Source organism: Strongylocentrotus purpuratus, unplaced genomic scaffold (assembly GCF_000002235.5).
Source record: "Strongylocentrotus purpuratus isolate Spur 01 unplaced genomic scaffold, Spur_5.0 spur5_scaffold_5, whole genome shotgun sequence".
Classification (NCBI taxonomy): domain Eukaryota; kingdom Metazoa; phylum Echinodermata; class Echinoidea; order Camarodonta; family Strongylocentrotidae; genus Strongylocentrotus; species Strongylocentrotus purpuratus.
The window spans coordinates 4389183-4461271 of NW_022145611.1; the positions used below are offsets into that span (position 1 = coordinate 4389183).

General features: G+C 37.6%; 2 protein-coding genes across 6 annotated transcripts; one reads left to right on the forward strand and one right to left on the reverse strand.

The window, feature by feature from the left end:
- Window positions 1–21247: 21247 nt before the first annotated feature.
- On the forward strand, window positions 21248–43197 carry LOC100892742 (glia maturation factor gamma). Of its 2 annotated transcripts, none has more exons than XM_030999033.1 (6): window positions 21248–21409; window positions 34457–34553; window positions 35936–35985; window positions 37200–37332; window positions 39224–39297; window positions 40171–43197. In XM_030999033.1, the coding sequence occupies exons 1-6, from the start codon at window positions 21407–21409 to the stop codon at window positions 40237–40239; spliced, it is 426 nt and encodes a 141-aa protein (XP_030854893.1). In that variant the 5' UTR covers window positions 21248–21406; the 3' UTR covers window positions 40240–43197. The 2 variants fall into 2 exon arrangements, with proteins under 2 accessions (XP_030854893.1, XP_030854892.1); XM_030999032.1 differs by lacking the exon at window positions 21248–21409 and adding an exon at window positions 30394–30535.
- A 4500-nt stretch (window positions 43198–47697) lies between these two features.
- LOC115929561 lies at window positions 47698–60535 on the reverse strand. 4 transcript variants are annotated; one of them, XM_030998925.1, is made up of 9 exons: window positions 60015–60535; window positions 57004–57112; window positions 56392–56404; window positions 55453–55645; window positions 54540–54947; window positions 53482–53892; window positions 50349–52308; window positions 49500–49583; window positions 47698–49007 (listed from the first exon to the last, which is right to left on the reverse strand). In XM_030998925.1, exons 1-9 carry the CDS (start codon window positions 60066–60068, stop codon window positions 48745–48747), a joined length of 3495 nt encoding a protein of 1164 aa, XP_030854785.1. In that variant the 5' UTR covers window positions 60069–60535; the 3' UTR covers window positions 47698–48744. The 4 variants fall into 4 exon arrangements, with proteins under 4 accessions (XP_030854785.1, XP_030854786.1, XP_030854783.1 ...); XM_030998926.1 differs by having other exon boundaries at window positions 53482–53844; window positions 54903–54947; window positions 56392–56530; XM_030998923.1 differs by having other exon boundaries at window positions 56392–56530.
- Window positions 60536–72089: the final 11554 nt, after the last annotated feature.

Genomic DNA, 72089 nt, shown 5'->3' on the forward strand with positions numbered 1-72089 from the left:
AGTAATTAGGAGATCAAATTCACTCTGTTTTTGTTTGTCCACATTTTGAAAGGGAGATATGTTTATTTTATCAAAAAAGTTTTGTAAGTCTAAGCTTCCAAGTACTATGCACACGGCAGAACTTTTTAATACTAGAAGCACTTCTCAGTTGAAGCATTTAGTAAGATTTACTCGCCTTATTATGTTGAAATTAAAACAGAGGAAGAAGATAGTTCAAGCATTTCAGGAAGTACAATTAGAGCTGAACTTACACGTACTCGTAGCGGTAGGATAGTGAAACAGCCTACTTTACTATTTAGCTTGTAAATAGACTGCATTATATTTATACATTGGACATATATATACCTTGTGTTTACTAGTTGGTTCATTGTTCATGTATACTTTCATACACTATTATCGTTTGTATCAGTGTGTCATTATCTATGTATAATGTATGAGAATTGTATTCATAAGTCATGCATTGGTATTTATATTTTCATGTTTGTTTGTACTCTCATACCCCGAGAGGGGGTCAAAGAGTCAATAAATTTCTAAATTCTAAATTCTAAGTTCGTACTATTTAGTATTTGTAAGACTGGTCTGTATCTTTTAATCACACTTTATCACTTCTCAAATGGAAAAATTCTGGCATTTTACTCTCTGAAAATCAAGTTTAGGTACAATTTGAACACCAAAAAAGGAAAACAGATGTGGCGCGGGACGGAGCTAGAATTGTATTGGGGCATTTCTTAGATAGCCCGACTTGGCCTGCAAGCCATTATATATTTTTTTTAATACGTCATGTCGCAAGCGGGGGAGGATGCACCCCCGAAGCCCTCCTCCATTTGTCACGGGCCTCGGGCTTGTTTGCATATTAAGGGCGTGGGCTGAAAGGGAACTAAAAGAAATTGATTGCGACTAGGTCTATTTTTAATATTTTAAATTTTTTATTTAGGCCAATTTGTTTAATTATTTTATTCCCAGGCAAGAAATAACAACAGACATTGAGAAATGATTGATTAAAGATATTACATATCAAAGTACAATAGGCCTATACGAATACAAAGGAATGTAAAGAGTAAATCAGCCAAAGCCTAACTGAAGAATTCTTGAATTCTGTCGAGATGTTATCTGTGTCGGCTAGTGCACGCAAATTGAACAAATCTAGTACGCAAGGGAATAGCAATAATAATGATTATTTACATCCAGAAGTCTTATACTTTTTAACGGAAAAAGAAGAAGAAAAAAAGAGGATTATCATTTATATAACAGTAATCTTACCTAGTATATAAAGCTACATAATGAGATCGAATTTTAGTGTGAGAGTATTCTTGTAACTCGGGGTGGGTAACAAAGTCAAAAAGGAATTAAACAGGAGTTGAAAATGAGCTAAAATGGGGTTTAAATGGATACGTGAGTTTTAGTATAGAGGGCGCTGCACAAAATATTTTTTGTGAGATAATAAAACATACCAAAAGACGTTAAAAGATGGGAGTTGTTGCTACCTTGTTTAGCGTTCAACAACGTCGATCTGGCGCTGCTCAGTGGCTGCCGGGCTCACGATCAATTGGGCAAAAAGAATTTCCGTTTCGGTTTAATAAAATTTGGAGTGGACTATTAGGCTATTATTATTATTATTACTTGATAATTTGGAATCCAAAAATTATAATCCTTTATTTTGTAATATTGCTTGACAAGAACAGATTACCGTTTACTAATTAATTGCATATGAGCACTTCACATTTGAATCCAATATTGAGATGCTTGAAAATGTTAAACTTTTATTATTTCTCAGTATATCGCATTAAATCCAATGGGAAATTGTTAATGAAATGTCATTGTTAATCTTTAATTTAAATGATATTCCATTTCATATAACGAATTGTAAAATAGGAGATTAATACTTAAATGTTTTTGCCCTAAATTACGTTGATCTCTGCAGATGAGCGCATGGAATGCACACGAACCCAGCGTAGGCCTAAGCTAGGCGCGGATCCAGGGGAGAGGTGGGGCCTAGGGGACCTTGCCCCCCCCCCCCCCCTACAAAAAAAAGAGAGAAAGAAAGAGGGAGAAGGAAAAGAAGGGAAAGGGAAAGAGGAGAGAAAGGGAAAGAAAGAAGAGGAAGAAGAAAAGAAAGGGGGAGAATAAGATCGGAATGGGGCCGAAAGTGCCTTGTCTCCCATGCTGTTGCCTCCCCCCCCCCCCCGCAGTATAAAGGGAAGGAAAAAAGAGGAAGAAGAAAACAAAAGAAGGGGGATATCAGTTTTCCCACCAACCAGTCGTGGTTTCGGGGGGGGGGGTGCCCTTGCCTCCCGCCCGCGAGAGAGAGAGAGAGAAAGAATGGATAGGAAGGGAAGGGGAAAGAGGAGAGAGAGTGAAAGAAAATAAAAAGGAAGAAGACAGAAAAGGGGGAAAAAGAAGGGAAAATAAGTTGCGATTTGTATCGACACTGATCACCCCTGGCGTACTGGGGGGGGGGGGGGGGGGGGGGCTTGGGGGCATTTGATTCCCCCCCCCCAAAAAAGTGGTTTATTTCTAAATCGATACCAGTGATTTATCAATTTTGCTGAAATGACATAATTTGGGGGTGGGGATTTCCTCGTTTTTTTAGTTAACTAAATTTTGGTATGTGTTTGTTAGAAAATGACAAATTTCCAAATATACAGTCAGGCAAGAAATATGCTTATGTAGAGGCCAATATGCCAGGGTCCGGCGGTGCTCGAGGGGCTCGAGCTCTCTCCCCTCTTTGTTGACAATGTATATTAAAGAGAAATAGAAACAAAGAAAGAAAGAAAGAAAAAAAAAAGTGAACCTGCATGTGTCACAAATAAAGTATAAAAATATGGTCAGCTGACCGTAATTAAATGCCTAAAACCCCCTGGTCCCCACCCAGGGCGCTAAGGCGGGCCTCTGGATGCTCATCTGACGATAATTTATTCCCTGAAAACCTTTAGCTTCTGGGGGCTCCGTCCCCTCGACCCCACGCCAATTAGTGACCTGCCAGTGTCATGAATAATGTATCAAAATATGCTCATCTGTCGTAATTAAATGCCCATACCCCTGAGCTTCCGGAGGTTCCACCCCTTAACCCCATCCGGGGTTTAACCCTAGACCCACGCCAATTTACGCTACGCTGTACTTGATCGTAAATACGTTATCCTCCCCCGTCCACTTAAAAAAAAAAACGTTCAGCGGGGCCTGCAGGTAAAAGTGGTTGTTGGGGGGGGAAAAAAAAGTTTTTTTTGCTGATTACGCCACTGCTGGAAACCATTACTTACCAATATTTGGCTCGCATCTTTTAAATTTCCTCCCCCCACCCCCATGAGGCCATATTAGAAGAAATTGAATTAAACTCAAATGGGAAATGTCCTTAGTTCTTACAATGTCCGTGTTTATTGATTAATGAACCTTTGCCTTTAAAGTTTTACTAGTTTCATGTATTGAGATAAATTTAAGAACCAAAATAAATAATAAATACTAATAAGTAGGCCTATTAGATATGGTAACAGAGGCGATATAAATATTGTAAATAGTCGTCAATGAAAGTTGACCACTTCCATTTTTCTCTTGAAACTTGAATATGGTCTAATAAACACTTGTGTCTTTCTTAACTTACCTCCATCAGAGTCATATATTTTGAAGAAAAAAACAGTAAGATTAATTGTAGATGCCCCGCCCTTTTGCAAATAAAGTTAAGGCCCAGTTTCTTTGACTGCTCGGAAATTGTTGATATCAATTGGCATCTTACGAAAATCCTGACAGAGTTTATGACTTAGAAATGAAGAATTGTATAGAATTAAATTCCCTTGTTGGGGATGGGAACGCTTCTGACATAAAGGTTGGGGCCGCCACAGTATTGTTAAAAGTTGGTTGAAATTGAAAACTAATTTCCTCTATTTGTGAAGTATGAATATTAGTCAATCATCAATTATCTGTTGATACACAACAAAATTGGTATTACGTCATCTGCAACCAAAAAAAAAATCAATTTCTCAAATCAATTCAAATGATTTTTATTTCAAAACTCAATCAAAACAAAAAAGAATGCTTACATGAAATTAATATCAAATGACATTTAAAATATTCTAGAATTATTAAAGAACAAAAAAAATAAAAAAAGAGAAGAGAACACTTGCACTGCTCGAAATGATGAGCTTTCATATACATAATAAAGAACACAGTCGAGGAGTACATGACTGTGTACATGTGTCAAGAGCGGTCGAAGATTCCATAAATTAATACATTTAGTAGTTGCATATTTTCATAGGCTGTTAAGTAAAAAATTGAACCCAGGGACAAGCAAAAGGACACGGCGGAAGACAAGGAGAAATTAGCTCCCGTCATTCTCTTTCTCTCTCTCTCTCTCTCTCTCTGTGCAACTGACAATATTAAAGGGATGGTTGAGTTCTGTTTTCAGACTGCAAATGCCTTCAAAGTGCATGGTTATTGCTCTTATTCTTATCTATGACATTTCTAGTGCCCTTTTAGAACCTAAAATTGCTCTCTCTCTCTCTCTCTCTCTCTGTGCAACTGACAATATTAAAGGGATGGTTGAGTTCTGTTTTCAGACTGCAAATGCCTTCAAAGTGCATGGTTATTGCTCTTATTCTTATCTATGACATTTCTAGTGCCCTTTTACAACCTAAAATTGCTCTCTCTCTCTCTCTCTCTCTCTCTCTCTCTCTGTGCAACTGACAATATTAAAGGGATGGTTGAGTTCTGTTTTCAGACTGCAAATGCCTTCAAAGTGCATGGTTATTGCTCTTATTCTTATCTATGACATTTCTAGTGCCCTTTTAGAACCTAAAATTGCTATGGAGGTAATTTTAGACCCCAAAATGTGTGAAATTTAGCCGATACGCTCATACCAATTCAACTCCACTTTCAAAAAAATACGGTGACCTTTAATTAATTATTTAATTACAAATAACAATACACGGGCCGGCTAGTTATGCACAATATAACCAACACGAAAATACCAACAAAAAGCCAACATCGGCATTGGCTGAAATACGACGTAAAAGGCGCTATTTCGGTTTTGTCATGGGAAGGGGTAAAATCATAGAGATATATACTACTAACATTAAGTATATATCTCTATGGGTAAAATGCATCAATGTGGGAGGACAGCTTAAAATTATTAAAAAAGGATATGTTTATACATATTTTTTCCAATTAAATGTCTATTTAAAGGTAAAGACCAGTTTGGGAAACGCCCCCTCTCAAATAATGAAATGGAAGCTTTTTACCAATCATGTGAAAGAATATGTTTTGACTAATACATGATACAAATTTTGCCAGGAAACCGCCTACTAATTGATATATTTGGAAAATTATTATATCGATCCGGCCTGGATAGATATCGTGAATGTACTTCAACATTGAACATTTGGGCACATATTTTTGCTTTTTTTTCGCAAATTTAGATTGAAGTATTGCCATCTAAACCTCTGTGGGCAATATTTAAACAATATTGAAAGGATATTTTGCACCCAAAAACCTTAACCGCAATTTTATTTCTACCGGTCTATAATTTTAACTTGGTGCCCTCTCTTTGCGTTCCCTTTTATTATTTTTTTTTAATTTGTTAAATTTGTTTAGTGTCTATTTTCAGTTGTGCCCTCCCTTTGAATAATTCTGTTGATATCATATTTTTAAATTTAACTCCAATTTTAATTTGAGTTGCCGCATTAAAAAAAAAATTATCTTAAGTTGCACCCCCCCTAATTTTCAATTAACACCCATTTCAAGCCTCCTTTTAACGCACTTTTAACTCTTTTTTTTAACTCCTTCCCCTACTTTATTCAACCTTGAAACGCCCTTAAATACATCCACTCTATTTACTGAAATTTAAATAGGGGTGTCAACTTGGAGGGAGGGGGGAATCAGGGTACAAGGGTAGGGAGCACAGGAAATTTGGAGGACAGCTTAAAGTTTAAACAAAAGTATATGTATATAAGCATTTTATTCAACTAAAATGTTTTCTTTTCCCCCTTTTCTTCCTCTATATTTTCTTTCCCTTTCCCTCCTCTTTCCCTTTCCCTTCCATTCCTTCTCTCTCTCTCTCTCTCTCTCTCTCGTTCTCTCTCTCTCTCTCTCTCTCCCTTTGCTGAGTGGGGGAGGGGGAGGAAGGGCCTTTCGTCCCCCGATCCACACCATGTTAGCTGGTCTTCCATTCCTTCCTTCTTCCTCCTTTTTCCCTTTCCCTTTCCCTTTCTCTCCTATTTCCATTTCCATGTCCCCTTCTTCCTTCTCTCTCTCTCTATCTGTTTAAGATAAACTTGAGTTCTGGTAAAAAAAAAGAAAATGAATTCTCACAGAATCTAACGAAACTTACACTGAATGTTCAAGATTACAAATAAAGGTCATGTGCCAAACAATTTTGGAAGAAAATGTATACTGGCTGAGTAATGAGCATAGAAAGATAAGGAAATCAGGGTAGTACTAGCCCCGACACCATGTGTGTTGTCCCATATACATCTTTCTGTGTAAGTGATTGTTACTTTACCAAGACTCTGCCAAATTTATGATAATTTTGATGACTCCAGAACCTTGCATTACACACCGTTACTTACATGCTATATGATCAACTTTTCTGATTCATTCCACACCTTTTCTTTCACAATGCAATCGCATTACCAGAACTCAAGTTTATCTTTAAGTTTACTGGGAGGGGGAGGCAAGGGCGTTTCGCCCCCCCCCCCTCCGATCTACGGGTTTTTTGGCGGGATTAATTGCAATTGATCTCCCCTTCGTTTCACCCTTTTCTTTTCTTCCTCTTGTTTGTTCCCTTTTAGCTCTTCTCTTTCCTTTTCCCCTCTTTTCCTTTTCTCTCTCTCTCTCTCTCTTTCTCTCTTTTTTTTAACAGGGAGAGGGGAGGGGTCCACGGCCAAGGCCCCTTCCCCCCGATAGAGACAAGACGTACTTAAAAAAGGTGAATTGACGGGCCAAGTCAGGCTCTCTAAGAAATACCCCCATACACTTCTGTTTTGCTACATGTATGTTGGCGTTCAAAATTGTACCTCAGTAAAAATTGATTTTCAGAGAGTAAAATGCTAGAATTTTACCAACAATCGGAGAGGGACCGTCCCCCACTCGGGCGTTTCGTGCCCTCGAAAGGGTTCATCTCATGTAATGTCTGTACCCCCCATCCTACTTACGGGCCTTTATTTATTTTTATTGTTTTTAATTTGTTCGGTGTCTATTTACATTTGCGCCCTCCCTTTAAATAATTGTGTTAATACGCCCCTAGATACATCCCTTTCTGTTTCCTGAAATTCGTAGTGGGTGTCAACTTGGGGGGGGGGGGAGGGGTGTAATCAGAGTTACGGGGCACAGGAAATTTTTTTGAATTATTATTTTATTCCATTTTTTTCTTACCTAAATATTGTTTATTAAGTTACCTCCACCCCCTTAATTTTTGATTAAAAATTAAGTCCCCTTTTAATCCCATTTTTAAATCACTTTTACCTCCTTTTACCTCCTTTCGCGGCGTAACGCGGCGGTATGTTCGGCGTTTCAAGAGGGAACAAATGCCATCCTTAATATCATTCTGGTTTTTTTCAATTTGAAAGTCTGGTTTCTTTCATTGTTAATTAACCCCTATCGTGTGTATTTAAAAACAAAAGATTAAAACATCGTTACTTTTCTCTCGAATCTCTCGTTTATCCCAGATGCTCTGGAGGTGGTTTTATTTGTAGTTTTATAAATCACCCGATATGTAGTTGAACTAAAATTTGTACGATGGCCATTTGTTAACTTACCAGTTTCTAGTGATACGTTAGTTGACATAATTGTGATTTTCTTTAAATTTCCACTTTAAGAGGAAATCAAAGAAATACCTAATACTTGAGATTCAGAGGAGAGAAGCAAATGACATGATATATGATTGAAATAGCCTGAATACAGATTTTTTTTAAATTCTGCTGGTTCATACTTTTTAATTTTGCATATACTTATGTTTTGGTACGTTATAGAAATTCTACATAATTATTTATCATTATTTTCTTCTTCTTCCTCCTCCTCCTCCTCTTCTTCCTCCTCCTCTTCCTCCTCTTTATCTTTTTCTTTTTCTCCTTCTTCATTTTGTTCTTGTACTTATTATCATTTCTATCATCAGTTTAAAGTTGTTAATATTATCATCATTATTATCTTTAATAAGTTTGTTTTTGCTTATCTGTCTGTAAATATTACTCCTTTAACTCATTAATTTTTTTACTGTCGGGGACCCCACTTGAAAATAAGCTCTCGAGCTTTCGTGGGCTATCCTGTTCAAGCTGACTTCATTTTTATCTGTTCTTCTTGTATATTGTTGTATGTTGGCTGCATGGCGAATATAAAAATCAATCAATCAATCAGGAGTATATTCCTCGTGGTGTAAGTCCCGTCCTTTGGGAAATTTGATGATCTTAACTCGCAAGGGGAACTCGCACCACGAGGAATATATCAACAGTTTTATAGTGTTTTAGTCAGAATCTGTTGATATTAGTGATAAACTATAACAGTAAATATTCATTTAACACCTCTAGGTAAATTCAATATGATCAAAAATATGACCCTAAACACTATAAAACTGTCTATATATTCCTCGTAGTCCGAGTCCCCCTTACGTGTTAAAATCATCACATTTCTCATAGAGGGGAATTCGGGTCACGAGGAGTATGTTCCTCGTGGTGTAAGTCGAGGCACGGATCCACAGGGGAGGGGGGGGGGCGACGGGCCTGCCCCCCTAACCACACAACAAGTTTTAAAAAAGTATTAAAAAAAGTTTTTTTAAAAGGAGAATTTTCTCACGAATTGTGAAAAAAGTGCTCTTACCCCCCCCCCCCCCCCCCCCCCCCCCCCCCCCCCCGCTTATTCATCGGCTCGCTGAGTCATCGCTAAAAATTCCCTCCAATAGTGGCTAAAAAAGAAGGGGAATAAAAGGGTGCTCTTACAATATTGAGCGAAAGATAATCGAAACTTTTGGCTGCCTTACCAAATAGCTCAACAATATATTCCCCTGTTTTTTTAAAAGATAGTTTTTGAGCATCAATTAAGTGAATAGAAAACCGTTTAGAATGCGATATTCGATTGAAGTTCTCTTACGCACACTTTCCTCCGTAAAATGCATAATAAATTCGTTTTCGAGGGTTGGCAATGCAAAAAGAAAAAAAACACCTTGGTCGGTTTGTTTTAAGGCATTACATTCAAAGACCCGGACAGCTTTATCTTTATTATCCATATAAATAACGTCTATAATCACTCTCAGATGGAAGATAATACCAATACGAAATGCATTAAGCACGTCTAGACATAAAGGTCGAATCATCAACTTTATTTTTCTTATTCTTCTTTTACATTTCGAAGCGTTGCAGGGGATCTTAATCCTGTCTTTGTACATACATCAATGCCCCCATTTAAGCATACTTTGAATCTGGTCACGCTCCGAAAAGTTCGTGGCCTAGAATCTTGTTTCTTTTGATGATCAAATAAAGAAAGCACCCTTTATAGATCAGGGAGAGTGTGAAAAGAAAGCACACAGTAGGAGCAGTGCAATTTAAATATCAAGGGATGGATTAGAGTTTATTTCTAAAGTGAAATGAAAGGGCTATTTTACTTTTAAGAGTCCTTTCATTTCATTTAAGAAATAACCTCTCTTTATATCTTAGAGACACTTTCTCTTGAAAGTCAAATAATGTCGAAAGCATCTTGAGGCTCCGCCCCGGAACCCCCGATAGGGGCTTTGCCAGGCCCCTAAAGCTGTGTCATATTGTACGGATCCATTATAAAGCAAAATAAGCCCAATAAATAATTCGTATATATATATATATATGTATATATAACCTTAAATGGTACATTAAGCGGACATCATAAAAATCCTAACCCTAACCCTAACCCTAACCCTAACCCTAACCCTAACTCTAAACCTAAACCTAACCCTAACCCTAACCCTAACCATAATCCTTACACTAACCCTAACCCTAATGTCTACTTAATGACTCATTTTTCACTCAAAGTGTCACTCCAATGACACCTTTAGTGGAATTACATATTTATAGACAGATATATAAACTAATTGGGCCTTCTATGAGAAATAAAACGTAAAAAACGTTAAGAGGACACCATATTGTCCTTCTAATGACAATGTCTACTTAATGACTCATTTTTTCACTCCAAATGTCCCTCTAATGACGCCTTTAGTAAAATATACATACATATATATAGAGGTCACGACTGAAACCAGCCTTCAGACCATCCAAGGTGGACATGAAAGACTGGGCGAAATATCTTCAATTTGTAAGAAGGGTATTGAATTAAGTGAAAGTTTGACAAAATCTAGTGATGATCCGAAAATTATAGTTGACGGTCGAAAATATAAGTTCCCTTGTGGGAACTGTGATAAGCCAGTCAAATGTAATCAACACGGCCTTCTGTGTTCTTATTGTAAAAAATGGTTTCACACTAATTGTCAAGCTATCAGTTTTTCAGAGTACCGCAGGTTATATTATGAATGCCCTGATGAGAAGTGGAATTGTTTAACATGTTGTCTGCCATCTTTTTGTGACTCATTATTTAACGACGATTGTTTAGAGAAAGAAAGCCAAAACGAGGATAGACTAAAAGAAAACTATTTTAAGATAACGCGCGTTACACCTGAAAAGCAAGCGATAGCAAGAGTAATTCAGCCAAACCTCAGAGATGAAAACACTTCTCTTTATCAAGAATTTGAAGAAAAGTTTAAAGTTAAAGGTCTTCATTTTTTACACCTTAATGTGAGGTCTATTCTAAACAAGATATCGGAACTTAGAATTCTTTTTAAAAGAAAAAGGCTGTCTATTATTGCTTTCACTGAAACATGGTTAAACAATTCCATAAATGATGAAGAAATTGAAATAGACGGATATAAAATCATACGCCATGATCGATCCTCTGGCTCTGGAGGTGGTGTATGTTTCTATATCAGAAATGATATTGCATTTAATATTATGGATGCTATAAGTACTGGAGATACGGAATCCCTGTGGATAAATTTGCTTATACCAAGATCAAAACCAATTGTTGTTGGTGTTCTGTATCGACCTCCGAAAAACAATTTGTTTATCGAGAAATTGTCCAATATTCTTGATACATTAAAGAAGGATGACGAAATAATTCTTTTAGGAGACATGAATATTTGTCTTCTTCGCAAATCGCCACTGGCTAAAAAATATATTGACTTGCTGAGTCTTCATGGGTTTAGTCAACTCATTAAAGAGGCAACACGCGTTACGCCTACATGTTCTTCTCTATTGGATCATGTTGGTTGTACCAAAGAAAATAAAATAAGTCAAAGTGGTGTCATTGATCTAGGTATTAGCGACCATTATTTTACTTTCTGTACACGGAAAAATGTTAGACTGGCTATAGGTCATCACAGGACTAATGATATCAGATCCATGAAAAAATATACAGAAGAGTCTTTCAATCTTCAACTATCTGTTGTTGATTGGTCACGAATAACTGACTGTACAGATGTAAATGAGGCATGGTCAATATTTCAACATGTTTTTATCTCAAATTTGAATATGATAGCGCCACTGAAACGGATAAGAATAAAACAAAGATCAGAAACTTGGGTGACTAAAGATATTCTTTCCCTAATTCAAGAGAGAAATATAGTATACAAAAAATGGAGGAAAAGAGCAAAAGATGAGAAGCTCTATAAAAGATACAGAGTATTAAGAAATATGGTCCAAAGAGAGGTGAAAAAGGCTAAACTCGATTACTTACAAAACAAGATAGAAGAAAATAAACAAGATTCGAAAAAACTTTGGCAGAATCTAAAAAGCTTAGGATTGAAAAATAAGAAGCGAAAAGAACAAGAATCTGTCATTAAAATTGATGGGGAATTATGTCATGATAAGATGGCCATCGCTGATGAATTCAATTCTCATTTCACAAATGTGGCTGCCAAATTAGTAGACAAACTCCCCCCTTCCAAAGACTTTTTCAGCGCAGACAATGATTGTATTCGTGACTTTTACGAAAGAAAAGGTGTACGTGAAAACAGCTTCGAGTTATTACCAATCAGTGAACAATTTGTTTTCAAAGAGTTACGTAAGTTGAATGTATCAAAAAGTACTGGGTTAGACTTGATTCCAGCTAAATTTCTAAAAGATGGTGCGAAGGTTTTATTTAAGCCTCTAAGTTACTTAATGAACCTATCTATCTTGACGAGTACTTTTCCAGAAGATATGAAAATAGCAAAAGTGACTCCACTTTATAAAAAGAAAGATAAAACTGATGTTAGCAACTATAGACCTATTAGTGTTTTAAGCGTAGCATCAAAGATTCTAGAAAAATCGGTCTGTGTTCAAATTGAAAGATACTTCAAAGAAAATGATATAATTTATGAATTTCAATCTGGTTTTCGACATGATTATTCGACTGAAACATGTCTAATTCATTTGACTGATTATTTGAGGAGAGAAACTTCCCAAGGACGCTTTGTTGGTATGGTGCTCCTTGATCTGCAAAAAGCTTTTGATACAGTTAATCATTGCGTCTTATTGAAGAAGTTACAACTAATGGGTTTTGATAAGGCAAGTTTAGATTGGTTCAGATCCTACTTATCTAATCGGCACCAAGTAGTGGCCATTCATGATATTCGTTCCAAACTAATGCCTATAACATGCGGTGTTCCTCAGGGAAGTATTTTAGGCCCAATTCTATTTTCAAGTTATATAAATGATATGTGTATTTGTATAAAAGACTTCAAACTATTATTGTACGCAGATGACAGCGTACTACTCTATTCAAATCCTGATCCTAAATATATTGAGGAAAAGCTCAGTGAACAGCTGTCTACGTGTGTCGATTGGATGACTGATAATAAGCTTTCTTTACACTTGGGAAAAACAGAAAGCATTTTATTTTGTTCTAAAAGTAGTTCTAAAAAGTCATTTGAATTCAAAGTGACACACAATAATCAAGCAATCAAGAGAAAAGAGTCTGTGAAGTATTTAGGCATTGAGTTGGCTAGCGCAATTTCATTTTCATCTTTAGTAGAATCAGTTGTAAAAAAAGCAAATTCTCGTCTGAAATTTTTGTACAGATATCAAAGTTGTATGGATTTAAAAGCAAGACGTACACTCTGTTTTGCTCTTATTCAATGTTTATTTGACTATGCTAACCCTGCATGGTACAGTAACATAAACAAGTCAGATCAAAAGAAGTTGAAGATTATACAGAACAAAATGGTGAGATTTATCAACTGTTCTGGTCCAAGAACTCATGTTGGCTATAGCGAACTTTCTAAAGCTGGTTTTCTTGAAGTCGACCAAAGATCAAAACAACTCGCATTGCATCACGTGCATAAAATATATCATACTAGGGCGAATCATTATATTCGATCCAACTTCGATCTTGTTACTGACGTACATGATTATAATACAAGAAATAGACGATTCAACTTTAACTTACCAGAAAGAGTAGGTAGTATTGGAAATTCGTTTTATTACAATGCCATAAAACATTGGAATTCCCTTCCCAATGGTGTAAAAGAAATAGGAAACTATGATCATTTTAAGAGGAAATTAAAGGAATACCTAATACTTGACAGTCAGAGAAGAGAAGTGAATGACATGTTATATGATTGAAATTGTTATTCTTCTGTCGGTTCATACTTTTTCATGTTGTATATACTTATGTTTTCGTACGTTATAGAAATTCTACAAATTCATCATTATTTTCCTCTTCTTCCTTCTCCTCTTTTTCTTCTTCTCCTTCTTCTTTTTCTTCTTGTACTTAATATCATTTCTATCATCAGTTTAATGTTGTTATTATTATCTTTAATAAGTAGTTCTTTTAATTTTCTTATCTGTCTGTAAATATTACTATTTTAATTTATTAATTGTATACATGTCTGTAAGGGACCCCACTGGAAATAAGCTCTCGAGCTTTCGTGGGTTATCCTGTTCAAGCTGACTTATTTTTGATCTGTTATTATTGTATATTGTTGTATATTGGAAGCTTGTCGAATAAAAATCAATCAATAGTTCTCCTTTGCACACTTTCCTCTGTGAAATGCATAATAAATTCGTTTTCGAGGGTTGGCAATGAAAATAGATAAACAGTAGAAACATACCATGAATAAAGAAATAAACAGCTTGGTCGATTTGTTTTGAAGCATTATCTTCAAAAACCCAGACAGATTAAACTATATTATCCTTAAAATAACGTCTATAATCACTCTCAGAGGCTGTTCACACCGGCAGAGATAGCGCGGTCTAGCGCGCGCTAGACCGCGCTATCTCTGCGGTGTGGAAGGTACAACGTCGTTTCGGTCCGCCCAACAGCGAGCCACGGCGAGCCAACAATGAGGCTGTTCACACCGCAATGAGATAGCGCGGTCTATCGTAGCACCCCTTTTTTTCTAGCGCGCGCTAGACCGCGCTATATCTACCGGTGTGAACCCGAGCTACGATAGCACGCCGGATTTCATCGTTCTACACGCGGGGAATTTTATACTCATTCTATTTTGGTGCGATCTGAATCTGAATCGGTACAATAGGCCATTTTCGTAATGTAACCAAATTTAATGCATAAGTGTTTGTGAGGTGCCTCAATACAAATTATTTCATTCACCTGATAGGAACAATAGTATTTCAATAGTCAGAATGCAACTGCATATATTAAGTGTTGCTATATAGGTAGGTCAAGCCATAATGCTTGTCCAACCTGACAACAACTAATGTATGCAGTTTGGATTCTGTCTATTGAAATACTATTATTCTTATCAGGTGAATGAAATAATTTGTATTGAGGCACTTTACAAAGACGTATGCATTAAATTTGGTTACATTACGAAAATGGCCTATTCAGAACGTCACGCGTCATGACAACAGGACCTCTCAAAAAACTTGGGTGCAGTTAGACCGCGCTATCTCACTGCGGTGTGGATCCGGCGAATGCCAATGGGCGGACCGTGGGTCGCGCTACGATAGCGCGATCCATGGTCCGCCCACGGTCCCCCCTTGCGGTGTGAACACGCCCTCAGATGGAAGATAATACCAATACGAATTGTATTATGCAACGTCTAGACATAAAGGTCGAATCTCAACTTTACTTTTCTTATTCTTCTTTTACATTTCGAAGCGGTGCATGGGATCTTAATCCTGTTTTTTTCTACTTACATCAATGCCCCCATTTAAGCATACTTTGAATCTGGTCACGCTTCGAAAAGTTCGTGGCGTAGCATTTGTTGTTGTTGATGATTGTTTTCTAAAAAAAATTCAACATGTATATGAAATATGTTTCCCAATGAAATGTCAATCAAAGAAGAAAAAAGATTTGAAAAACCTTGGTTCAATGATGAATTAAGACAGCTGAACAAAAAGAAAAGCTTATATTACAAGAAATAATTGAATAATCGTACTGCGTATAGACCTGCTGCATACAAAAAGTGTAGAAATAAGTTAACAAATTGAATTAAATATGTAAAATATAAGTATTTCAAACACGGTTTTGTAGATGCTAAAGGTGATACTAAACACACATGGAAAATTATAAATGGTCTTTTAGGCACAAAGTCTAAGAAAAATGAAATTCCGAGTACTTTACAATATAATAATGAAACCATTGATTATGATACAGATATATGTGAATCTTTTAACGAATACATTATCAATATAGGTCCAAAATTGACATCAACTCTTGATATTCCTACTGGCGATTTTAAACAGTATCTGAAAAAAATGAATCTACTGCTTTTTTTTTTTTTTTTTTTTTTTTTACTCCAGTCACTCCAAGAGAAATAATAAACATTGTAGATAAATTAAAGAGTAATAAATGTAGTGGTTTTGACAGTGTTGATGTTAAGATGGTTAAAAGAGTTATACATTTGATCTGTTATCCATTATGTGCAATATTCAATTCTTCATTGGAAACTGGGATCGTACCAGATCAGTTGAAAATTGCTCAAATTATTCCTATATTTAAAAGTGGTACTAAAACTGAAATGTCCAATTATAGACCTATATCACTACTTCCAGTATTCTCTAAGATATTAGAAAGAGCTGTGTATAATTGATTATATTCCTGTTTGAATCTGCATACTATCTTGAATAATTCACAATTTGGTTTTCGAACAGGCCACTCCACATTCTCTGCTTTAGCTGATTTTACATGCCAAGTTTCTCAAGTTTTTGACAAATCGGAAGTCATGATGGGATTGGTTTTAGACCTCAGTAAAGCCTTTGATACTCTAGATCATAATATTATACTTGCACAATTATTCAACTACGGAATACGTGATGTGTTATTAAATTGGTTTAAGAGTTATTTATCAAACAGAAAACAATTTGTCAAAATAAAAGGTAATACTTCGTCTATACAAACAGTTGTATGTGGAGTGCCACAAGGGTCTATTTTAGGCCCGCTTTTATTTACTCTTTCTATTAATGACATTTGCAATATATCGGACAAATTAAAATATATCTTATTTGCAGACGACACCAGTGTGTTTATGTCTCATAAAAATATTCAAAGTTTACAACAGGACTTTGGTAATGAAATAAACAAGCTATTACATTGGCTTTCTTTGAATAAATTAATTTTGAATGTTAATAAAACTAACTAAATGGTATTTACAAAACTACAAAAAATAGATTTTAATGAGGTTGATCTTCAGGTGAATAATCATGAATTCCAACGTGTATCTGTAAACAAATTCCTCGGAATAGAAATTGATTCTAAGCTTACATGGAATGAACACACTGGTGCTGTCTGCAACAAGATCTCAAAAACTACTGGCATTCTAAACAAACTTAGATTTCTACGAAAATGTGTTTTAAGAACTTTATATAATACTTTAATTCTTCCTCATTTATATTACTGTTCTGAAGTATGGGCCATGACAAACCAAACCAATCTGAATAGGATACTCAAAATGCAAAAGAAAGCCATCCGGGTAATTTCAAATTCACACTACAGAGCTCATTTGAAACATATATTTTATAAATTAAAGCTTCTCAATGTATTTGATATCTGTAAATATTGCTCCGTTTAGTCTCATTTTACAACGCCCCCTATCGTCAGAGCATGGTCAGAGTCAGCAGCCTAACATGTTAGCCTATGGACGTTTTTTTTGTAAATCGTTAAAAATTCATTTTTTGTTTAAACGAAAAGCACATCCACCCCGACGTACGTTATCACTAGCTCTTTCATTGGAGCCCTCATGTCTCATTGACTTTTGAAAGTTCACCCACCGTAATTTTTCAAAATAGGTTGTAAGCTCGTCATTGCCTATAATACGCATGTGCAACAAGTCTAACTTTGGACTCAGTTTGCCAAGCGATTTGAAGATTATAGGTCGAGCACACGAAACATAAAAAGCATGAATTATCATAGATCACTTCTGCCTATTTCATTATGTCCATTTCATCCAACCCTCACCGTAATTTTTCAATTTAGTAAGAGCAAACATTTAGCCGAGGTAAGCAAAAACCTGAATATTCATGACACACCATGGACTATTCGGTACCGTTATTAACAGAGGGGTGCAATCGGTCATCACGTCAAACTCCCCTAATTGCCACCAAGTATTTCATATAATTATATAGTTTGGTATGTTTCTTTTACTCACTCATGAAGTATTGAATATCAATGATGGTTTAAAGAAATGTAAAAGAAATTTTAGTTGATATTTATTAACAAAGTAATTTATATTTAGCAAAGGAATCTCACATACAAAATTACTATCAAGTGTCGTCTGCTACGCCGATTGTCGCCTGCTTCGTTAAAGGCACATATTTATCGTTTGGACTGTAAAGCTACAGTCCCATATACGTCCCGGACCGTCCCGGACCATCCCGGACCCCATCCGGGGTGATCCGGGATTCGGTCCGTGTTGTCACCGTGTTGGCACCGGGGTGGTCCTGGATGGTCCTGGATGGTCCTGGATGGTCCTGGATGGTCCTGGGCGGTCCGGGAGTCGACCCCGGATGTTTTTGACGGTCAAAAACTGCCGGGGTGGTCCGGGACGGTCCGGGACAATAGTTTGATCCGGGGTGATCCGTGTAGCCACCGTGCTGGGTCCGGGGTCATCCGTAGTGGCGCCGGGGCGGTCCGTGTTGATCCGTGGCAGTCCGGGAGTGAGTTATTGACCGCCCAGGACTATCCAGGACCATCCAGGACCACCCCGGTGCCAACACGGTGTCAACACGGACCGAATCCCGGATCACCCCGGATGGGGTCCGGGATGGTCCGGGACGGTCCGGGACGTATATGGGACTGTAGCTTAAAAGCATCACACTTTTTTGAACAAAACATCCCGGACCATCCCGGATCACCCCAGACCATGGTCCGGGATGGTCCGGAGTGGTCCGTGCTCGTCCGTGCTGGTCCGGCTTTATATGGGACTGGGGCTAAAGGTATACCAGGGAGATTTGTATTTTCCTGCAGTACAACGTATAGCAGGAAAATGTTGTATATGCGGATCCTTTAATGATTACGTAATGGAAGTGGCGAGGCGGTATGGTTTGAATAACTTAGGCAGGTGAAAGTTATTGTATTGAGAAGGAAAGGAATGTTCAGAAAGGCATAGAGAGGGAAGTGGGCGTGGTAGCCATTCTAGCTTTGCACCTACATCAGTACGAGAATACACCCGACGGCGCGGTGGCCTGTACTTAAAGCGCGCGAACACATCACACCCAATGGCATACACCCGGTACCCTGCAACACAGTGGAACATTCTAAGAAATTAAAAAATTATCTACAAAATGGACCTCTTGAATCATATGAGAAGTAACTTACCCTATTCTGATGACTTCAATGAATGTCAAGATAACAATGGCTGCTTTTCCATCCAAAAATAAAACTAGTTTGCAATTAGAAATAGTCAATTTCTCGATAACTTCACAAAATTTAGTAAGAGCAAACATTTAGCCGAGGTAAGCAAAAACCTGAATATTCATGACACACCATGGACTATTCGGTACCGTTATTAACAGAGGGGTGCAATCGGTCATCACGTCAAACTCCCCTAATTGCCACCAAGTATTTCATATAATTATATAGTTTGGTATGTTTCTTTTACTCACTCATGAAGTATTGAATATCAATGATGGTTTAAAGAAATGTAAAAGAAATTTTAGTTGATATTTATTAACAAAGTAATTTATATTTAGCAAAGGAATCTCACATACAAAATTACTATCAAGTGTCGTCTGCTACGCCGATTGTCGCCTGCTTCGTTAAAGGCACATATTTATCGTTTGGACTGTAAGGTATACCAGGGAGATTTGTATTTTCCTGCAGTACAACGTATAGCAGGAAAATGTTGTATATGCGGATCCTTTAATGATTACGTAATGGAAGTAGCGAGGCGGTATGGTTTGAATAACTTAGGCAGGTGAAAGTTATTGTATTGAGAAGGAAAGGAATGTTCAGAAAGGCATAGAGAGGGAAGTGGGCGTGGTAGCCATTCTAGCTTTGCACCTACATCAGTACGAGAATACACCCGACGGCGCGGTGGCCTGTACTTAAAGCGCGCGAACACATCACACCCAATGGCATACACCCGGTACCCTGCAACCCTATTCTGATGACTTCAATGAATGTCAAGATAACAATGGCTGCTTTTCCATCCAAAAATAAAACTAGTTTGCAATTAGAAATAGTCAATTTCTCGATAACTTCACAAAATATATTTGCCGCCGCATTCAATATGACGTCATTGACAGCTGATTTGCTAGTTTGGAAGTGACGTCGAACGAGCTATGTTTGTGCTGCAGTGATCGAGCGAGCGAAAATGAGACAATCGGAGCAATATGCTCCCAATTTTTTAATTATTAATAATTATTGCCAATTTTATATTGAATTAAAGTGCCGTGTAAACGTTTTACTTAAATTACACATTTGCTTATTATATGAATTTTCAAAATAATTTAGAATGTAACAAATTTAATACCAATTTAATTTACTGGATATATTTGTAGGAATAATGCATTATTACCATCACTCAATTTAGGTTTACTGTCTCTCTCTTTCTTTCATTATCTTTCTCAATTTTAATTGTTGAATAATACGTTGATGTCAGTTGATATATGATTATTGGTCCTGTGAAGTCCTATGTACCTTATAATTAAGTTTAAATGCGATTGCTCTTGAGTGTTTTTTTTTCTTTCTTCTTTTCATATCTATGTATTTAAAGTGTTAATTTATACAGTTTTATTGTACAAAGTATATATACATATAACTATGTTGTGACCCATTTATATGCCTGCCTTTTTTACTGTATGAAATCCAACTTATGGTTGCAATAAATGAATGATTTAATTTAAAAACGAGTATACAGTATAGTCGTGATACAGGCCCCATGTTCGTGTTGTAGATCATGCAACGCCGTTGCGCGGGGTCTGTAGTAGTCTCGTATAGTTTGCTCGTGATACAGGCCCCGCAACTATATCACGAGAATGCCCATTTGGTACCAGGCATACTCGTGATATATACTAGTATAGTAATTAAGTTAAAAAGCAAATATTGCGGAGCGATTAAAAAATTGAGAACGAACATGCACGTGGTAGATATGATAATGCATATCTGCGATCACGACTGCATCACCAATCTCTAGCTAGCTATAGCATAGAAATAAAGATCGGTTAGCGCGCTGCATGTAATTTCTATGACATGCAATGAGGGGTATGATTGGTTAACATTATTGTGTTTTACTTACGGTACTAAATTAGATAGGCAATTGCGTTGATGAAAACTAAAGAGCTTACGTTGGTAAAATAATGTTAAAAATTAGTATACGTTAGCTTTACATCGTTTTAGTATCGTAACTGTTAAGTAACGCAAACACTACTCTGCAAAATCATTGGCTACTAAGCGTACGTTATTGTTTCCTTAGTGATTACGTTACTAGTTAAGTTTATGGCGGCGATGGCCTTCCATATACTAATGCTTACAAACGTCCTCGTGTACTAGTACACAGTGGCGTACGCAGGATTTTTTCAAGGGGGGGGGGGTTAAAATTGGGTCAAAAATTTCGCAACGACTCGGGGGGGGGGGTCCCGAAATTCGAAATTTTGGCCCATCGACATTCCGTTCCGTTGGGGGAGGGTAAGGTCATCTTTTTTAGGTCATCTTTAAGTTTTTATTTAAAAACAAAAACAAAACACTCAAAAGGGGGGGGGGTATCCCAAAAACATACACATAACAATAGATCAAGGGGGCGTTTAACCCCAACCCCCCCCCCCCCACCCTGCGTACGCGCCTGCTATTACATGTGAATAAGAGAAAGTACGCACGCCGCACGTCTGTGAAGTAGGGAAAATGCAAATTCATATGACCACTAGTCTTGGTGCCAATATATGCTACCATTTTATTTGGACTTCTGGATTTTGGAGGCGTCTTGGTGTTTTTGTTTTTTGTCGTCTAACTTGTCTCGGATAAGATTATCAGTATGGTATGTTATTATGTAATTAAGATCTGTTGAATTCAAAGACATTAGTGAGTGTCAGTGCAGTGAGTGTTGAATGGTATTTAGATCACAACATGACTTAAAAACTAGAAATGCAATCGTGTCAGAACGATGTGCGTGCAATGACGCCGTGTTTCTACGTGTCAAACGAAAGAGCTTCTCTCGGACTATCCAGAGCAATTTGCACGAAGTCTGTAGCTTCTGTGATATTGGAGATAGGTAGGGCGAAAGAAAGGCATCAACAGTGACCTTGATGGGATGGTACTATGCCTACGAAGTTTGAAAGAAATTGGGATAGGGGAACGAACCTAGAAAGGGCTCGCAAGCACTGCGTGCACAAACCAATGGGATTTGGTGCATGTTTGACATTGCAATCAAGTTCGTTCTGGGGGCCAAAAGCGTGAACCCGATATGCCCCATAGACAATGCGTGTAATGAATGGGCGGAAAACGTGCAGATCTGTATTATGACCGGAGTTAAATTGTTTTTTCTCTCTCTCTTTACGTCTCTTTATGGGCCGTATTTGGTATCATTAGAAAGAGAATTTCATGGTTGTTATTGTAAACCACTCTCTTTTTTTCTATGATAATCCTATCGAAACACGTGATGTAAAATAGATTTATAGGACAAAAAGGCGTCTTAAATGGCCCCCTTGACCAATTTAAAAAATCCGGCCAAGAGGTGCCCTGCGTATTGGAACTCGGCATGTCACTGCAAATTTTCAAGGAAAAAAAAGGACGTTTAAGGGGCGAAAAGCAGTCTGAAAAAATGACGTCATAGCCGAAACGTGTTAGGTTCGGGCGGAAACTCGGCGGAATTCGTGTAGTGATCTTTGTTCAAATGCGATTTACTCACAATTTTCTGTGTGAACATATATAATACTTGGTATCATCCGAAAGGGCACTTCATTGCGGTCAGTTTGACACCATTGTTGACTGCGCGCAATGTATTGCGCGCATTGAACGCGCTATTACGTAATCCATAGTAAATTCATCATTTTTGGCGATAACTTTGCGCTGACATATTTGAATTTTACCAAACTTGGTAAACAGTTGTCACATATATGGATACATATGTCTGCAAAGTTTCATTGATGTAGGTATAACGATCGCCATTTTAGAGCAAGTTGAAGTTATTTCGGAATTTTCTTGAAAATGGCGAATTTGGAGGGCAATTTTCTCAAATTTGGTCAGTGATAGGGTATATAATTTTGTATATGGCTGGAAAGGGCATATCTTCAAGTATCTAAATCCAAAAAAGGGTACGGGTTTGCCAAGCCATTATGGAGATACGGCCACAGACAGAAAGCCAATTCCCAGAACTTTAGAGGGCGCTATTTATGTTGTGCAAAGCCATTGGAGCGTGAAATTTGGCATGGCTATGTGCAATTATGAGATAAAGATACTGTGAGATTTAAATACAAAACGGAATTTATATGAGAAAGTTATGGTAGTTTTAGATTATTTAGGGGTCCATTTTTCAAGAACTTGAGAGATTTTTGACGGAGTCGGTTTTAGATTTGAATTTCGAGTATGAAGATGGCATTTTGAAGGTCAAGTCATTTGTCGCAGATGAAAGAACATCTCTCGGACTATCTAGAGGAATTTGATAGAAGATTGTAGGATCTATGATAGTAGAGATAGGAAGGAAGATATAAAGGCCTTAAAATGGACCAGAAACGGACAAAATGGCGCCTGGACGGTCATGCATGAGTGATTTCGAAAATCGAAGAATGTAGTGACCTTGATGAGATGTTAGAGACTATGCCTATGAAATTTGAAAGGAAAAGGACATGAGGAAAGCACCTAACTAGGAATAACAAGCACTACGTGCAAAACGAATGGGATTTTTGGACGATAAGGAAAAGGAGGAAAAGGAGAATATTAATGGGGCAGAATGTGAACGAAAACAAGGCAATGACGAAGGTCGTCATTGCAAAAATACGTAGAACTTACTTACTGAGGCGGCGAGGGTACCTACAATGTACCAGCACAGCACAGCTGCAGCCTGGCTGCCCCGCCCCGACAGCGTCTCTATTACGGAAGGTAATATTTGAATATAGACCCTATGAATATTTGCGTTGGTACGGTGAGGTGGAGATCAAATTCAAAATTAAATCGGCCAGATTCTGGACTAAATTAACCAGTATATCGCAATGATTATGGAGAAGTTACGACCTGGGTAGTCATTCGTTTACGGTAAGCCTCCCGATTTTGTCGCAATATCACTTATTTAAAGTAGACTAAACTTAGCTTTGCATTTGTAATTTTTGTATGAAATCTCATATTTGATAAATTATCGCATCAGATTCTGTGTGCGTGCGTATCATGAATATTGATGACTAGCGCATGACGTATAGGTCCTATTGAGCCAATCAAATGCAGCGACAGGATAAAACCTTACGGGGAAAAAAAGACACGCCCCGGCACCGGCAGGTGCTGAGCTAGCCCGAATTTTCTGTCTCTTTCGTCCGTTAAGCCTCTTAGGGTACGTTTATGCTCAATTTTAAAGGCAGAATGAGCGATTTGAAACGCTCATCGTAAAGGCTCATCGTAATCGCAGTTCCACGGTGTATTGTTTATGCTCACTTCTCTGGCTCCTCCAGGCACGATTCTGGCTCAGAGCCTTCTCCTTCATCTTTTTGTTCTTGTACTTATTATCATTTCTATCATCAGTTTAAAGTTGTTAATATTATCATCATTATTATCTTTAAAAGTTTTTTTGCTTATCTGTCTGTAAATATTACTACTTTAACTCATTAATTTTATACATGACTGTCCGGGACCCCACTTGAAAATAAGCTCTCGAGTTTGCGTGGGCTATCCTGTTCAAGCTGACTTCATTTTGATCTGTTATTCTTGTATATTGTTGTATGTTGGAAGCTTGGCGAATATAAATCAATCAATCAATCAGGAGTATATTCCTCGTGGTGTAAGTCCCGTCCTTTGGGAAATTTGATGATCTTAACTCGCAAGGGGAACTCGCACCACGAGGAATATATCAACAGTTTTATCGTGTTTTAAGTCAGATTCTTTTGATATTAGCGATAAACTATAACAGCAAATGTTCATTTAACACCTCTAGGTAAATTGAATATGATCAAAAATATGACCCTAAACACTATAAAACTGTCTCTATATTCCTCGTAGTACGAGTCCCCCTTACGTGTATAACAAAAAGTTTTTTAAAAAGGAGAATTTTCTCACGAATTATGAAAAAAGAGCTCTTACCCCCTCCCCCCCCCCCCCTCCCCCGCTTATTCACCGGCTGGCTGAGCCACCGCTAAAAGTCCCCTCCAATATTGGCTAATAAAGAAGGGGAAAAAATAGTGCTCTTACAATATTAAGCGAAAGATAATCATAACTTTTGGCTGCCTTACCGAATAGCTCAACAATATATTTCCCTGTTTTTTTTTAAAGATAGTTTTTGAGCATCATTTTAGTGAATAGAAAACCGTTTAGAATGCGAAATTCGATTGAAGTTCTCTTACGCACACTTTCCTCCGTGAAATGCATTTTTAAAAAAAATCGTTTTCGAGGGTTGCCAATGAAAAATGAATAAACAGTAGAAAGAGACCCTAAATAAAGAAATAAACAGCTTGGTCGGTAAGGCATTAAATTCAAAAACCCGGACAGCTTTATCTTTATTATCCATATAAATAACGTCTATTATCACTCTCAGATGGAAGATAATACCAATACGAAATGCATTAAGCACGTCTAGACATAAAGGTCGAATCATCAACTTTATTTTTCTTATTCTTCTTTTACATTTCGAAGCGTTGCATGGGATCTTAATCCTGTCTTTGTACATACATCAATGCCCCCATTTAAGCATACTTTGAATCTGGTCACGCTCCGAAAAGTTCGTGGCCTAGAATCTTGTTTCTTTTGATGATCAAATAAAGAAAGCACCCTTTATAGATCAGGGAGAGTGTAAAAAGAAAGCACACAGTAGGAGCAGTGCAATTTAAATATCAAGGGATGGATTAGAGTTTATTTCTAAAAAGAGTCCTTTCATTTCATTTAAGAAATAACCTCTCTTTATATCTTAGAGACACTTTCTCTTGAAAGTCAAATAATCTCGAGAGCATCTTGAGGCTCCGCCCCGGAACCCCCGATAGGGGCTTTGCCAGTCCCCTAAAGCTGTGTCATATTGTACGGATCCATTAGAAAGCAAAATAATTCGTATATATATATGTATACATACATATATATAGATATATATATATATATATAGTTCTCCTTTGCACACTTTCCTCTGTGAAATGCATAATAAATTCGTTTTCGAGGGTTGGCAATGAAAATAGATAAACAGTAGAAACAGACCATGATTAAAGAAATAAACAGCTTGGTCGATTTGTTTTGAAGCATTATCTTCAAAAACCCAGACAGGTTAAACTGTATTATCCTTAAAATAACGTCTATAATCACTCTCAGATGGAAGATAATACCAATACGAATTGTATTATGCAACGTCTAGACATAAAGGTCGAATCTCAACTTTACTTTTCTTATTCTTCTTTTACATTTCGAAGCGGTGCATGGGATCTTAATCCTGTTTTTTCTACTTACATCAATGCCCCCATTTAAGCATACTTTGAATCTGGTCACGCTTCGAAAAGTTCGTGGCGTAGCATTTGTTGTTGTTGATGATTGTTTTCTAAAAAAAATTCAACATGTATATGAAATATGTTTCCCAATGAAATGTCAATCAAAGAAGAAAAAAGATTTGAAAAACCTTGGTTCAATGAGGAATTAAGACAGCTGAACAAAAAGAAAAGCTTATATTACAAGAAATAATTGAATAATCGTACTGCGTATAGCCTTGCTGCATACCAAAAGTGTAGAAATAAGTTAACAAATTGAATTAAATATGTAAAATATAAGTATTTCAAACAAGGTTTTGTAGATGCTAAAGGTGATACTAAACAAACATGGAAAATTATAAATGGTCTTTTAGGCACAAAGTCTAAGAAAAATGAAATTCCGAGTACTTTACAATATAATAATGAAACCATTGATTATGATACAGATATATGTGAATCTTTTAACGAATACATTATCAATATAGGTCCAAAATTGACATCAACTCTTGATATTCCTACTGGCGATTTTAAACAGTATCTGAACAAAATGAATCTACTGCTTTTTTTTTTTATTTTTTTTTTACTCCAGTCACTCCAAGAGAAATAATAAACATTGTAGATAAATTAAAGAGTAATAAATGTAGTGGTTTTGACAGTGTTGATGTTAAGATGGTTAAAAGAGTTATACATTTGATCTGTTATCCATTATGTGCAATATTCAATTCTTCATTGGAAACTGGGATCGTACCAGATCAGTTGAAAATTGCTCAAATTATTCCTATATTTAAAAGTGGTACTAAAACTGAAATGTCCAATTATAGACCTATATCACTACTTCCAGTATTCTCTAAGATATTAGAAAGAGCTGTGTATAATTGATTATATTCCTGTTTGAATCTGCATACTATCTTGAATAATTCACAATTTGGTTTTCGAACAGGCCACTCCACATTCTCTGCTTTAGCTGATTTTACATGCCAAGTTTCTCAAGTTTTTGACAAATCGGAAGTCATGATGGGATTGGTTTTAGACCTCAGTAAAGCCTTTGATACTCTAGATCATAATATTATACTTGCACAATTATTCAATTTTAATGAGGTTGATCTTCAGGTGAATAATCATGAATTCCAACGTGTATCTGTAAACAAATTCCTCGGAATAGAAATTGATTCTAAGCTTACATGGAATGAACACACTGGTGCTGTCTGCAACAAGATCTCAAAAACTACTGGCATTCTAAACAAACTTAGATTTCTACGAAAATGTGTTTTAAGAACTTTATATAATACTTTAATTCTTCCTCATTTATATTACTGTTCTGAAGTATGGGCCATGACAAACCAAACCAATCTGAATAGGATACTCAAAATGCAAAAGAAAGCCATCCGGGTAATTTCAAATTCACACTACAGAGCTCATTTGAAACATATATTTTATAAATTAAAGCTTCTCAATGTATTTGATATCTGTAAATATTGCTCCGTTTAGTCTCATTTCACAACGCCCCCTATCGTCAGAGCATGGTCAGAGTCAGCAGCCTAACATGTTAGCCTATGGACGTTTTTTTTGTAAATCGTTAAAAATTCATTTTTTGTTTAAACGAAAAGCACATCCACCCCGACGTACGTTATCACTAGCTCTTTCATTGGAGCCCTCATGTCTCATTGACTTTTGAAAGTTCACCCACCGTAATTTTTCAAAATAGGTTGTAAGCTCGTCATTGCCTATAATACACATGTGCAACAAGTCTAACTTTGGACTCAGTTTGCCAAGCGATTTGAAGATTATAGGTCGAGCACACGAAACATAAAAAGCATGAATTATCATAGATCACTTCTGCCTATTTCATTATGTCCATTTCATCCAACCCTCACCGTAATTTTTCAATTTAGTAAGAGCAAACATTTAGCCGAGGTAAGCAAAAACCTGAATATTCATGACACACCATGGACTATTCGGTACCGTTATTAACAGAGGGGTGCAATCGGTCATCACGTCAAACTCCCCTAATTGCCACCAAGTATTTCATATAATTATATAGTTTGGTATGTTTCTTTTACTCACTCATGAAGTATTGAATATCAATGATGGTTTAAAGAAATGTAAAAGAAATTTTAGTTGATATTTATTAACAAAGTAATTTATATTTAGCAAAGGAATCTCACATACAAAATTACTATCAAGTGTCGTCTGCTACGCCGATTGTCGCCCGCCCTCGTTAAAGGCACATATTTATCGTTTGGACTGTAAGGTATACCAGGGAGATTTGTATTTTCCTGCAGTACAACGTATAGCAGGAAAATGTTGTATATGCGGATCCTTTAATGATTACGTAATGGAATTGGCGAGGCGGTATGGTTTGAATAACTTAGGCAGGTAAAAGTTATTGTATTGAGAAGGAAAGGAATGTTCAGAAAGGCATAGAGAGGGAAGTGGGCGTGGTAGCCATTCTAGCTTTGCACCTACATCAGTACGAGAATACACCCGACGGCGCGGTGGCCTGTACTTAAAGCGCGCGAACACATCACACCCAATGGCATACACCCGGTACCCTGCAACACAGTGGAACATTCTAAGAAATTAAAAAATTATCTACAAAATGGACCTCTTGAATCATCTGAGAAGTAACTTACCCTATTCTGATGACTTCAATGAATGTCAAGATAACAATGGCTGCTTTTCCATCCAAAAATAAAACTAGTTTGCAATTAGAAATAGTCAATTTCTCGATAACTTCACAAAATATATTTGCCGCCGCATTCAATATGACGTCATTGACAGCTGATTGGCTAGTTTGGTAGTGACGTCGAACGAGCTATGTTTGTGCTGCAGTGATCGAGCGAGCGAAAATGAGACAATCGGAGCAATATGCTCCCAATTTTTTAATTATTAATAATTATTGCCAATTTTATATTGAATTAAAGTGCCGTGTAAACGTTTTACTTAAATTACACATTTGCTTATTATATGAATTTCAAAATAATTTAGAATGTAACAAATTTAATACCAATTTAATTTACTGGATATATTTGTAGGAATAATGCATTATTACCATCACTCAATTTAGGTTTACTGTCTCTCTCTTTCTTTCATTATCTTTCTCAATTTTAATTGTTGAACAATACGTTGATGTCAGTTGATATATGATTATTGGTCCTGTGAAGTCCTATGTACCTTATAATTAAGTTTAAATGCGATTGCTCTTGAGTGTTTTTTTTTTCTTTCTTCTTTTCATATCTATGTATTTAAAGTGTCAATTTATACAGTTTTATTGTACAAAGTATATATACATATAACTATGTTGTGACCCATTTATATGCCTGCCTTTTTTACTGTATGAAATCCAACTTATGGTTGCAATAAATGAATGATTTAATTTAAAAACGAGTATACAGTATAGTCGTGATACAGGCCCCATGTTCGTGTTGTAGATCATGCAACGCCGCTGCGCGGGGTCTGTAGTAGTCTCGTATAGTTTGCTCGTGATACAGGCCTCGCAACTATATCACGAGAATGCCCATTTGGTACCAGGTATACTCGTGATATATACTAGTATAGTAATTAAGTTAAAAAGCAAATATTGCGGAGCGATTAAAAAATTGAGAACGAACATGCACGTGGTAGATATGATAATGCATATCTGCGATCACGACTGCATCACCGATCTCTAGCTAGCTATAGCATAGAAATAAAGATCGGTTAGCGCGCTGCATGTAATTTCTATGACATGCAATGAGGGGTATGATTGGTTAACATTATTGTGTTTTACTTACGGTACTAAATTAGATAGGCAATTGCGTTGATGAAAACTAAAGAGCTTACGTTGGTAAAATAATGTTAAAAATTAGTATACGTTAGCTTTACATCGTCTTAGTATCGTAACTGTTAAGTAACGCAAACACTACTCTGCAAAATCATTGGCTACTAAGCGTACGTTATTGTTTCCTTAGTGATTACGTTACTAGTTAAGTTTATGGCGGCGATGGCCTTCCATATACTAATGCTTACAAACGTCCTCGTGTACTAGTACACAGTGGCGTACGCAGGATTTTTTCAAGGGGGAGGGGGGTTAAAATTGGGTCAAAAATTTCGCAACGACTCGGGGGGGGGGGGGGGGGGTCCCGAAATTCGAAATTTTGGCCCATCGACATTCCGTTCCGTTGGGGGAGGGTAAGGTCATCTTTTTTAGGTCATCTATAAGTTTTTATTTAAAAACAAAAATAAAACAAAACACTCAAAAGGGGGGGGGGGGTATCCCAAAAACATACACATAACAATAGATCAAGGGGGCGTTTAACCCCAACCCCCCCCCCCCCCCACCCTGCGTACGCGCCTGCTATTACATGTGAATAAGAGAAAGTACGCACGCCGCACGTCTGTGAAGTAGGGAAAATGCAAATTCATATGACCACTAATCTTGGTGCCAATATATGCTACCATTGTATTTGGACTTCTGGATTTTGGAGGCGTTTTGGTGTTTTTTTTTTGTCGTCTAACTTGTCTCGGATAAGATTATCAGTATGGTATGTTATTATGTAATTAAGATCTGTTGAATTCAAAGACATTAGTGAGTGTCAGTGTAGTGAGTATTAAATGGTATTTAGATCACAACATGACTTTAAAAAAATACGTAGAACTTACTTACTGAGGCGGCGAGGGTACCTACAATGTACCAGCACAGCTGCAGCCTGGCTGCCCCGCCCCGACAGCGTCTCTATTACGGAAGGTAATATTTGAATATAGACCCTATGAATATTTGCGTTGGTACGGTGAGGTGGAGATCAAATTCAAAATTAAATCGGCCAGATTCTGGACTAAATTAACCAGTATATCGCAATGATTATGGAGAAGTTACGACCTGGGTAGTCATTCGTTTACGGTAAGCCTCCCGATTTTGTCGCAATATCACTTATTTAAAGTAGACTAAACTTAGCTTTGCATTTGTAATTTTTGTATGAAATCTCATATTTGATAAATTATCGCATCAGATTCTGTGTGCGTGCGTATCATGAATATTGATGACTAGCGCATGACGTATAGGTCCTATTGAGCCAATCAAATGCAGCGACAGGATAAAACCTTACGGGGAAAAAAAGACACGCCCCGGCACCGACAGGTGCTGAGCTAGCCCGAATTTTCTGTCTCTTTCGTCCGTTAAGCCTCTTAGGGTACGTTTATGCTCAATTTTGAAGGCAGAATGAGCGATTTGAAACGCTCATCGTAAAGGCTCATCGTAATCGCAGTTCCACGGTGTACTGTTTATGCTCACTTCTCTGGCTCCTCCAGGCACGATTCTGGCTCAGAGCCTTCTTCTTCTTCTTTTTCTTCCTGTACTTATTATCATTTCTATCATCAATTTAAAGTTGTTAATATTATCTTTAAAAGTTTTTTTGCTTATCTGTCTGTAAATATTACTACTTTAACTCATTAATTTTATACATGACTGTCGGGGACCCCACTTGAAAATAAGCTCTCGAGTTTGCGTGGGCTATCCTGTTCAAGCTGACTTCATTTTGATCTGTTATTCTTGTATATTGTTGTATGTTGGAAGCTTGGCGAATATAAATCAATCAATCAATCAGGAGTATATTCCTCGTGGTGTAAGTCCCGTCCTTTGGGAAATTTGATGATCTTAACTCGCAAGGGGAACTCGCACCACGAGGAATATATCAACAGTTTTATCGTGTTTTAAGTCAGATTCTTTTGATATTAGCGATAAACTATAACAGCAAATGTTCATTTAACACCTCTAGGTAAATTGAATATGATCAAAAATATGACCCTAAACACTATAAAACTGTCTATATATTCCTCGTAGTCCGAGTCCCCCTTACGTGTATAACAAAAAGTTTTTTAAAAAGGAGAATTTTCTCACGAATTATGAAAAAAGAGCTCTTACCCCCCCCCCCCCCCCCCCCCCCCCCCCTCCCCCGCTTATTCACCGGCTGGCTGAGTCACCGCTAAAAGTCCCCTCCAATATTGGCTAAAAAAGAAGGGGAAAAAAAGAGTGCTCTTACAATATTAAGCGAAAGATAATCATAACTTTTGGCTGCCTTACCGAATAGCTCAACAATATATTTCCCTGTTTTTTTTTTAAAGATAGTTTTTGAGCATCATTTTAGTGAATAGAAAACCGTTTAGAAGGAAATTCGATTGAAGTTCTCTTACGCACACTTTCCTCCGTGAAATGCATTTAAAAAAAAAAAAAATCGTTTTCGAGGGTTGCCAATGAAAAATGAATAAACAGTAGAAAGAGACCCTAAATAAAGAAATAAACAGCTTGGTCGGTTTGGTTTAAGGCATTAAATTCAAAAACCCGGACAGCTTTATCTTTATTATCCATATAAATAACGTCTATTATCACTCTCAGATGGAAGATAATACCAATCCGAAATGCATTAAGCACGTCTAGACATAAAGGTCGAATCATCAACTTTATTTTTCTTATTCTTCTTTTACATTTCGAAGCGTTGCATGGGATCTTAATCCTGTCTTTGTACATACATCAATGCCCCCATTTAAGCATACTTTGAATCTGGTCACGCTCCGAAAAGTTCGTGGCCTAGAATCTTGTTTCTTTTGATGATCAAATAAAGAAAGCACCCTTTATAGATCAGGGAGAGTGTGAAAAGAAAGCACACAGTAGGAGCAGTGCAATTTAAATATCAAGGGATGGATTAGAGTTTATTTCTAAAAATGAAATGAAAGGGTGTTTTTTTTTATTCCAAGAGTCCTTTCATTTCATTTTAGAGATAACCTCTCTTTCCCTCCTACATTGTTATGTAACTAGTCAAGTTTGGCCCCATTTAAAACTCAATGATCTATTACATTAAATTAATCATTAAGAATCATTAAAAATAATCATTGAATAACAAGGAAGAGTGGTACAGGGAGTGCGTTTGGGTATTTGGATGGCGGCCTCAAAAAAAAGAAAAAAAAATCTTAAAGGTAAAGACCAGTATTGGAAACGCCCCAATTTCAAAAAATGAAATGGAAGCTCTCATTACCAATCATGTGAAAGAATATGTTTTGACTAATACATGATGATAACAAATTTGCCGGGAAACCGCCTACTAATTCATATATTTGGTAAATTTGTTTCTCTCATGGTCTGTGAGAGATATAGGGTAGTCCCATATACATCTTTCTGTGTATAGTGCTTGTAACTTTACGAAGAATGGGCCAAATTTCTTATCATTTTGATGATTCCAGAACCTTGCAGATGCTAGATGCTAGATGATCAACCTTTTCTGATCGATTCTACAACGTTTCTTTCACAATGCAATCGCATGACCATAACTGGTCTTTACCTTTAAGGTAAACCTTAAAATGAAAAAGTGTTCAAACGATCTTTGTGTATGAGTTCGTGAGTGTGTTGTGCAAGTGTATATATATATATATATATATTGTGTGCGTGTGTGTGTGTGTTGTGCGCGCGCGTGTGTGTGTGCGCGTGTGCGTGCGTGTGTGTGTGTGCGTGCATGTGCACGCGAGCGTGTTTGTTTGTATGTGTTTGTATTTAGTGTTAAAGTCAATGGGGAAAAAATTACAGGGTCAATGAGAATACATGGGTCTTCAGAATATTGGATTTTTTTTTTGATGGTGTAAAACGTGTACAAAATGAATGGAAGTTTTTTTATAACACGCATATCAATGGAGAAAAAAGGGAATATCACGTGTACAAAATGAATGGAAGCTATTATTATGGAGAACGGCTGACTTATAACACGCGTGTCTATGGGATTTTGACATATTTAAATTAAATAGATATTTTTCATTTTGGACTTGTGTGTTGTTGTTTTTTTAGCAAAAAGTGACTTACAACACGCGTTTCTATGTGAATTTTGACATATTTAAATTACATAGATTTTTTTTCAGTTTGGACTTTTTTGTTTTTTCTAGCAAAAAGTGACTTACAACACGTGTTTCTATGTGAATTTTTACATTTTCATTTTCACTTAAAGATTTGTTAGGAATTGTTGACGTTTTGAATATTGGATGGGTATTTTTAGAATTGTTAGCTTTTTCATGCTGAAGTAGCCTCCTGGGAACTTTACTCTACCTTTGGCTTTGGCATTTTACTGTCCAGAGCGGATGATTCTAATTCTACTTGTGACCAAAATTAAGGAAAATGCGCTAGTTTATTACAGGAGTGATAGAGCTTTGCTCATCTTCCTCATGTTCCAGTTGATTTTGAACTGATATGGCACATGCAATATCATCTACATTACAAAAACGTTGACTCCTGACCGGGGTTAGCATAGTAATTCTAGTGATGGTCAGGTTGAGGTAAATTATGGAATACAGAAAAGACTGATTTTGTGTTGCCAATTTGAAGCTAACTTCACGAAAAAAAAGAAGGTGAGGGTAATGATGCTGAAAGATTGCTCTATAGTTTGATGCATATTAATAATTGATATAGAATTTTTAATTTCTCTTTTTAGGCAGCGAAAATAAAAGTGTGTGACTTGGACCCGGAAGTAAAATCGCTGGTTAAGAAGTTTCGTTTGAGAAAGGAGAAAACCGATGCAGCAATAGTATGTAAGTATGTTGCTATAGCCACCACTGGATGTATATAATGACACACTGTACCAAATAAATGACTTCAGTAAAATATCCCTGTGTTGGGCGTTGGGGTCTGCATGTTTTCCTTTTTTTGCAGGCTAGCTGGAGTACGCAAGTGGCTGCAGGAGGCTGTTGGACATGTCCAATACAATCTGCATGTTTGGCCGTGTTATGTGATGAACTTGGTGACTCATGCAGCCATTGCAAGTATGTGTTCAGTCCTACGTCCAGGAGCTGCACGTTTGAAATGTAACCAGATACATGTATGTGTATGTGTCTAAGATTCTCTTTAGTACAGAGCAAATGGGAATGAACCTTGCAAGATACACCTTTAAATTGCCAATTTGTGTTTGACCATGATAAGCTGTTTTACCCATCAGCGGCAATTGCAAATAATAGATTGGACCTGTTTCAGGTAGTACTTCTCACAGCATACAGTTGTATTCTGGAAAGATAATACATAGTGATGAATTTGGTAAAAAATTTGCATTTCTTGGTGCATATTGTTGATTTTTAAGACAAAAATATGGACTTTATTCTCGCTATATCCTCCCATTCCTGTCTCAAGAAAATTAGAGGGTATTATCTACAAACTCCAGACTCAGTTATGCTGATTTCTTTTGATTGATAAGCATGACTTTGATTGGTTTGAAAGCCTGGCTACTTCAAGCAATCAAAACTTCTGCTTTCATGGTATTCATTGTTTGAAGTGATAAGATATTAGACAAGGCTGTGGTTTGAAGCTCACAAACAGTTTTAGTCAAATAAAGAAAATTGAAACGAAATGTGTCATTTATAGTATTCTCAAGGTTGTTGAAATTGTGATTTGAAGAAAAGAAGGTATTATTATATTCAATTTTTTCTTCTTTAAACAAAACTCAAGGTCATGTGTGATTAAAACTTGTTTGCATAGCTGGAGGTATAATGATGTTTTGCATTACCTGTAAAGTAACCCATCATTGAAAGGAAGGAATTTGCTATTTTGGTATAAAAAGTTAACATGAGGTTTGAAATTTGTGAAATTGAGGTCAAGGTGATTTAAATTGCATCGACCCTGATAGTTCTCCTTCATAATTATATTGTTCAAAAGATGAACGTGGAAGACATTTTCATACTTCATCTATGATTTCCAAGGAAATAGTGTAAATATCTGGAAAGATGCCAGACAACAGTTTCTTATATACTGATTAGATAGTGTTTTTTATTTTTTTATTTTGGTTGATGGGTAATTACATATTTCAAAATAATGGTACATTTTTAGCTATATATTTCACTTTTACAGATATAAATCTGCCTTAAGATTAAAGTTGAAAGAATATTAACCAAATCCTTTTCTTTCTTTAATTTCCCCCATGCAGTGAAAATAGACACTAGTAGGCTCATGGTAATTTTGGATGAGCAGTATGAGGTAAATATAAAGAGCACACTTTTCTCAGTTTTCCTTGAAACGAGGGATAATCTGGAAAATGTATCCCCCATTTGCAAGTCAGGGAAATGTCAGAGACTTTGAAAAGTATCACTACAAATTAGGATGTACAAGTTTTCCAAGAACCCATTCAAATGCAAGAATTGAATTTTAACACATTTCATTGGATGTTGGTGAACCTGTTCTTTTTAAATTTTCATGAAATGATGCCAAGGGAATTTCATTACTCCCCCCCCCCCCCCTCCATAGTCGCTCTCTCATATTATGTCTCCAAACAGAGTGTCTTCACAGGATGATTGACTTTGTTGGCTTTTTATGCTAGGTTTATATTATGTTCCCGCCGGCCATGGCAATCACGTTTCAGGCAACCTTGGATAAAACAGTATGGACGTGAGACATCGCGGAGAGACGGAATGGGAAAACGTGACAGGCCATGGATGCAGGGCCAGATTTTTAAACTGTCAAAAAAATTGCCACGGCAGTCACGGTGCGGATCAAAAACCTAGTAGGCCGAAGTAAAATGGATGATCGCAACAAACGTGACAGTACGTAATACAAAACTTGGCAAGATCTAACAAAACTTGAAAACGGAGATAAAATGGCCAAATCCCACAGCGCACTACGTTTCATGCAAACGGCCTGTCGGGGCCGCTGGCAACATAATTTTAACCTGGCATAAGTGTTGACAATACCTTCTTAATGATCTTGCAATTTTGAAACTCCATCAAGGAAACATCAGGGAAAAGTCTGGAGTCTTGCTGTTATGAAATTGTGGGAACCCTTTTTATAGAATGACTAGAATTTGGAATACTGTCTTGTTTTGAGTCACATGGTGTAAGCCATGTCAAAGTTGTGAGTTAAACTTAAGGCGCTTCTGGCTCTCAGCAGACATTGTGGTTCATCAGGGTTGGTGCTTATGTCCTTGAAACATGCAAAGTTTGTTTTTGCTGTGGCTTTCCTTTTTTGTGACATTTTAATGCCCTATGTGGACAAGAGCTCTATTCTTTATACTTCCATTTCAGATATTGAACAACAACAAGAAAAAAAAAAATCTAAATCACAAAGTAAATTCTAATTTTGTGATTTATGTCATGTCATGTGGTGGAAGATAACAAAAGGATGAAAATATAAAAGATATGCTAGTGATAAGACAGAGCTATGAAGTTGAATTGTTTTCGATACCTATGCTTTTTTAGAACATGACACCAGATGAGTTACAGGGAGAACTGCCTGAACATCAACCAAGATATGTACTCTATAGTTACTGTCTTCACCATGACGATGGAAGAATATCATACCCCCTTTGCCTCGTTTTTATATGTCCTCAAGGTGTGTATTCAGTCTACTTCAATCTATTTCATCCAAATGAAAATATAGAGTATTAGGAAGACTCTCATGGTTTATCATGTACGTCCTTGACTTTTACCTCCAAAACATGTAGGACAACTGCTCCCAAGGACACCCAACCCTCCTAAAAAAATGTTAAAAATATCCCTCCAACAAGTACTTAACCCTAATAAGGCCGGGGGGGGGGGGCATTATGCCCCCCCCCCCCTCCACGATTATTCGGGAACGCATTCGGGATTATTCGGGAACGCATATGGATGGCGCCCCGCCGCTCGCTGACTTTTTTGTTTCGAGTCTTGCGCATCTTTAAAAAAAAAAATGAAAATCGGACCTACAGTTACAAGGTCACGTGACCATTTGTCTTTGTATGTCAGCCCGAAAATCGCTCATTTTTGTGATTTGTGTACAAAACGTATGGAAATGTCATTTTTCCTAAAAATAGATCAAACATTGGTTATTGGGTCTTGTTTATAGTTTAGGGGGTTGTTTTGGGGTCAAATAGTTGAATTGTAGTAAGAAATGAAATTAAAAAAAAAAAAAAAAAAATACATAAGTTAAAAAACAATGAAATACATAAGAAATTATCAAAACAATAGATAACATAAGGAATGAGCTGGCTCTTCCAATTTTTTTTATCGTATTATTATTCCAAATGGTCTAATGAATATATATGGTGAAGAAAAATGCTTAAATATGATTAATAGATGATTTATGGGTAAACATGTGATTTTATGACCTTATTTGCATAAATTACCATAAATATGGAAATGAGTGAATTTTTCAAAAAATTGAAATTACCATACTATTCTTTACACTACACTTGACATGCATGAAAATTTTCGCGGAGATCGGCAGTTTCACGGCGGAGATCTTAAGGGTGGGCCATAATGCCCCCCCCCCCCCCGGCCGTACTAAGACCTCAAATAGCCCCGGCTTTTTAGGGTTAAAGACAAAGACCAGTTATGGTCATGAGATTGGATTGTGAAATCGATCAGAAAAGGTTGATCATCTAGCATAGATGTACTGCAAGGTTCTTGAATCATCAAAATGATAAGAAATTTGGCCCAGTCTTCATAAAGTTACAAGCACTGTACACAGAAAGAGTATATGGCACTACGCACACGTAGGCGACACGTGCGTTTTTATATCTCACATACCAATAGATAAACTAATTTAACAAATATATCAATTAGTAGGCGGTTTCCCGGCAAAATTTGTATCATCATGTATTATTCAAACCATATTCTTTCACATGATTGGTAATAAGAGCTTCCATTTCATTTTTTTTTAAATTGGGGCGTTTCCAATACTGGTCTTTACCTTTAAGGGACTTTTGAATTGGGGGGGGGGGGGTAGTTGCCAATGCGTTATGTCCATGGGATAGTTATCCTAGGGGTGTATTTGGCCTTTGGGGACAGTTCTATGAAAAAACTGTCCACAGGAACATGTAGTTGTCTAATAGCTGGTAAGTTTCAGATCGGGGCTTGAGAGGGGGGGGGGGGGTAGTCGTCTAGGGGGTAGTTGTCGTAGTTGTCGTAGAATCGATTGTATATTGAAAAATTAAAAAAATTAAATTAAAAAAATTGAAGACATTGTACAAGCATATGCATCTTGAATCATTTCTGATGTGTGTGATGGTCCTTATAAGCTAATGTTCGGTATGTGTAGATCAGTTTGTGTGAAGTTGTGCTACGGTATATTACAATAATCTAATAAAATTGGCATTAGAAGCTTAAAGGAAAGCTGAATAAGAAAACTAATTGTAAACAATATGGATATATTGCACATTTACATAAAAGTTTTCATCACTCTTCTAATAACGAAGAGTAGAGTTCACTCTTTGTGATCTGTGTTTTCTTTCATTTTATGTTAGGAACCAAACCAGAACTAGCAATGATGTACGGCGGTAGTTGTTTAGAACTTCAGAATATAATGGGTCTTTCGAAGGTATGTGTAAATACTGTGATAATATAGCCATGTCTTAGCTCTGGGTGGTGTTCTGACTTTGTTTTATTTTCAGTGGCGGATCCAGGAATTTCTTGCCGGGGGGGGGGGGCACCCGGTTGGAAAGAAAACATATATATATATATGTTTTTAGTCCCCCCCAAAAAATCGCAACGACTCAGCCAGCTGCTGAATAAGCGGGGGGGGGGGGGGAGTGGGGGGTGGGGGGGGGGGGGTGGGGGTAAGAGGACACTTTTGCTTTGTTTTTGGTCAAGACATTTTTTAATTGGGAAATTTGCTCCGTTGGGGGGGGGGGGTAAGGTCACCTTTTTAGGTCAGCCATTGGCATATTTTATTTATTTTCTTCGGGAAAAAAAAAAAAAAAAAAAAAAAAAATCGCATTTTTTTTTTGGCCGGGGGGGCACGACCCTTTTTTTAGTACATTTTGGGCGAATTTAGGGCTGATTTTAACATATTTTTTGTTGGCCGGGGGGCACGTGCCTCCTATGCCCCCTCCCCCTGGATCCGCCACTGACTTTTTAATAATTTTTTTGATGGTTTGAATTGGCATAACAAATTTGAAATTGTAACTTTTCATAGGTGTGTGTGCAGGTAGGCTCGGTCATCTATTGGTAGTCATTTACCAATGATGTGCTTAAAGTTTAGAACTGTTATGACAAGTAAAATAAAGATGAAATGATTTTCAGAATATAGCCTTTTTCTATATTTTACTTATAATTGTGTTTTTCATTCTAACATTCATGTACATGTTCACTGTATTTCACTGAATAATATACAAGTAAATTGCATTTTAATACCATTTTATTACTCAACTTTATTTTCTTTTTCTCCATTTTCTTATCTCTCTATTTGCAGCGCTCTGAGTTGAGGGAGCTGGAAGAATTCACAGAGGAATGGTTGAAAAAAGAATTAGAATTTTGTTAATAGATTTTGTAAGACATTCCATTTCATTAAATATTTTGGACGGATACTTGTTTTGTTTATCCATATCTATTAATTCAAGTTACATATTAGTTAATAATACACTATTATAATACAAATATATTGTGAAATATTTTGAAAGGAAATTTTGTTAGGGTGTATACAAGGAAGAAAGAGCTTACTTTTCTTGCTCTGAGAAATCTTTTTTTTTCCTTCTTCTTTTTGTTAAATGTTAGCAGATCAAATTGATGCATATCTTTATACTGTCATTGAATTCATCAATTTTACAGAATATTTCATTCTATTAATTGATAGAAAGGAGTGATGGATTGCTTAACTATGGTAAACATAATGAAACTGTTGGGTAGAAAAATAAAAAACCGATTTTTGTGTTTTGCCCACATTTCTCATAAGAGGGATTCAAAGGTCCGTACATATATCAAAGACAGCAATATTCATGTTTTTAATTCAGGCCATTAGCTTGCAGTTCCTGTGTTTGATTATTAACTGTCGAATACTGCTGTATAATCCATTTGATCTTGTTTTTTAAAATCAAGAATATCAACTTGATTTTCCTAACTGAACAGCCCAATCATTCCATGGTCAGGACACATAATGTGAGCATGGAGCTAATGTACATCCTCCTCAAATTTCTGTATATATCATGGAAACTTGCTGAAAAGTACATAGTTGTGATATTTGTTTGTATCTTGCAGACATGTCATTATACATATGTAGTCAAGAAAGATTTTTGTTTATGTAACTGGGCATGTAACAAATATTTATTCATCACTTATGCATGTATAAGAGATTACTGTATATAAGATACGTATAGAGAACATTGAGAGACTATGTTGTGTGTTCAAATTTGATACACCTTTTCATTCTTCATTCTTATATCCTATTTTCATTTATTATCTATTTGTTGAATAAAGACGTATATCTTATATATATGTTTTAGTGTATTTTTATATTTTGGATGATCAATCATGTTATCTTGTGGAATGATGACTACAATTTTTCAGAAGAACCAATTTTAAGAAAAATGTATACAAAAACATGTATATATTTTGCTCTGCCGCAAAATTTCAAACTACTTCTTTTTAAAAAAATTGCCAATTTACACTCTAAATGTTATAAAATATAGATGAACTCTAAATATGAAAGATAAAACCAAATTCTGACTTGTCAAGGCACTTGTACATGTAGACACATGCATGAGTAGGGAAGGCAACTTTGAATTAACTTTTCTTCTTATGCTCTTCAACCCTTAAATATACGAATGTCTCATAGATTTTTATTTTTGTATGTGTGCAAATGATAGCAAAGTCAGTATACTTATTTTTTCAAAGTATATATTATTAGTCCCCTTTATACCTTTATTTTACTTTTGTGTTTTACTTTTATTTCTGTTCTCTTTTCTCTGCTTGCAGAGGACATCACATTTTTATTCAAACTTAATTCAGGCTCATTTTTCTGCCTACACTCTTCTCTGTAAGCATAGACTCTACTTGTGTGTTCAGAGTGACAAATAAGTGACAACTATGTATTAAAGTCGAAATCGTTATAAGTGTGAACATTTTGCAAATAATCATGGGCCATACCGCTTAGCCTATGTAAACTTAAACAAGTGTTGCATTTTAGCTAACAAATTAATTAAAGTTTTTAATACTTTCCACTGCTAAATCTTAACTATAATCTCATTTTCTGATCTCTATACTGTCCTTACTGTATCGGGTGTATTCTTTATAAGTCTTCCACAACTTTCATCTTTCTACGTCAGATCATGAATGACTTTCCAATTTGTATACACAGCGAGCATGTAAATAGAAATATGAAATCTTGTAGTATATGTTGAGTTGGGTAAGAACTCTGGATGTGTATGTTTATTGAGTAAACAACAGTTTGTGTTGCATTTTGACTTTATTTGAGTTAAACAAGATACTTTATTGAGGTCTTTCAATTATTCATTTATCTGGATTCTCACATTTTGAAACATATTTCGATCAGCAATTATAGTAATATTAACTTGGCCTATATAGGTTTAAGGTACACGTATATGAGTATTAAAAGTTTGCTTATTCTGACGTCATATAAAGTCACATATTTTTATACTAGTTTTTGGAGCTCAATAATTTTAAAAGGATTAGTGAATGATAGATCAAGATGTAACTCTGTTAATGCAGTATCAATTTATGATCGTTACACTTAACAAATTTTATTGTGTATGTGATATATTTATTTGATATTTCATGAGCTATGTTTTGAAAAAGTTTTTTTAATGATCATGATATTTAAAGGTGATGAACATGGATAAAAAGGAGACTGAATGTGATTAGAAAACTTTACCCTTACATTTTTGGGCATCTCTACCATTGTTGATGTATACATTTGTCACTGTATTGTACGCCCCAATCATTTATAAAGTCATTTCCTCAAATTTATGAATGAGCTCTATGAATAATATCCTTAGATGAAATAACAAAGTATTTTCTCCCAAACTCTCAAATTGCAGTATGCATGCAGTAACCGATGACTAGAGAAAAGATTTCAGGTCCTTATTGGTCGAAAGAGACAAAAGTGCTCATGAGAGGATGCTATGGGGTGTGCTATAGTCTGCTGTTTAACTTGCCATATAAGGCTTGTTTTCCATATTCTTAAAGATATAAATAACTTGAATATGCTTGACATGTGAGGAGTAACAAATAATGTGCAAATCCATCAAGTCATGATTTTTTTTTAGAAATTAATAATAATTGATAATAATAATAATAGATCACATTTATAACGCGCCTAATACATTGTTTCTAGGCGCAGTGGTGCTGTTGTCCCAGCAGCCATTAAGTGAAGCAATGTCCTTACACGAAATAAAGCCGGGACGACAGCACCACGAATACACAATATTATTCAGTACAAAATTACAGTTTGTTACAAATCAATGAATAAATCAACTTAATCTAACTTAAATTGTGCTAAAGATGACTTATTTCATAACAAACAGTAGTACGACATCATTTATTTATGGTATGGATTTGAACAGATGGGTTTTTAACATTACTTTGAGAGTGGATGGAGAAGGAGCATATTGAATGTAGGACGGGAGGCTATTCCACAACTGGGGGGCAGCTTCAGAAAGTGCTCTATCACCGTATCTTGTTTTCACACGAGGGCCAGGAATTAGTTGAACGTGAGAGGAAGTTGAAGCACGCAAGGAGGGGGGTTTGGATTTTACAAGACTGGAAAGGTACGTGGGGCATTGACCGTTACGGATTTTAAAGGCAAGGAGAAGAATTTTAAATTGGATACGTTGAATTACTGGCAGCCAGTGGAGATTGCGGAGGATTGGAGTAATATGTTCACAAGGTCTTGAGCGGGTAACTAGACGAGCGGCAGCATTTTGGATACGTTGAAGAGGAACAAGGTTGGAGGGTGGCAAATTAACAAGGAGGCCATTAATTACAGTAGTCTAAGTGGGAAGTGACAAATGCATGTATCAGTCGTTCTGTAGTGGGTTTATCTATAAAAAAAATCCTAATTTTACCAATTTTGTGGATACCATAAGATGCAGCTTTACATACTTTCCTTATGAGCCTTCATATTGAGAGCAGTGTCTTTTTTGGCCGATTCAGAGGTACACAATTGTGTGTCATCTAAAACAAAATCTGTCAAGGGCTAGGGTTTACGAAACTGAGATGTGATGTGAAGTAATTCAGATTTGTCAATGTTAAGCTCAAGATAGTTTTTCTGTGCCCAACATTTCACATTACTAACACACTCTTCAAGATTTGTCAAGCTAACCGACCGGTGACGGGCTCAAGGATTACACACAACTGCGTATCGTCCGCGTATGTTACATGGTATATGTTTCTATGTCCATTTATTACATCGCTGAGCGGACCCTGGGGCACGCCATGCAAAAGAGGGAAATGGTTAAATATACTTTTGTTGATTACAATTCTCTGTTCTCTATGTTCAAGGCAGGGGCGTAAATCCGTACCGAGGAGTGGGGGGATGATCGGCGATAGCCATCACATACTAGCACGAGCACACGCCCACACTAATTTACACAAGCGCGCGCGATCGCGCACGCACAAACACACACATACTTGTAGATGCCCTCGAATGAGGACCTATGAAATAACTCTCGCAAACATGGACTTTTTAAATTCCTTGTAAATGCCTTCAAACATGGACTCATGAATAAGGCCGTCAAACATGGACTTGTTAAATTCCTTGTTAATTAGGCGTTTTAACATGAACGTATTAAATCCCTTGTAAAGTCCTTTGAAAATGGACTTGATAACTTTAACCCAATGAAATGGACCTTTGACATTTATTATTTATACACATACATATGTACCTCCGAATGTGGACATACTAGTTTGGCTAGGAGGAATTAGACCACCCAGGGTGGTCATGACAGGTGGCTATCTCATCAACTCAGCTCTCGATCAATTAACATAAGAAAAAGAGGATCATGGGGGACCAATAGTCACCGATTACGCATTGTATTCTATAAATGGGGAGCAAGTAGATACAAGTAGTACGATGGGGCTTTAAACGTCTTCAAGAATGGACTCAGTAAATAAACAGTACAAGCATGGACCTTTGACATTCCTTCGTATACATACCTTCAAACGTGGACTTGGTAAACTAGCATATTGAACGTGGACTTGGTAAACTAGCATATTGAACGTGGACTTGGTAAACTAGCATATTGAACGTGGACTTGGTAAACTAACATATTGAACGTGGACGTTTGACATTAGATAACATACCGGTACTGTCAAATGTGGATTTTTTTAATTAATCCAGCAACTATGGACTGCTTACTTTCCTTGTTGTTTATTGTACATGGTACCAGAACAAAAGTAAATTATTCAGAAATAACTATGTGAGCGTTATAGATGTGAAAATATATATTACTGGTATATACATTCTACTACGTTTGTCATGAAACCATTTCCGAACATATCATAGTCTGCATGTTATACTACTCTACAACATAATGGACAACACGAAAGATTAAGGGTAGGCAACAATAATGGCAAATGCCATTTTTTAATCAAACAAAATATGCTTACGTTTTCATACACATAATCGTATGAAGTACATGGTCACAAGCTGGAGTACGTGTTATAAAACTATCAAACACAATGATCCAAGTAGGGAACCAAATGTCAAGTTCAAAAATTTTAAACAAATTACAAAAACATGTTTTAGTAAGAGAAAAAGTGACTTGCATAACAAACATATATATAGAACTCATAATACATGTATGGAATTTCAACACAATTAAAGTGTTCCTTTGACGTAGCGTAATAGATGCCAACGTCACAAATATGCTGTCACAATTAAGACTGTTTAACAGGTGCAATGAAAGATATAAAAAATTGTAGGTGACATACAATAAATCATGTACATCTTCATAATATTTCACAGGCTTCAAGGTCTGTGTGAATGGAAATTTATCTAGCATTACAAAAAATTCCTTTAAGAGCAAAATATCTTTAACAGGATTCAAGCTGAACACTAACTCGCTAGCAAATGGCTATAAAAGGCATATAACTATCGGTACAACTGAAATAATTAAGTGTGACCTCCGTTTAAAGCTGTAATTTGCATTTAGGACAATTCGTATTAATTTTCTATTTCTATTTTTTCTTGCCAAACTGCATGGATCTGATTTTGTGCGGCTGATTGACCGTTTGCAGCTATAAAACTCACCAAAGAAAATTTGTTTTCTGCCCCCAAGCCAAAACAGTCTGTCCCTGAAAGGTTTAATTTAAAGTTATATTTCAGATATCTCCATGAAAAGCATGGTCTTGCTGGGCGCTTGCAGCCCTGAGTTATTGCACTATATAGGCTTACATAGTTCTCCGTGATGGGTTATAAACTCGAAGGGTTTGATTCTTTTCTTTTTGTTAAATCCTATGAACACGATCCCAATAGTTCATGAAAATTTACGTATATTTACGGATGTGCACCCTGAACCTTAATGATACCAATGACAAGGTTCAATAGTAGTAGACCAGTATACATTAACTCATAACAAGTGAATACAATAGTTCATCACTATAGGTGGGAGAAGAGGCCATCAATATGAATACATTTGTGGACTGGTGTATGGTTAAATGACAACAAATTACAAACCTTACAAATCACATACTCCTAATTTTCTTCTTCACAAAACACTTTTAAGGAACAACTGGAGTTTTTACATTGTTGTACTTATACAAAAGAACTTAAACTACCCATCAATGTACCACAGGTATAACTAGCTAAACTGCTCATTGGATAGCTAGTACGTAACAAGTAAATATTTCATTTGGTGGCCTCAAGAATTTCATACTGTTTTTTTAGACTCGAGATAGGTTGTGACTACAAGCCTTCAAAGTAATTGTCCATCAATAGAAACTTATAAATACAAATAACAAATATGCCTAACCATTTTTCAAAATATACTGTTAACACATAACCTTTTTTGTAAATACAAACATAACACTGACAGTGGCAGATTCAGGAGTGGGTTTGGCACCCCCCCCCCCCCTCAGAAAAAATTGTGTTTTTCAATCTTGTCTGTGTGTGGTTACAAGAATATTTTGTGTGAGCCTGAATTACACCCTTGTTGTTGTTGAAAATGTAAGAACCTTTGTATTAAATTGTTAACCCCCCCCCCAACCCCCACCCTAGCTAAGCAGGGTTAGGACTATACAGACAGAAACAAGTTTATTTGTTCCGTGTAAATCAGTCTGAATCTGTCACTGCCATTATATTTTTAGTAAAAAGAACTACATAACACATAAAAATTTTAGCCCAAAATTCTAACGTTGAAAGTGCAATAACAAACTGTATGACTTGAGTCATAGAGCATATATTGAACTACAAAATAAATGTGGGATTCACACTTAAAAAGTCAAGGAACCAACTGTTTCCTTTCATACTGAACTGAAAGATAACATATCTCTAACAATTTTAAAGTTATTCTAAACTTATAAAATAATCTCTTTTACTCAAAATTATGGCTTTTTTATCATTAAATATACCAATTACCAAGAGATGTAGATTAGATCTATCAATCAGAGTGAAGTAATTTTGTTACGATCAAGTTGTTAGCATTTTATCTCACTCCACAACTGTAGTATAAAGGACGTCCATATTTGTTGTAATATTTCTAAAAGCCCCAGTGCATATGAGGACCTCTTTAACAAACTTAAGATGATTATTTTCATATATATAAACGTTATAATGCGTTGACATACAGGTACTGTACATGTTTATTCTTTGCCCCTAAATCCTGGTCAGCATACTGATAAAGCTGAAAACTAGTTTACTGATTAAAAAGAAATTAAACATATATGATCCATGTGCTTTAAGTAATATAAAACGATACTTGTGACATAATTTATGTCTTTAAATTCCTTGCTCATACACAGTATACATACAGTCTTCATTTATACCATATTACATCTTTGAAATCTACAGTGCTTAAATCAATTGCATCAATTAAATGAGGTGAATTGCTATTAAACGCATTTATCTACACAAAATAATGTTGAAGTCGTACATATATTATGTGGAGAGGATTTATATAACTTTCATTAAAAACCAAACGATGAAACTTTTAGGGAACATTTGTTTCTTTCATACTGATCTAGAACAAATGAAACCATAATATATAAATTTAGATTTCAAGTGAAGAGCATGAAATATTCTATATACCTATAATTATTGCTTCTCTTATATGAAGTTCCCATCCATCACCCTTCATATAATGAATGGGCAAAGTCATGTCACCAAGTTGCTGAATTAACAGTTTTTCACTCGATAGCTTCTTACTTCAATAGAGCTACACTACATGAACTTCCATACCGACTGTAGATATTTTACATAAACAAAAGGAAATCTATTTGTTGGTGCAACATTTCTCGAAACCCAATTAAATGTGACTACACATTTTCAAAGTCTCAACTTTAAATAGAATCACAAAAGAAACAGGACATACAGACTACTTCCATAATATGAATCTTTCACGTATGAACTAAAGTAATCAATGAAATCAACTGAGGGTATCCCACATTTAACTAGTGACTGCATTATCTACTCCAAAAAAATCAACAATAAATTTTGTCTTTAGGGTTTGATGACATCTCATAATGCATACATGAGCAGCATTACAATACATTACACATTTCTCATGTACATGTATATCATCAGTTCTGAACCTAAACCTTCATGTATGAACTTAACCAATTCCAAAAGGGAGGAGGGAGAAGGGATCTTGCCGAATTTTAAGTCAGGCAACAAACATATCTTTTTTCTGTCTAACTTAAGTGCCCCAATTATTTTGCATATATGTACAAGCACACAATGATAACAAATCATTTGGCAACAGCCTGACACGATAAGTCCATTGCCACATCCCCCTCCCCTCCCCTTTTGGGAGAAATGTCACAATGTCTACAGGTATATATAATATGTATCATGATGAGCATTCATAAATGTACTTTACATCTTCAAGAATCCCATTGCATCCTTCTTCCGAATCTGGTTTCGAACGAAATCTTTCACGTTGGTCCAAGATCGATCCCGAAAGGTTTGTGGCTCTGCATTGAAGAGTTTCAAAATATGTGCCTTTCCTGGTAGGGTACGTCTTAGGAGAAATGAGCCCAAATGGTCTGCGACAGTTGTCTTCTCTTTCAAAGTCCAGACTTTCCTGATTGGATGATTCTCAGAAGGACTTTTTGATTTCCCAGAGTAGGCACTACAGTCTGTTTACCAAGGAGAATATATATCTTTTAAACCTTCAATCAGAAAATATATTTCATTTTGAGACAAAACAGCACATATAGCCCTGCGTCCATGCCATTGGTTCCCAGATAGAATAGAGTGAAACTGTCATGAAACATAAAACTAGAACTACATGTATACATTATTCAAGTGAAAATACCCAGTACCATTTTTTGGTGGAAAATAATATAACCCTACATGTTGTATTAACAGGAAATCTCTCTCTCTCTCTCTCTCTCTCTCTATATATATATATATATGTGAAGTATATGTAAAGAAAATATGCTTCGGTCGATTCATCAAGTACTGGGTGTTCTATTTTTGTTAGGACAAATAATGAAACGTTCAAATAGTGCAACTGCATTCTAACAATCATAATTCAATCAATTAAAGCAGCCCTGACTCAAAGAAACTATATGCACCACTGGCTTTCAGCTACTGACTAGGATTTGACTTTCTCTTGTTTAACATACCTTCTGTCCTCACAGTCACCAAAGGTGAATCATCAGACTGCACATCTTCACCCTCAGAATCTGACTCGGCATCAGTGATGTACTCTACAAAAAATCAAAAGAAATATTTATAATTAGCATAAGTAATGTTATATCAGGCCCTTAACAGTGTTTTTATGTGTATACAAATATTCTGAAAAAGTATTTTTCTACATGAAAGGAATTAGCCTCATAGAATTATTTAGGACAAACTAACAACAGGAATGAAATTCATGCATGTCTTATATATAATTAATTTATAGTTTCAGTAATAAACATTTTAATTCATTATGAACACAACATAGTTCGACATGATTACAATGCTTAGTTCACGACAGATGCATGCACATTTCTCTCTCTTTCAATCTTTTGGACATCTATCAAACAGTCTTGCACAAAATCGCCAATTATGCACCCCCACAAAAAAATCTTAATTATTCATCTACTTTTTTTCTTTGTTAAGGTTCCTACGGTTCTGTATCCCTTTTTATAAAGATATATTGAATATGAAAAAGAAAATCAAATTTATTAGTTTGAAATTGCTGGAATATACATGTTTATGTTCAATACATTGTTGTTGTGTTTTTTGTGTTACTTTGATTGCTACTATTATGTACATGTATTCATTAAGGACACCATGGAAGAACAGTGGTATTATATTGATACACAGCTGGAATGGGCCATTCGCCATATTTTTTATTCAATTTACACTATGTATTATGTATTATTGATTTATGAAAATAAAAGCAAACAAAACCTGCACGTTTTTCTACTCTAGTTGTTCTTTGCAGTTTGCATGAAGAATTCAAAAGAAAATATTATGCACTTTACCTTCACTGGGATCCAACTGCACTTCCTCTAGTCCTTTATTGGCAAGACCTTCAAGATCTCCCCTCTCCATCTTCAGAAGAACTTTTGAAACCTTCGCCAGTTGCACTGTTGAATCTGGGAGTCTATAGTATTCCCGATGCGTTCTGATGTCATGCCCAAGGAAATTAGCTAAGACATCTAGCTCATTTTCCTTTAAATTCATAATCTGGGCTACAGTGGCAATTTGCTTTCTCAGATGTGTTGCTCTGAGATGTTCTGGATGTTCAGCATTACATTTGGTGGAATGAACACGGATAGCATCGCATGCTCTCCGGTGCCCTTCCCCTGATCCAGCAAACACATATGTGTTGCTCTCCTCGATGCCAGCCTCACATCTCCTCTCTTTCAACAAGTCCATTGCCCTCTTCATTGTCGTTGTCAAAAGTACAGGCACCGTCCTCAAACGTTTTCCTACGATTTCGACTCTCCATAGAACTCGACAAAGTGCTCTCTCCCACTTGCTGAGAGCACCATCAATTATACCACCTTCTCCTTGCGAGCAATTTTCATAATCTTGCATGGTCATTTTTGAGACCTCTCCAGGTCTTTTCCTGTTAAAGACAACAATATGTGCCAGCAGTACTTCAGAAAGATTATGCCATTCATGTGCAATTCTGTTGGTGTTGCTCTCTTTCTCAAGCCCATTCAATTTTGCATGCATTTCTCCCTTGAGATGTTTCGCAAATTTGACTACATCTTCGGTAAGTGGCAACAACTTTGGGTTATTTCTTCTTCCTTCTTGAAGACTTCTTAGTGCATGGTGAGTTACATAGCTCCCCCATTGAAGGTCATACAGGGTCAAGAATGCCTTGCAACTTTTCTTGATGGCAGAGTTCTGCGTCATAATGGCTTTTCCTTGTAGAATCTCGCAACAAGTCTTCAGACCATGTCCGATCTTTAATGCAAGACTGGGGGTTTTGTAGACATTGTTTTCAGCACAAAATCCTGCAGCCAGTTTTGTAGCAGACGTCACTGCAACAAACTTCTCAGGACGTATGAGACTTGCAAGATCGACATTGGTCTCCCCTGTCATTGATCTGTACTCGAGGACCATTCTTCCTAGCTCCCTTGACCGTTGCCTGATATAGTTCTCTTGGTCTCTGCTATGTCCATGTTTCATGGTTAACTTCTCAGCAAATTTAGTTATTAGGTCATCCGACCTGACCACAGCGGCTATATTGTCATCGATCATGTTCGACAGGATTTCAATGGTTCTCGTATCCACCCCAGGAGTATTTGGTAGCAGCATTTTGGCAGCACGCACTTTTCCTCGTTTCTTTGTTTTCCCAGATGGTATACTATCAAGTATCTGGCTGCACTTGTGTTTCCACAATTCTGTCTTCGTGATAAAACCATAACAGTTTGAGCAGGGAACGTAATCTGATGGATCTGACTTGTCTGCTGGCCTATGAACAACAATGAGTTCTCCAACTCCCTTCTTCAGGACAGAGATATTGTGTAGGTAGTTTCCATAATTGCGCATTAGTGTCAATTGTCTCACTTTATCCTTTTGGTCTTCACTAGAAAGCCATTTCTGCACCTGTGGTTCGTTTCTGTGTTTGGGAGTTTGTAAATGGCGAGGTAATTTCTTCTGAGGTTCCATGCAGAAAGGACAATATTGGACTTTATCCCAGCTTTTGCTTCTTCCATTTGCTGTGGCATTCACTTGTATCCCTGAAGACCTACTGCAGGCATGCAATACTGCTTTTGAGGTGCTGTCTACATGATTCTCACTGGTTGATGCTTCATCTTCAGGAGTGGGTAGACAACCACGATGAATATTAAAAGATCCAGGGATAGGAACGACAGGACTCATCTCCCTTTCCCCAACATCATCATCAGATTCCGGTATGTAATCCGGGTCAGAATCATCTGTTAGATCTGTAGTAGTTTCCGACAGGTCTGACACCTCTGACATGGCCTGAAAAAAAAACAGTAAGAGAAACTGAAATTAGAGTCCATATAGAAAGCAAACATCAAATATCTCCTGCTGAATTGGTCAAATGTAAGTACACTATTAAGGCAAATTATGTTTTATAGGTCCCCTGACATGCATGTTTACTTCTATGCTGGGTCTGCACGATAGATCAACAAACCATTAACTGTTTTATCTTAATGTGTATTATGTATGTTTTTAAAGATTTTTTGTGTGCATTTTTCTAGACCCTAATTGTTAAAGTCCCACCCTGCAAAATCCTCCAGATCAAACTGTGCCTATTGTGAAGTTTTCTGCCAGCTTAGATAAAAGAGTACAATATTATACACCAATAATACCATAGGTACATCATCAACTGGTTCTTGAGATAATGTGATCACAAGCTATTTTTGCATACATAATGAGCCCTGTGACCTTTGACCTTGTGACCCCAAAATATAATCAGTTATTGATTTTGCGAGATACATACATTGATTTTGCAAGATACATACATGAATTAAGTTTGGCGGGAACCCATCAATCGGTTCTCGAGATAATGCGATCACAAGCTTTGTATGCATACATAATGAGCCCTGTGACCTGTGACCTTGTGACCCCAAAATCTAATCAGTTAATTGGCTTTGCAAGATACATACATGACCCAAGTTTGGAGAAAATCCATCAATCGGTTCTTGAGATAACGCGATCATGAGAACGGACGTACAGACGGGCGGACAGACGGACAACCCAACATAACGCCTCCGAAAACAGTTATTAATGCATTGATCTATAAACCTATTAATCACCACACCCAAAATAAAGGGGATTGATTTTCCTCAAACAACACATGTGTTGGTGTACTGGTGAAAAAAAACCTTCAAGTATGGACTTGCTGAATTAATACGACAAACATGGACTTAGCTATTTAAAACTGTTAAATTTAATTGGTGTGATTTAGAACCTTCAAATGTGGACTTGCTAATTTAAGCAAACAAACATGGACTTTCACATTACTGAATATTTATTACTGTATACAATTGCTAATTATGGTAGAGAATGTATTTGTAGTGTATAGGCAAGTAAATATTTGCCCTAAGTATGTTTACATCATTGCCCACATGCAAGGCAATTTATTAAAAACATTCTTCTTAATTAACAAAACATTTTAGAAATACATACATCTAAGCCTTCTGGTCCCTCTTCACTTCCATCTATGACACCTGGGGAATCTAAGTCCGGGTTATAGCAGGCATCAACCTGGCTGCAAGACATGCTGTTACTCAGGGAGTGTACCTCTTGCCTAGCTGTCCCATTATCATCGGATGTTGGTGTGCCACCCTCTTGAGAGTGGGGTAGTAGTTGACTGGTGGATGGTGTTCCTTGGATAGGACACTGGTGAGAGCTTTGGTTGCTGATGTTGTTCATGATTGGTTGTGATGCTGGCTTGGATGTTGCATCTGGCATATGGGGCAGCTTATTGGTGGTAGTAGAGGTGACAATGTCCATGCTGTGGGGTGTCGGCAGCTTCTTGCTAGGCGTTTCCTGCATGTTACTGGAGGTGTGCTCCACAATTGGTGTGTGCAATTGGGTCTGAAATTTAAATTAATATTTGAGTTGAGTTTCTGATACACTCTGAAGTAAAACATTTATTGTGACAACTACATAACATTTTGTCTTAAGGCTGCTGCATGCCGAAAACCTATATGAAACATATGAAAAGCATTAATGTCTATATCGCAATATCATCAGCATACCTGCAGTACTCCAGATTTTGTACATGTATGGTGAAAGCCTAAAATCATCAAGAATAATTGGCACAATAGTTTTTTATTTCCTTATAGCCCCAGAAAAGTTAACAAATTTCCAATGGTCCACCTAATTTTATTTCAACCAACACATTTGTTTGTGTACTGGTGAAAAAAAACCTTCAAGTATGGACTTGCTAAATTAATACGACAAACATGGACTCATTTACATGTATTCTAAACTGTTAAATTTCAATTAGTGTGATTTAAAATCTTCAAATATGGACTTGCTAATTTAAGTAAACAAACATGGACTCTCACATTCCTGGATATTTATTACTGTATCAATATTGCTCATTATGGTAAAGAATGTATTTGTAGTGTATAGGTAAGTAAATATTTGCCCTAAGTATGTTTACATCATTGCCCACATGCAAGGCAATTTATTAAAAACATTCTTCTTAATTAACAAAACATTTTAGAAATACATACATCTAAGCCTTCTGGTCCCTCTTCACTTCCATCTATGACACCTGGGGAATCTAAGTCCGGGTTATAGCAGGCATCAACCTGGCTGCAAGACATGCTGTTACTCAGGGAGTGTACCTCTTGCCTAGCTGTCCCATTATCATCGGATGTTGGTGTGCCACCCTCTTGAGAGTGGGGTAGTAGTTGACTGGTGGATGGTGTTCCTTGGATAGGACACTGGTGAGAGCTTTGGTTGCTGATGTTGTTCATGATTGGTTGTGATGCTGGCTTGGATGTTGCATCTGGCATATGGGGCAGCTTATTGGTGGTAGTAGAGGTGACAATGTCCATGCTGTGGGGTGTCGGCAGCTTCTTGCTAGGCGTTTCCTGCACGTTGATGTTAGTGTGTGGCATGACGTTTGGTGTGGGAGGCTGCAATTTAAATCAATACATGAGTCTGATTTTGGATACACTATGAAGCAAATGTTTATCATGAGAGCGATGTGACGTTTTCTGTATAGTTGTTTGTATATTCCATTATATCATTATTTGCAAAATCTCAATATCGTATAAGAAAAATTATAGTGCTGGAGAATATACAGTCACCTAAAGCGTACATTTAAATTATCGACTCTAGAGTTGTATGATATTATTGACATAAATATATGAATACCACTTGTACAAAGTAATTATATAATATTCTTTTTCATCATCTTTTTTTGAAAGTTTTTGAAGTGCTCTCCTTAAAAGGCCCAAGGATTGATAGAGTATAGGGCAGCGTGGAATAAGGGCATCAAGGAAAACTAATGTCCAACATTGTGCGATAGTAAATGGAAATAACAATAATGATGGAGGTGGTAAATTAGCTTTTGCAAAAACTGTATAATGTTCATATTTCACCAGTAAATACAAAATAAAACAAAGTGTAATATCGTACCTGCCGCCATGGCAAATCCTTAGTGCCGTAATCGTATCGTATTTCCTCCCCCACCTGAATATCGTCACATGCAAACAGACACAGATGTGGACTTGAGTCATGCAGGATGATTTTCTTCATTACAGAATTTGGTGCCTTATGATCATCATTAATCCAACGGCCTAACCCCGCCTCTGGATCAGATGCATCAATGCTGCAGTCGCAAGATAAATGAGAAAAGATTGCATGCTTAGAGGTAGCATGAAACTATACTGAACAAAATACAGCTCAAATAGACCTGTGTACAAATGTTAGAGTTAAGGCTCATATTTCAAAATAAAAGTTATAACTAATACATACCAGTATTTTTGTTGTTGTAAATATTTGCAAGCCCTGGCATTTCCAGCCCTAATTGGCAAGTACAATTAATGAAGAATGGCATGAAATTTATAAGTGACCTATTTTATCAATAGAACGTCGGAATTTAATGATGAGAGGGGGAAATGAAAAGATTTTTGGTTGATCGATACAAAACTATGACCCCCACTATTTTCAGTACCAGGGTGATTTTTTTGCCCAAATTTGAACCCTCTTCTAAAAAGACTTGAGAATAACATACAAAATGCAAGTAAATCATTATTCCACCAAATTATAGCTACATATTACCCTTCATGATCACATGCATGGTCTAGCTCATATTCATCATTGCAGAAAAGGTTTTAAATACTTTGATAAGGCACACAGGCCACACCTATTCCATCATATCTTCTTTAAAAAAACTCCACAAATGTTTATGGTATCATTGCAGAAATCATGAACACAAATAATTCAAGTCACTATAATTGATCTGAAATATAAATAGCAGCATACAGTATGGTAACAAATTGATGAAATAACATAGTTGTAGTTTTCTTTATTTTCATTTTTCTTGAAACAGAAATTAAAGAAACCTTTACTAACCTGTAGTTCACACCTGTATGAAGAAAATGAAATGTGTAGTCATTGTCTTCATCTGCATCTAATGTCTCACTGAAAATCCCTCTGTATTCTAGAAGAAAATCACCTTTCTGGAAGTGTTTGCATGTGAAAAGTCCATGACCTGAAGTGGAGTACACATGATATTTTATATTCTAAAGCTTACAAAAATATTCCTTACAATAGTCTGGAAAGTTCGGCTTCGTAAGGCATTAGCTGTTAAAATGGTTCAACAAAGTTTTATGAATTAAATGCGTAATTTGGGTGGCATAAGCATTCCACATAAAGCCATCTACGCCCTCTAATATCCACTACATTTGTCTTCACTCTGCTGCTCTGAAGTTTAAATCTACTAACTTATGAACCATAATTTTGTAATAATTGTACTGGCTTATAATTAATTGCAATTAAGGTACATGTACATGTATCACAAATAGTTAAAACTGTTATAGAAATCGTTCCAATCTACTTTATCCCAGCTCCAAATTACAGTTAATTCGTTGATCACTTGTAATACATGTACGTATATATGCATGTCTAATAAAAATAAAATCGTCTCTGGGAGTTAATGCAGTCAAATATTTTGATTTCACCCACCTATTGTCTCATTCACAAACTTTATTTCAAAGCCATCTGGGTCTTTTTCAGCCCTGCACCATTTCTCTACCTGTTGATGGGGTGCAACACGGCGGCGTCTGGTTGTCATCTAATGATAAAAAGAAGACAAGAGAAGGTGATGCATGTAAATCATAAGTTGGGTCTGGTCTAAGGACCATTCGCAATTTTCATGACTATCTTTCCTTGATATTCTTTCTTGCATGTAGGCCTAAGTCAAGTCTATATATCTAGCCCGAGACAGTTATACTGTGGAAGCAGGATTGCTCTGCTAATTCTAACCAGCCAGCTTGCATGCATGGACTTATGACAGACCTTGCAAAGAGTTCAGATGCTCTTTTGATGACCAGAATGAGATCCAAATCCTAACTGGGATTACCTTTAATTTAGTTTGTTACTGTCAACAAAAGGAACATAAAATACATGTACAAGAAGCATTTTACAAGCTTTAATTTGTAAATTAATATTTTGTAATGATTTTGTACATATAAATCTAGGAAATGTTCTTAAATCACATTGTAGTGTCCTCTATTCTTCTTCACAAACTAGTCAATAAAAATGTGTACATGATGTGAATGCAGAAACTTAATGAGGTATGTAATATTGCAATTACTGTCCAAATGAGGATAACTTCATTAACTTAATAGCTCACCTCAACATATTTTCTTTTGGAGAGAAGAAAATGGATAGCTAGTATAGCAGGGATAGAAACATTACGTTCAGAACATGCATACACAGACAAAGAAGATGAAGACAAACATTTAAAGAAAAAGATACGATACGACCATGATAATGTAAAGAAAACAAAGAATGATCAAGAGATGGAGAAAAAAGAAGACAAAGCACTGACAAGACAATCCATGTAGTGGATCATCATTTGCAGAAGAAGAAGCATGCAGGGGCAGAGAAGATGGAGGATGACAGGGATGAAAAGATGGAGGGTGACAGGGATGAAAAGATGGAGTAGGGCAAAGACCAATGCTGGGGAGAGTAGAAGAAGGCAGATCAGAGATAGAAAGTTCAAGAAGTGAGGGCAGTGACTGAGTAGACTGATGAAGAGATGGATCGGAAGGTTTTGAACTGCTTGATGTAACAGACTGAATAGAAGACAACGAAGAAGAACGAGAAGGAGGAGGAGGAGGGGGAGGAAGATCATCCATATTCATTGTTTTAGCTGTGGAAAATAAAGAGGGTGAAAATTTGAAAAAAAACAATAAAAACCTATATTTGACTGTTATGATTTAGGGTTGATTCTAAAGTTAAATAAATGCTTAAGACTAGTATTAAGTTAAGCCAAACAAACTCTAAACAACAGAAACTAGACTAGGTTTATAGATCTATCTCAACCTTTTCTAGTGATTGTTAGGTGGGCATCAAATATCGTGCAGTCTTTCGCTTCAATAAGGATCTAGATTATACTGGTCTATAAGTAATGTTCCTTCTAAGCTCTTACATCTGTAAAAGTTCATTTTTCATCATTGTCAGATTGAAGATAAACACACTGCAGATATCAGTGTGGTGTGCAACGTAGTCAATAATGCTAATGGCGAAAACAGACTTCAATTCAAATGCAGAAATTAATAATAATAATAATAATAATAGTTTGTCCTTATATAGCGCATTTCAGGACCACAGGCTCTCTCAATGTGCTTTACAGATATATATTAATACCCGGGTCACACTTTGTATGCATATTCTCCGCTCCCTGGGGAGCATTCCAGCCAGTCGCCATTTTACAAGCGCCACTTGCTAATCAAACCACATTAACTTTTGCATCCTACTGGGTACTCATTTAACACCTGGGTGGAGAGTGGCAAATGTAGATCAATGTCTTGCCAAAGGACATGAGTGCCGCGGCAGGACTTGAACCGCGGACCTTGTGATCCACAGCCCGGTGACATATTCACTCGACCAAGACACCTCAAATTAAGGTAGAGGTCTAGCTGGTAAAGATGAAAAATAAAGAGCCTATATCTGAGGTGAGGGGGATCTATTATTACAGGTTTAGATCGATCTAGATCATGTTTATTTTTTTATCTCACTGGATCATTATCAGTTCAATTCATAGTCGGATAGAAATGTGTCTAGTCTAACTTTAACTAACGTACTGGTACGTGTCATGACGTTATTGCCTAAGAAAAGTTAGATTCAATCCAATTTAGATATGATTATGAACACCTTTTTTACTTATTTTTCAGTCAGTTTCTCCAATTTATACAGTTACAGTGCATATAAAAAAAAAGCCGATTATACTCCCATTCAAATCAATTCCAGACTAAGTAGATCTCGACTCAATCTACTTTAGATATGAACACCCTTTTTTACTCATTTTTCAGTCAGTTTCTCCAATTTATACAGTTACAGTGCATAGGTCTATAAACAAAAGCCAATTATACTCCCATTCAAATCAATTCCTGACTAAATAGATCTAGATCTCGACTCAATCTACTTTAGATATGAACACCCTTTTTTACTCATTTTTCAGTCAGTTTCTCCAATACAGTAACAGTGCATTTAAAAAAAAAGGCTGATTATACTCCCATTCAAATCAATTGCTCTTTTGCATGCATACAAAAGATAGAAGAAAACCTTGGACGTCCACCTTTCCCGGGCGTCCATGGTTAGAAGGTATGTATTCCTGCAAATGTCCACGTTCGCAAAGAGGCCTACTTAAAATCATATTGCTGATTTTATTTCCCCTCTTCTTTTAATTTGGCGCAAGCCATTTTTGGCACTATGGACAAAAAAGGTCTATGTTAACTCAAGCGAGAAGAAATATTTGTTATTTTAGTGGCATTTTATAGAAAAAAAACTAGGCCTTACTCTATGGCTAGGTCTCGAGCACGTTTAAAAATGCCCTTCCTAGACTATTTTGAAAAGTAATTTTGACAGATTTGTCAAAAGTGTTACGTTTTTTTAAATACGTACTGTATTGTCCCAGATTTAGACCTAGCTCTATACTTTTCTTCCATCAAATATATAATTTTACTTACTTTAATTAAAGATATTTGTTGACCATCCGTTTCGGCATCGCCATCAATCAGCATGCAGCTAGCGACTCGAAATGTTACTTGTAGAAGACGGGCACCGCGCCGTTAAGCCGCGGGGCGCGTCCCGTGCAGCTCAGGCCAGAGTACCCGGAAGTCCGACGTCCCCGTCAAGACCTCGCTAACGCGCGTTATCTGAAATCACAAGGTAAAACAGGGACTCCCCTAAACTGATCCAAAGCTGGCAGCAGACGGAAATGAAATCCGCCGATCGAGTAATTTTGTCCCACCGATCATTATTCCTAGTCGGTCGTAATGATATGCACACCGGTGTATCAGATTTGTTAACGGTTATCGTGGACCTAGCTCCAATCGAGTCTCCTATTTGATATGGTACTTGTTTAGCCGTAAAAAGTCATATTAAAGATAAAAGAGAACCGTGGACGTCCACCTTCGCCGGGCGTCCATGGTTAGAAGGTGTGTATTCCTACAAAGGTCCACGTTCGCGGCCATTTACAAACGCACACCACACACACACACACACACACACACAGGGGCGTCGCCAAAGGGGGGGGGGGGTGTGGGGGGTGCGACACCCCCCCCCCCACCTGTCAGGATATTGTCGGTAAAATTGCGCTGCCGTCGGGAAAAAGAGAAAAGGGGGAGGGAAAAAAAGAGAGGGAAAAAATAGAGGGAAAAAAGAGAGGGAAAAAAGAGTGGGAAAAAAGAGAGGGAAAGGGAAAGAAAAGAAAAAAAGAAAAGGAAAAGAAAAGAAAGGAAAAGAAAGGAAAGAAAGGAAAGAAAAGAGAAGAAAGAAAAAGAGGGAGGAGGGGAAAGAAACGAAAAGAAAGAAAAGAAAGAAAAGGAAAAAGAAGAAAAGAAGAGTGAAAGGGAAACAAAAGAATCGGGGGATGAAAGAGAGGAGAGAGAGGTGAGGTAAGAGTCCGAGAGAGGAGGAGTGGGAGTAAAAGAGAGAAGGGGGTTGGTGGGTGGAGTCGTCTCGTCGAGGGAGCAAGAAAGACACGGGTAAATATGTTGCTGTGTCGGGTCAGCTGTGTCGGTATTCTTGCTCGATCCGCGTGTACTATATCAATGCAGAAGTTTGAAGTCGGTGAAATGTATATTGTCGGTCGGCCGACAATTTTTTTTCCCTACGAACTGTGACTTTTTATCCGCTGTGACGACTTCGCGAGTGACTACAACTAAAATACTTATATTTTCTCGAAGTTTCACTTTCCTATAATATCAGCTAAAGAAATCAGAGGTTTAACATTTTCGGGGAAACTAAATTCAAACAAGGTTTAAGAGTCAACAACGGTACGACGAATCGTCGTCCTTTCTTTATATTGTGATGAATGATGAAACGCCTAAAATTCCGCGCTTCGCGCGGAAGGGGAATCTTCATTTAGACGAGTCGAGAACGGTACAACGAATCGTCTTCTTTCTCTAATAATTTAAGGAAACGTCAAAGCTTTCGCGCTTCGCGCGAGAGGGGGAAACTGATTTCAGTTGAATAGGGCTTAATAAGATTCGAAAACGGTACGAGGAATCGTCTTCTATATTGTGATGAAACGCCAAAAATTCCGCGCTTCGCGCGGAAGGGGAAAACTTCATTTAGACGAGTCGAGAACGGTACAACGAATCGTCTTCTTTCTCTAATAATTTAAGGAAACGTCAAAGCTTTCGCGCTTCGCGCGAGAGGGGGAAACTGAATTCAGACAAAATTAATAGGGCTTATTTAGAGACGAAAACGGTTCAACGAATCGTGTTCTTTCTCTAATAATATGAGGAAACGTCAAAGCTCTCGCGCGAGAGGGAGAAACTGAATTCAGATGAATAGGGCTTATTAAGAGTCGAAAACGGTACGACAAATTGTCTTCTTTCTCTAATAATTTAATGAAACGTCAAAACTTCCGCGCTTTGCGCGGGAGGGGGAAGCTTCATTCAGATAAGGATTAAGAGTCGAGAACAGTACACCGAATCGTCTGCTTTTTCTCATAATTTAATGAAACGTCAAAGCTTCCGCGCTTTGCGCGGGAGGGGGGAAACTGAATTCAGAAAAGGATAAACAGTCGAGAACGGTACAGCAAAGCTTTTTTTTTTTTTATAATAATTTAATGAAACGTCAAAGCTTTCGCGCTTCGCGCGGGAGGGGGGAAAACTTCATTCAGCCAAGGATTACCAGTCTAAAACGGTACAAGTAATCGTCTTCTTTTCCTAATAATTTAAGGAAACGCCTAAGCTTCCGCGCTTCGCGCGGGAGGCCCATCACTCACACCCCCTAATGAGCGCGCTTTTAAGTGATTCTCTTGCTCACTAACGCCCCTCCCTAAAATAAGATCCTAGCTCCACGCCTGCATTAAAATATATAGCTATGATGCTAACTAAATTGAAGAAATAATTCGTATATTTATGTAGTCGAGAAAAATGACCATTTTGTACTATAGATAGTCCATAGGAAAAACAATTTAGCTTTCGGCCCCAGGTTTATAGGGTTGAATTTGTAGATATTGGACATTTAACTTTGTCGGTAATTGGTGGCTAGTTTTGTCAGTAATCGTTGGCCTCTACACCCCCCCCCCCACTGAAAAAGGTATAGCGACGCCCCTGCACACACACACAAACGCACACACACACGCACACACACAAACGAACAAACAACAAACACACACATACCCAAACACATGTACATAAATTTATACATGCATACATACATGCACGCACATGCTAAATTTGACAACTATAAAGTAAAAGAATTTGACATATTTCGAAATACTGACAGCTGCAAACTGTAGTGTTTTATTATAATGAACTCCGAAATAAGACGACACACTTTCAAGTAGTAACATAAAGATTGAGTATTTCGTCAGGAAGAATCGAACTCTTTATTTTGAGTCCCATCACTTAGAAAATGATGTATAATGGTACTACCACAGGAACATCAACACAAATGTCTCATTGGGGGAGGAAGCGCATTGTAAGTCATATTCCTTGTTTTCTCTTAAAGGAGAATTAACTTTAAAAAAAACTTATCTATGACCAAATAGACAATTCTGAGTCCTTTCTGGAAAGCATAGGACAGGCGCGGATCCAGGATTTCTTAGGGGGGGGGGGACAAATTTGAAATTATGCGAGCCAAACATTGGTACGTAATGGTGACCAGCATTGGCGTAATGGGGGGGGGGGGCAGGGAGGGGCGATTTCCCCCTCACTCCTCCGCAAAGCGCCGAAGCTTTGAAGTTTCATAAAATTATTAGAGAAAGAAGACGATTCGTTGTACCGTTCTCGACTCTTAATCCTCGTCTGAATTCAGTCCCCCCCCCCCCCCCCCGCGCGAAGAGCGGAAGCTTTTACGTTTCATTGATTAATTAGATAAAGAAGAAGATTCGTTGTACCGTTCTCGACTCTTAATCCTCATCTGAATTCAGTTTTTCCCTCCCCCCTCCCGCGAAGCGCGGAAGCTTTTACGTTTCATTAAATCATTAGAGAAAGAAGACGATTCGTTGTACCGTTCTCGACATTTAATCCTCATCTGAATTCAGTTTTTCCTTTTCCCCCCTTCCGCGCAAAGCGCGGAAGCTTTTACGTTTCATTAAATCATTAGAGAAAGAAGACGATTCGTTGTACCGTTTTCGACTTTTAATCCTCATCTGAATTCAGTTTTCCCTTCCCCCGCCCGCGCGAAGCGCGGAAGCTTTTACGTTTCATTCAATCATTAGAGAAAGAAGACGATTCGTTGTACCGTTCTCGACTCTTAATTTCTTTAAAAAGAGGATGTTTTTTTCTCTCTCTCTTTGGACTCCTGAGAAATATAAAATATAAAATATCTTGAATATCATAAAAAAATTGATCAAATCCCGGGATCAAATTCCTGAAATTCCTGCTAGCTTTGAAAGCTCTTTCAGGATTATTTCATTTTGAAAAGTAAAAACATTGGCCCCCAGGCCCCCTCGATCGACCAGAGCTCACCTGAAATTGGGGGGGGGGGGTGTGGTACATTTAGCAGTGTTCCGGATTTTTTTTTTTTTTTTTGGGGGGGGTCTCCAAGGTAGGAAAAGCCAGCGAAAAGCCGGCGAAAGGGGGATTCAGAAATGTTGGCAGTCCTGAGATAGGGTGGGGGGAGGGGGTGCTTTCAAAGGGAGGGAATGAGCATACGCGTACCCTAAATAACGCTGAGTGGGGGGGGGGGAGCCGTGATTACACTTTTTAAGCGCTCGCGCGCTAGCGCACTTTACGTCTGGGCTATAATAATACCTTGCAAAATAACAAAAAAATATTCTGAAGTTTATGAAGTGCTTGTTCGCGCACGTCGCGCAACTACTCTTAATGACCGTGACATACTGTATACGTGTAGACTATACAGTTATACATACATACAACAAAAAATAACTCATTTCTCATGCATTATGCTGAAATTGAAACAATCACATTTTTTTTCTTCTTCTTCTTTTTCCTTTTTTTTTGTAATCTCAGGGGGGGGGGTTGTTTGTACAGGCCATCCCCCCTCCTTTGAGCCAGGGGGGATGCATCCCCCCACCCCCCCCCCCGGGATTTACGCCCCTGGTTCAAGGTATGATGTAAACCACTTTGGTCCGAATTCACAAAGGAGGTTTGTCGACAAACCTCCTTTGTGAATTCGGGCCTTTGAGGCTGTGCCACCATGCAATCCCGAAAGTGTGGCAGAAGCGTTCAACCAAAGAACGATGATTGATAGTGTCAAACGCTGCTGAATAGTCTAACATTTCTAAGGCTACCCTTATCAACTGCCAATAGTAAATCGTTGTAAACTTTGAGCAGTGCAGTTTCTGTAGAGTGAAACTGCCGGTAAGCTGATTGCATATCAGAAAATAAACAATTATCATTAAGATACACTTTCAGTTGATTAGCTACAATACATTCCATGATTTTAGCAACAAACATAAGATTAGCTATAGGGCGATAATTCTTTAGATCATTCTTTAAATGATATTTTTATAGCGCTCATAATTACCCACCATGCACCATCAAGCCATGATTTCGTTCAATAATAATGATAATTAAAAAAAATATATATATATATATATTATTGTGCGCATATTCACCATGCAAGTTGCTCCAATAATACCCCGGCAATGCTAGGATGCCGATTTCGGTGCTCATGCACAGCATTCAAGGAATTCCTTTCTACCGGTACCCATTTAACACCTCGGTGGAGAGTCGCAAATGCAGCTTAATATCTTACGGTAGGACATTAATTAGTGCGGGACTTGAACCACAAACCATATGATCTACAGTCTGAAGATGTATCCATCAGACCACGGCACCTCTACCGGATGATTGATATCAGAGGCTGCGGAGCGACTTCCAAAGTGGGGGGGGGGGGCACCAACAAAAAAGAGCACTTTCTGGAGTAAAAAAGGGCACCTACAAAAGGAAATCTCAAAGCGAAAATATACAATTTTGTAGACATTGGTATATACCCCTATAATTTGATTACTTTATCAGGGATGATTTCAATATTTGTTTCTCTTTATATATCGTATAAATATTGCTTAAGCATCACACCTTGCAGTTGGGTGCGATGGTTGAAAATTTTTCAAATTTGTGAGGTCGCAGTGCGAAAAATTACATCTTATAAAGAGGAAGAATCCAATCCTCATCGGTTTATGAGCACATTCTCATAACAGCAGACTGAAAAGACATTTGATAAGTAACATTATTGTAACATCTATAAATACGAGCGAGCGTAGCGAGCGAGCTTTGGGCGATATTGCTCTTATCCGTTGAAATTAGGGGGACGTTAGGGGAAAAGACACTTATTAGAAAAGAAAAAGAGCAAGTGTCAAAGTACAAATGGTTATTATCAGAGGTGAAAATGGGTAACTTACCAGGGATGAAAATAGCATCTTATGAGAATGAAAAAGGGGCACTAATAATAAAGGGAAAGTGCATTTGTTGAAAGAAAGGGGCACCGATCAGATTTTAATAGGGGCATTTATTGGAGGTGAAAGGTATGAAAAGGGGTAGAGGCACTTATAAGAAAGAAAAAGAGCATGTGAAAATATAAGGTGCGCTTATCCGAGTTAAAAAGGGGTAGTTATTAAAAGGGGAAGGGGCAATTCTTACAAAGGAAAAGGGGCACTTGTCAAAGTAAAAGGGGCACCTCTAAGATTTGAATAGGGCAATTATCAGAGGTGAAGGGGGCGCTTAACAAAAATGAAAAGAGGCGCTTCTCGTACCTGAAAGAATGGAAAATTGACACTTATTGCAAAGGAAACTGGGAACTTGTCAGGGAAATCAGGTACGTGGCAAAATAAAAGGGAGCACATATCAGAGGTGGAAAGGGCAGGGGGCACTTATCAAAGTAATAGGGGCACTTTTTATGTAAAAACGGGCGCTTCTTACAAAGTTAAAGAGGCACTTTTCCTATGTAAAAAGGGGCACTTTTGAGGTGCTTGAAAAAGTGGGAGGGCACTTTGCCCCCCCCCTGCCCTCCGGGCGCGCCGTCTCTGATTGATATATATGCCTATAGTCATGCGTTATTTAGATCGAAATTATATTCATTTTAGTCTCTTCTCAACATTTTATATACCGGAACTCTGTGACATAGGTATAAACATAATTTTAAAAAATACTAGCAAACTGTTTTAATAACCTTAATCCAACTGAGGTTGTAATTGTACATTTAATGAAGAAACTATCATTTGGGAGAGTATCCTGTAATAGGTTAAATTTGTGCAATGCCTTGTTTATTTAACACAAAAATTGTACACTATGATTTACGGTAATAAAGTTTATTTCAAGAAATGCGCTATAATAATTCTTGTTCGTTTTTCTTTTCTTCTTGTCCATGGTTTGTCTACATATTTTTGTTTGTATTATATCAAGTATTAATTGTTAAGGCCACATGATCTCAACCAGTTGAGAGCCAGTAGGCAGGCGCGGATCCAGGAGGGGCCGAGCGGGCCTTGGCCCCCCCCCCCCCCCCCAAAAAAAAAAAAAAAAAAAAAGAGAGAGAGAAGGAAAAGAAGGGAAAGGAAAGAGGAGAGAAAGGGAAAGAAAGAAGAGGAAGAAGAAAAGAAAAGAGGGAAGAAGGAGATCAAAGGGCCTTGCCTCCCAGGCTGTTACCTCCCCCCCCCCCCCCCCCAATCAAAAAATAAAAGAGAAGGAAGGAAAGGGAAAGAAAAATAGGAAAATAGGAGATAAAGGGAAGGAAAAAAGAGGAAGAAGAAAAGAAAAGAAGGGGGATATCAGTTGCAATTTTCCCGCCAACAAGTTGTGGATCGAGGGGGGGGGGGGGGGAAATAAAATTCAAACGTGGTTTATTTCTAATTCCATAACGGTGGTTTACAAATAATGCTGAAATGACATAATTTTCAGAGATTTTTCCTCACTTTTAAGTAAATTATACTTTTTTATGAGTTTGTTGGAAAATGACTAATTCCTAAATTTACAGCCAGGCAAGAAAATGCTTCTTGAGATGCCTACATGTTAGGGCCCGCGGAACGGCGGGGATCGGAAGCCTCGAGCCCCCCTCCCCCCCCCCCCCCCACTTTTTTTGAAAAAGTATATTAAAGAGAAATAGAAAGAAAGAGAGCAAGAAAGAAAAAAATAGTTAACTGCCAGTGTCACAAAATAATGAGGTATCAAAATATGCTCATCTGATCGTGATTACATGCCTAAAACCCCGAGGGCTCTGCCCCCTGGATTCCACATTAGGCCCTAAGACATAGTCTCTCAATGCTCATCTGACGGTAATTTAATGCCTAAAACCCTTGAGCTTCCGGGCTCCGCCCCCTGAACCCCACGCCAAATAGTGTCCTGCCAGTGTCACAAAATAAGAAGGTATCAAAAACTGCTCATCTGACCGTAATTAAACGCCTAAAACTCCTGAGCTTCCGGGAGCTCTGCCCCCTGGACCCAACCAAGGGCCCTAAGGCGGGAACCTTGATACTCATCTGACCGTAATTGAGTGCCTAAAACCCTTGAGCTTCCGGGGCTCCGCCCCCTGAACGGAACCCCACGCCAATTAGTTACCTGCCAGTGTCACAATTAGGTATCAAAATTATCATGCTCATCTGACCGTAATTAAATGCCTAAAACCCCTGAACTTCCGGGGCTCTGCCCCCTGGACCCCACCTAGGGCCCTAAGGCGGACCCCTGAATGCTAATCTGACCGTAATTAAACGCATAAAACTCCTGAGCTTCCGGGGCTCTGCCACCTGGACCCAACCAAGGGCCCTAAGGCGGGCCCCTTGATACTCATCTGACCGTAATTGAGTGCCTAAAACCCTTGAGCTTCCGGGGCTCTGCCCCCTGGACCCCGCATAGGGTCCTAAGGCGGACCCCTGAATGCTAATCTGACCGTAAATTATTGCCTTCCGGGGGCGGACAAGGTATCAACAAATGATTATCTGACCGCAGGCGCGTAGCCAGGGGGGGGGGAGGCGTTGGGGGTGGTCCCCTCAAAAACGCCGGCCAAAAAAGAGAGGAGAGAAAAGGAAGAGGACGTAGGAAGAAAAGGGAGTAGACAAAGAATTTTTTGAAATTCAGACAAGGATTAAGAGTCGATAACGGTACAATTAATCATCTTCTTTCTCTAATGATTTAATGAAACGTAAAAGCTTCCGCGCTTCGCGCGGGAGGGAGGGGGAAAACTAAATTCAGACGAGGAGTATTTTCGAGAACAGTACAACGAATCGTCTTCTTTCTCTAATAGTTTAATGAAACGTCAAAGCTTCCGCGCTTCGCGCGGGAGGGGGGGGGGGGGGGGGAACTGAATTTAGACAAGGATTAAGAGTCGAGAACGGTACAACGAATAGTTTTCTTTCACTAATGATTTAATGAAATGTTAAAGCTTCCGCGCTTCGCCCAGGAGGGGGGGGCTGAATTGAGACAAGGATTAAGAGTCGAGAACGGTACAACAAATCATCTTCTTGCTCTAATGATTTAATGAAACGTAAAAGCTTCCGCGCTTCGCGCGGGAGGAGGGGGAAGCTAAATTCAGACGAGGATTATTTTCGAGAACGGTACAACGAATCGTCTTCTTTCTCTAATGATTTAATGATACGTCGAAGCTTCCGCTCTTCGCGCGGGAGGGGGGGGGACTGGATTCAGACGAGGATTAAGAGTCGAGAACGGTACAACGAATCGTCTTCTTTCTCTGATGATTTAATGAAATGTAAAAGCTTTCGCGCTTCGCGGGAGGGGCGAAACAGACTTCAGATGAGGATTATTTTGGGAACGATACAACGAATCGTCTTCTTTCTCTTAGAATCATTAGACTAATGGTTTAATGAAACATAAAATCTTCCGCGCTTTGCGCGGGAGGGGGGAAACAGAATTCAGACGAGGATTATTTTTGTGAACGGGAACGCATCGTCTTCTTTCTCTAATAATTTAATGAAACGTCGAAGCTTCCGCGCTTCGCGCGGGAGGGCGGAGAACTGAATTTAGACAAGGATTAAGAGTCGAGAACGGTACAACGAATCGTCTTCTTTCTCTAATGATTTAATGAAATGTAAAAGCTTTCGCGCTTCGCGCGGGAGGGGGGAACAGACTTTGGATGAGGATTATTTTGGGAACGGTACAACGAATCGTCTTCTTTCTCTAATGATTTAATGAAACGTAAAAGCTTCCGCGCTTCGCGCGGGAGGGGGGGGAACAGAATTCAGACGAGGATTATTTTTGTGAACGGGAACGAATCGTCTTCTTTCTCTAATAATTTAATGAAACGTCGAAGCTTCCGTGCTTCGCGCGGGAGGGGGGGGGAACTGAATTTAGACAAGGATTAAGAGTCGAGAACGGTACAACGAATCGTCTTCTTTCTCTAATGATTTAATGAAATGTAAAAGCTCCCGCGCTTCACGCGGGAGGGGGAAACTGAATTTAGACGAGGATTAAGAGTCGATAACGGTACAACGAATCGTCTTCTTTCTCTAATGATTTAATGAAACGTAAAAGCTTCCGCGCTTCGGGGAGGAGGGTGGGGGAAACTCGCACCCACCACCCCCCCCCCCCCATTACGTCACTGCTGGTCACCATTACGTACCAATATTTGGCTCGCAAAATTTCAAATTTGGGCCCCCCCTAAGAAATCCTGGATCCGCGCCTGCCAGTAGGGTGTTGACATGTGTTGACTCAGTAAATAATTGATATCATATCAGTTATCATGTTCGGTACAGTCTGGGTTATTATCATACATTCTTATAAACCTTCTGAATCTGAAAAATAATGTAGTCGGCAGGGTATAGTACTCCGCGTGTCGCTATATAAACTTAGGGAAGGCATGCTAGACAAGTGAATGCTTAAAAGTGGGCCCCTGAAGCTTTCCACTGATGGAGTCTTCTGGTTGAGTGCAGTTCACCCTCGACAAGTTCTTGGGGAGAATGAATAATATTTTGTGTACGTCCTTCCTGGCATGAGGCATTTCAATGGAGCACTGGTGGTGTATAAATTGTTACTATTTTGAGATTTAAAGATATATTTCATGCTCTGAATATGGAATTGAAGTTAACAAATGCATTTATCTAAAATAATCTGGTCCCCTTTTCATGACATGTTTGTGAACCAAAATTAGTGCAAAATGATAGAGGAAGAGACAATAGCCCTTACACTGTTAATGGGAGAATGTATCTATTGGTGAAATATTGCTCAAAACATTTGGAGGGAATATAGCTATTTATTTTCTCTACGTTATTGATTATTTCATTGATGAACAAAAAGTGACCAGTAGCACAGGCCAGTCGACAAAGAAGAAATATAATATGTAAGGCATTTTACATTAATATTACAAGCATATAGAATGAAATAAATTTACGTAAGATATACACAAAAAGATAAAAGCACGGTTACACTACATCAAGTTAGGGTTCTGCAAATTCTGAAATTCGATTTAGGCCTACTGCAATTAAAGTCTAAATGGTGAGGGGAAAATGAGAAACTTTCCCCCTTTAAAGTTGCTCCTAATACTGGTTATACCTCATGTTTCAACCAAAAATGTAATTTAGATTTGTGATTATGATGGGACTGCAATATATACACCACAGGCTGTTCCGGTGGTGCTGACAAAGTCGAACCTTTATTTTTCATTAAATTCTGCTGAAAATGGTCTCTTCCCATTTTGGAATCTAGTAAGTTTGTCCATGTCTTCAAATTTCATATAAATCCCATTTCACAACCTTTCAAAGAATAATCATTCTTATGGTAGGTGAGATTTTTTCGAAGGTCAAAAGCATGCATGCATGCACTCATATTACTACAAATTTATAGAGGTCTCCTCAGCTTTTCGATTTCAAGTTCAAGTTCATTTATTCAAAACATGATATAATCTTTTACATAAAAAAGAGACTGGTACATTAATCCAGGCGCGGATCCAGGGGGGGGGGCCGAGCGGGCCTTGGCCCCCTCCCCCGCAAAAAAAAAAAAAAAAAAAAAAAAAAAAAAAGAGAGAGAAGAAAGGAAAAGAAGGGAAAGGGAAAGAGGAGAGAAAGGGAAAGAGAGAAGAGGAAGAAGAAAAGAAAAGGGGGAAGAAGGAGATCGGGGGGGGGCCGAAAGGGCCTTGCCTCCCAGGCTGTTGCCCCCCCCCCCCCAATAAAACAAATTAGAGAGAAGGAAGGAAAGGGAAAGAAAAAGGGAAAAGGGAAGATACTGGCGAACTGATAGGGGGTAGGGGGCTTGGGGGAAATCAAATTTAAACGTGGTTTATTTCTAATTCCATAACGGTGGATTACAAATCATGCTGAAATGACATAATTTTCGAGATTTGTCCTCACTTTTTAGTAAATTATACGTTTTTATGTGACAAATTCCTAAACGTACAGCCAGGCAAGAAATGTGATTCTTGAGATTCCTACATGTCAGGGCCCGAGGAACGACGGGGATCGAGAGCCTCGATCCCCCCCCTACTTTTTTGAAAAGGTATATGCCTATTAAAGAAAAATAAAAAAGAAAGAGAGCAAGAAAGAAAAAATAGTTAACTGCCAGTGTCAAAAAATAATGAGGCATCAAAATATGCTCATCTGACCGTGATTAAATGTCTAAAGCCCCCAAGCTTCAGGGGCTCTGCTGGCCCCTGGATTCCACCTAGGGCCCTAAGGCGGG

What these genes read in the sequence shown, in the direction of transcription:
- LOC100892742 (XM_030999033.1), top strand. An exon ending in TTTTGGATGAGCAGTATGAG is followed by an intron (nt 35,986 to 37,199) that starts GTAAATATAAAG and finishes ATGCTTTTTTAG; the next exon opens with AACATGACACCAGATGAGTT. An exon ending in ATATAATGGGTCTTTCGAAG is followed by an intron (nt 39,298 to 40,170) that starts GTATGTGTAAAT and finishes CTCTATTTGCAG; the next exon opens with CGCTCTGAGTTGAGGGAGCT.
- LOC115929561 (XM_030998923.1), bottom strand. Translation starts at nt 60,068, where the DNA reads ATGCTGATTGATGGCGATGCCGAAACGGATGGTCAACAAATATCTTTA. An exon ending in AGGGACCAGAAGGCTTAGAT is followed by an intron (nt 53,893 to 54,539) that starts GTATGTATTTCT and finishes TTTAAATTTCAG; the next exon opens with ACCCAATTGCACACACCAAT. An exon ending in GGTGACTGTGAGGACAGAAG is followed by an intron (nt 49,008 to 49,499) that starts GTATGTTAAACA and finishes CTTGGTAAACAG; the next exon opens with ACTGTAGTGCCTACTCTGGG.